This window comes from Gorilla gorilla, chromosome 3 (genome assembly GCF_029281585.2).
Source record: "Gorilla gorilla gorilla isolate KB3781 chromosome 3, NHGRI_mGorGor1-v2.1_pri, whole genome shotgun sequence".
In the NCBI taxonomy this organism is placed as follows: Eukaryota; Metazoa; Chordata; class Mammalia; order Primates; family Hominidae; genus Gorilla; species Gorilla gorilla.
This window is the reverse complement of record NC_073227.2, coordinates 91,021,864-91,090,998: the sequence shown is the minus strand read 5'-3', so window position 1 is coordinate 91,090,998 and position 69,135 is coordinate 91,021,864. Positions and strand designations below refer to the sequence as shown.

At 43.6% G+C, this 69,135-nt stretch overlaps 1 protein-coding gene and 1 non-coding gene across 5 annotated transcripts; one reads left to right on the top strand and one right to left on the bottom strand.

The window, feature by feature from the left end:
* Positions 1-32,548: 32,548 nt before the first annotated feature.
* Positions 32,549-32,659, bottom strand: LOC115934375 (U6 spliceosomal RNA). The gene has a single exon (XR_004070188.2). It is a non-coding gene; the product is annotated as a U6 spliceosomal RNA (small nuclear RNA).
* Positions 32,660-44,534: 11,875 nt separating this feature from the next.
* On the top strand, positions 44,535-65,029 carry GRSF1 (G-rich RNA sequence binding factor 1). 4 transcript variants are annotated; one of them, XM_031010179.3, is made up of 10 exons: positions 44,535-45,071; positions 47,928-48,084; positions 50,937-51,092; positions 51,763-51,906; positions 52,540-52,675; positions 56,180-56,364; positions 57,989-58,110; positions 58,804-58,939; positions 59,871-59,945; positions 63,698-65,029. In XM_031010179.3, exons 1-9 carry the CDS (start codon positions 44,715-44,717, stop codon positions 59,918-59,920), a joined length of 1,443 nt encoding a protein of 480 aa, XP_030866039.1. In that variant the 5' UTR covers positions 44,535-44,714; the 3' UTR covers positions 59,921-59,945; positions 63,698-65,029. The 4 variants fall into 4 exon arrangements, with proteins under 4 accessions (XP_030866039.1, XP_030866040.1, XP_030866042.1 ...); XM_031010180.3 differs by lacking the exon at positions 44,535-45,071 and adding an exon at positions 45,084-45,313; XM_031010182.3 differs by lacking the exon at positions 44,535-45,071 and adding an exon at positions 45,086-45,364.
* The last annotated feature ends 4,106 nt before the right edge of the window (positions 65,030-69,135 follow it).

The window sequence follows — 69,135 nt, the reverse complement described above, 5'->3', positions numbered from 1 at the left end:
AGCTTTACTACTACTTTGTAATCACCCCATTTAGATTTGCAAAGTATAATTTAATTGTCTCTATTGTTAGTTTAGCCCATTTCTGTATACCATCAGCACTGATATTCAACTTTTAATTCATTTTTCTTGGCAGCATTTTTATTTATTTATTTTTCGAGATGAGGTCTCACTGTGTTGCCCCGGCTGGTCTCAAACCGCGGGGCTCAAGCAATCCTCCTGTCTCAGGCTCTTGAGAAGCTGAGACTATAGGCATGCCCAGCTAATTCTCTTTTCTATGCTATGAAGATAAAACATTTATTTTAGATTCTCATGGATAAATGGCTGCATTGTTCATTTTTCGCTTAAGACATAAACACAGGCGACAAAAGATATCTGGTTGGTAATATAACACTGCTATTTCCAGCGAACCAGGTTTTTTTCAGTGGAAAACTGAGGTGGGAAAAATTTCAGCAAACTTTCATTATTTGTTAGTCCTCAATACACCATCATATGATATAGTATCTTCTTGACGTTTGGCCAGGGTAAAACAGTAGTACTTCAGTAAGTTTGATTCTGAGGGACAGAATCTAGGGAACAGATTTTCAGAAACACTGTCCTAGGGTCAGCCGAAGTTGCTGGGGAAGGAACTCATAGTGTGGGAATTCTGCCACCATACCTACTTTGACACATGGACTACCAAGGGAAAACTCCTTATCTATCTATTTTACAGTAAGTATTTATTAGGTTTTGTGTGAGATTAATTTGAAGGAAAAGACTTCGAGTTTAAAATTTTGGAACATACTGTACTAGTCCTTTTTATTTTTTATTTTTTTGTAGAGACAAGGGTCTTGCCATGTTGACTAGGTTGGTCTCAAATTCCTGAGCCCAGGCAAACCACCCACCTCAGCCTCCCCAAGTGCTGGGATTACAAGTGTGACACTGTGCCTAGCCCTTACACTAGCCCATTTTTTTTTTAGGGTGGCATTAGAAGCTAAAGCTCCCTACTCAGTTTATTATGAAATAATGGGTAGACTAGTTGTCTAGCTTAGCTCTTCGTTTATCCCCTTTGTTTTGTAATGGATCCAGTTGGCTGGGCAGATAAGAATTTAAAAGTTGGTTTCAAGAGCACATTAGGTATTTCAAATATTTAGGGACTAAAGGAAATTCATCAGTGTTCCTTAATAATTATCACCCTGTCTGAAAAAAATGTTGTATTTCAGAAACGGCTTGCTTTTGTTGGGCTCAGTGACTCATGACTGTAATCCCAACACTTTGGGAGGCCAAGGTGGACAGATCATTTGAGGTCAAGAGTTCAAGACCAGCCTGGCCAACATGGTGAAACCCCATCTCTACTAAAAATGCAAAACTTAGTTGGGCATTGTGGCATGAACCTGTAATCCCAGCTACTCAGGAGGCTAAGCCAGGAGAATCGCTTGAACCTGGGAGGCAGAGGTTGCAGTGAACCGAGATTGTGCCATTGCACTCCAGTCTGGGCGACAGAGTGAGACTCCATCTCAAAAAAAAAAAAAAAAAAAATGGCTTGCTTCTACTACTGAAAGCAATTTACCATCATGATATAACCCAACAAACACAAATTATTATAGTTGCTTTAAACAAAATATATGGTTATAATTTCTGGCTCTTAAAATTACTCAAAACACTTTCTTGAATATAAATAACAAAGTACAAGCAAAACAACAACTGGATTTATTTCTCATTCCTGACAAAAGTAATCAAGTCTTCTTATCAAACGGTACACTGAAAGGAGAAAAGCAGATTATTTACTTTTCACTGTATTAACAGAATTCTATTCTCTTGCTCGAGAGTGTATTTTGTAATAAGCTCTTTTTAGTATAAGAATTTTACTTTTTAAAAAACTGACCAGTGACTACCAAGCAATAGATGAGTTCTGTCTACTCAGCATTAACCTTCCAAAAAATTCATCTTAATTTTACTTTACTAAAACGTTCTAATAAGTCAATGAAAAATCAGGCCTACATTTTGTATGAAATATGAGACTGTCTGTAAGTTTCTATTTAACTGCATGAAAGAAACACCATTTTATTTTTTTTAAGTGGAATGGCATAACTAAAGTCAAGGTTGCTTTCACACAAAACACACATTGTATTAATGGAGCATATCAACATTGCTGCAACTCGAACTCTACCTCTTATTCAGGTCTAAGCTAATGAAACTAAATTTCAAATAGAAAATACGATAGTTCTAAAAATATGTACTCACAGCAACCAGTTAGCAAAGAAGGATCGGGCAAGATCATGCATTGGAATTGAGCAAATATGCATCTTTTCAATTTTTTTGAGATGATAGTGATTTTTATTTTCATTTCCAAAAACTCCTTATCAGAGGGCCAGGCATGGTGGCTCATGCCTGTAATTCTAGCAGTTTGGGAGGCCGAGGAAGGCAGATCACCTGAGATCAAGAGTTCGAGACCAGCCTGGCCAACATAGTGAAACCCGGTCTCTACTAAAAATAAAAAAATTAACTGGGTATAGTGGCATGTGCCTGTAATCCCAGCTACTTAGAAGGCTGAGGTAGGAGAATCGCTTGAACCCAGGAGGCAGAGGTTGCAGTGAGCCGAGATCACGCCACTGCACTCCTGCCTTGGCAACAGAGCAAGACTCCGTCTCAAAAAACAAACAAACAAACAGCAACAACAACAAAAAACTACTTATCAGCTGGGTGTGGTGGCTCCCGCCTGTAATCCCAGCACTTTGGGAGACAGAGGCAGGTGAATCGCCTGAGGTCAGGAATTCAAGACTAGCCTGGCCAACATGGTGAAACCCTGCCTCTACTAAAAATACAAAAATTAGCCAGGTGTGATGGCAGGTGCCTGTAATCCCAGCTACTTAGGAGGCTGAGGCAGGAGAATCACTTGAACCCAGGAGGCAGAGGTTGCAGTGAGCCAAGATCCTGCCATTGCACTCCAGCCTCGGTGACAAGAGCGAAACTCCCTCTCAAACAACAACAACAACAACAACAAAAAACTGGCCAGGCGCAGTGACTGATGCCTGTAATCCCAGCACTTTGGGAGGCAGGAGGCGAATCACGAGGTCAGGAGTTTGAGACCAGCTTGGCCAACATGGTGAAACCCCGTCTCTACTAAAGATACAAAATATTAGCTGGGCATGGTGTCACGCACCTGTAATACCAGCTACTCATGGAGGCTGAGGCAGGAGAATTGCTTGAACCCGGGAGGCGGAGGTTGCAGTGAGCCAAGATCTTGCCATTGCACTCCAGCCTGGGTGACAGGGTGCGACCCCGTCTAAAAAACAAACAAACAAAACAAAACAAAACAAAACAAAGACTTATCAGAAGAATGGTAAAGGAACAGCAGCAGAGCCTGAGCAGGCAAATGTTTCCTGGTTTAATTCTATCTTTGCCTTATTATTTTAGGGGAGCCAGTGCTCCCATCTCTGTCTACTAAAGTTTAAATCTTAAATTTTTGAAGATATATTAATTATTGTACAGTCTAAACTTGTTGCAACAGGGAGATCTAAAAAAAATACGGTGGCATAAACAAGAAAGACATTTATTTTTTTTTAATTTTATTTTATTATCTTTTTTTTTTGAGATGAAGTCTTGCTCTGTTGCCATGCTAGAGTGCAATGGCGTGATCTCCGCTCACTGCAACCTCCACCTCCCAGGTTCAAGCAATTCTCCTGCCTCAGCCTCCCAGAAACCAGTAGCTGGGACTACAGGTGCACACCACCACACCCGGCTAATTTTTTGTATTTTAGTGGAGACGGGGTTTCACCATGTTGACCAGGATGGTCTTGATCTCCTGACCTCGTGATCTGCCCACTTCAGCCTCCCAAAGTGCTGGGATTATAGGCGTAAGCCACCGTGCACTGCTGAGACATTTATTATCTTTCAATTTTTATTGAGACAGGGTCTCACTTTGTAGCCCGGGCTGGAGTGCAGTTCACTGCAGCCTTGACCTTCTGGACTCAGGTGATCCTCCCACTTCAGTCTCCTGAGTAGCTGAGACTACAGGTGTGTACCATCATGCCCAGCTAATTTTTTTTTTTTTTTTTTGAGACAGAATCTCTCTCTGTCACCCAGGCTGGAGTACAGTGACACAATCTCAGCTCACTACAATTTCCGCCTCCCAGGTTCAAGTGATTCTCCTGCCTCAGGTACCTGGGACTACAGGAAGGCACCACCACGCCCAGCTAATTTTTGTATTTTTAGTAGAGACAGGGTTTCACCATATTGGCCAGGCTGGTCTTGAACTCCTGACCTCGTGATCTGCCCACCTCGGCCTTTCAAAGTGCTGGGATTACAGGCATGAGCCACCGTGCCTGGCCATGACCAGCTAATTTTTGGAATTTTTTTTTTTTTTTTTAAAGAGACAGGGTCTGGCTGTGTTGCCCAGGCTGGTCTCTAACTTCTGGCTTCAAGTGATTCTTCTATCTTAGCCTCCCCAACTGCTGGCATTATGGGCACGAGGCACCATGCCCAGGCTCAAGATAGATATTTATATCTCTTTCATCTAACAGTTCAAAGATAGGTAGTTCTGGGCTGGTAAAGAGACTGCCATCTTCAACATGTGGCTTTTGTTTCAGGGTCCAAACTGGCTTACTTTTGCATCCCAGCCAAAAGAATGGAGGAAAGGACAAGTTGAAGGAATGCCAATTTCTTTAAGGAAAAGACCTGCTAGCAGCCGAAATATCTTCTGCTTACATTTGAACTTAGACAAATGGCCACAATTAGCTGTAATAGTTTTGCTGGGTAGCCTAACAAAAATTCCAGAGTGTCATTAAAGAATTGACTATCATCAGTCTCTGCTCTAATAATTTAGGTGTAGTCAAGACACTTGATCAGAGTTGTCTAGTTGTAGTGGCTCCAGGAAAGACATTCCCCTAGAATGAAACCTCCAGACTTTGGAAAAACACACTTCAGGAAAGGAGTATCAACACCTTGAGGCTGAAGTCTGTTTGACCGCACTTCACATAATGTATGTCTGATCAATGATGTGCATCAGGACATTCTTGCTAATTTTTTAATTTGGGAAAAACATTCACTCCTATGACTAATATAGTTATCTAAGGATTTGCTTGAAGATGATCTGGGAGTGGGTGGTGACAGAAGTAGTATGTAAAAATGAAACAAGATCAGCCATGAGTTGTTAATTTTTGAAGCTGATGATAAGCACATGCAGATTTATGATACTATTATCTCTTCTTCCGCATATGTTTTAACTTTTCCATATGACAAACTTTTAAATGGAAATAAATAATAATAGCTAAAATCCATATAGGGAACTACAGATTTGTAAACCTTTTTCATAGGTATTATCTTCATAAGAACTGAATAAAATTTCATGGCCATTGTGAGCATTCTCCTCAATTTATCTTAAAGAATGGAAAATATGATTAAACAGTATAAATGTATTTATGAAATTCAAACAAATGTTAAAAGAGAAAGTTTAAAAGTGCTTAAAAATCATAGTTTAACAGTTTGTCATCTTTTTATTATCTATTTTTATTATCTTCCTAGTTAAATCCCTTTTAAGAATAAAATTCAGCCAGGTGCAGTGGCTCACACCTATAATCCCAGCACTTTGGGAGGCTGAGGCAGGAGGATTGTTTGAGCCCAAGAGTTTGAGATCAGCCTGGTCAATAGAGTGAGACCCCATATCTAAAAGAAATAAAAAATTAGCTGGATGTGGTGGCATGTGCCTGCAGTCTCAGCTACTTGGGAGGCCGAGGCAGGAGTGCTTGAGCTGGAGAGGTTGAGGCTGCAGTGATGTGTGATTACACCACTGCACTCAGCCTGGTGATAGAGCAAGACCTAATCTCAAAAAAAAAAAAAAAAAAGTAAATTTATACAATGTTATATCACAGCAATTTATCTTCTGGGAAGAAAGGAAGAGAGTAAAGAACATAATCCTGTGTTACAATGTGGTGTAGCGTGAAGAGACTGAGGTGTGGAGTTAGAAATCTGACTTAAGTCTTTATTCTAATCTACTAGCTTTGGACTTTGGGCATGCCACTTAATTTCACTGCATCTTGGTTTTCTGATTTAACAAGTGGTGTTAATATTTAATTTGTAGGACTGTATTGAGGATACGTGCATAATAAATGGTAACTATCATTATAAATAAATAGATCTATTTCTTTTTCCCTTTTTGGTTGAGGTTCCCAAAGTAGTGTTTCAAGGAAAAATACTCTCCAATTTTCCTAGTCTCCTTCTAGCTTTGATAGAATTCTCAGTGTCCAAGTCTAAAAAAATGCTTTCTTAGTCTGTCTTGTTACAATAAGGTATACCTGAGGCTGAGTAATTTATTTATTTATTTATTTATTTATTTTTTGAGACAGAGTCTCGCTCTGTCACCCAGGCTGGAGTGCAGTGGTGCAATCTCGGCTCACTGCAAACTCCGCCTCCCGGGTTCACGCCATTCTCGTGCCTCAGCCTCCCGAGTAGCTGGGACTACAGCGCCTGCTACCACACCTGGCTAATTTTTTGTATTTTTAGTAGAGACAGGGTTTCACCGTGTTAGCCAGGATGGTCTTGATCTCCTGACCTCGTGATCCGCCCGCCTCGGCCTCCCAAAGTGCTGGGATTAGAGGCGCGAGCCACTGCGCCCGGTAAGGCTGGGTAATTTATTTAAAAAAGAGGTTATCACAGTTTCACAGGCTGTAAAAGAAGCATGGTGCCGCTATCTGCTTCTGCTGAGTCCCTCAGGCTGCTTCCACTTACAGCTGAAGGCAAAGAGGAGCCTGCATGTGCAGAGATCACGTGGCAAGAGAGGAAGAAAGAGGTGGGGTGGGGGGGTGTTTTTTTTTACAGGCTCTTTTTAACAACCAGCTATTGGGGAAACTGATGGAGTGAGAACTTACTTACCCCCAAGGTGGGGAATTAATCTATTCTTGAGGGATTTACCCCATGACTCAAACACCTCCCATTAGGTCCTATCTCCAACATGAAGGATCAAATTTCAACATGAGGTTTGGAGAGGACAAATATCCAAATTATAGCAGATCCCTTGGCCGGGCATGGTGGTGCACCCCTGTAATCCTAACACTTTGGGAGGCCAAGACAGGCAGATCATTTGAGTCAGGAGTTAGAAACCAGCCTGGGCAATATGGTGAAACCCTGTCTCTACTAAAAATACAAAAAATTAGCCGGGCATGGTGGTGCACACCTATAATCCCAGCTACTCAGGAGGCTGAGGCAGGAGAATCGCTCTAACCTGGAAGGTGGAGTTTGCAGTGAGCCAAGATAGCACCACTGCACTCTAGCCTGGGTGATAGAGCGAGACTTTGACTCAAAGAAAAAAAAAATCAAAATTATAGCAGATCCCTATACTAACATTAAGAACAAAGAATTCCATCTATACAGCATTATCTGTTGGTCAGTGAAATAAGGGTTAGGGAGCGCAACCTAACTTTGCTTCCAACGTAAGCCACAGAAGTCTTACAAAAACATAGTCTTATTACTTTTTTAAATTTTTATTATTGCTGTTGTTTTTTGAGACAGGGTCTCAATCTGTTGCCCAGGCTGGAATGCAGTGGTAGGATCTCAACTCACTGCAAACTCTGCCTCCCAGGTTCAAGGTTTCTCATGCCTTAGCCTCTCAAGAAACTGGGATTAGGGCAAGCCACCATACCTGGCTAATTTTTTTTTTTTTTTTTTTTTTTTTTTGTAGAGATGGAGTTTTGCCATGTTGCCCAGGCTGGTCCTGAACTCCTGAGCTCAAGTGATCCACCCTCCTCGGCCTCACAAAATGCTGGGATTACAGGCATGAGCCATCCCACCCAGCCCATAGTCTTATTACTGAATCCAAGAGAGAATCCTGATAATTATATGTTTATGTCTCTGTCTCAACAGATACATAACTGTATTTATTTTGGGAAAAAAAAATAAGGAAGTGAAAGATGCATTTTAATGAGAAAGAGGTGTCCGTTTTCATGCTCCATAAGCTCCATGCAGACTGCTGAAGTCTTTGTTCCTTTGAACCCTAAATTAGTTATCACTTTCCATTCTGATAAAAATATGGATGAGGGCCAGGCATGGTGGCTTATGCCTCTAATCCCAACACTTTGGGAGGCCAAGGCGGGAGGATCACAAGGTCAGGAGTTCGAGACCAGCTTGACCAATATGGTGAAACTCCGTCTCTACTAAAAATGCAAAAATTATTTGGGCATCGTGGCACACACCTGTAATCCCAGCTACTCAGGAGGCTAAGCCAGGAGAATTGCTTGAACCCGGGCGGTGGAGGTTGCAGTGAGCCGAGATTGCGCCATTGCACTCCAGTCTGGGCAACAGAGTGAGACTCCGTCTAAAAAAAAAAAAGCTTGCTTCTACTGCTGAAAGCAATTTACCATCATGAAATAATGCACCACCACACCCAGCTAATTTTTGTATTTTCAGTAAGTTTCACCATATTGGCCAGGCTTGTCTCAAACTCCTGGACTTAGTCATCCACCCACCTCAGGCTCTCAAAACGCTGGGATTACGGGTGTAAGCCCCCACGCCCAGCCCCTCAGTGGTTTGTTATAAATCTGGGCTTTAGTTTTTATATACATATGAATACATATGCATATATTTTGCATATATATTTTTCTTTTCTTTCTTTCTTTTTTTTTTTTTTTTCTTTTCTTGAGATGGAGTCTCGCTCTGTCGCCCAGGCTAGAGTACGGTGGTGCAATTTCAGCTCACTGCAACCTCCACCTCCCGGGTTCAAGCAATTCTCCCTGCCTCAGCCTCCTGAGTAGCTGGGATTACAGGCGTCCACCACCACCCTTGACTAATTTTTGTATTTTTAGTAGAAACGGGGTTTCACCATGTTGGACCAGGCTGGTCTCGAACTCCTGACCTCAGGTGATCTGCCCACCTCAGCTTCCCAAGGTGCTGGGATTACAGGCATGAGCCACCAAGCCCAGACTATATTTTTCACATGTATGAAAATAATAAACCCTTCTTCTTTTAAAAATTTCTATAAATTTGCGATTAATGATACATGACTGGAAAGCAGGGAAAATACATAAAATTTGACATTAATTTATCCTATTTAGCTTTTAATCAGTATTGGGCCTCCTGTCTCTAAATTAAAATTTGACACTGATTAATATCATTAGCCCAGTCTCAGAAAGCTGTAGAGAGAGAAACATCTTACATATTCACTCTATTTTGTCAATGCTAAAGTATTTTAAAGTGAATTAAAGCATATGATTTCACCTTTGAGTATGTCAGCATACATGTCTAAAAAAACTTCCTGCATACCAAAATAACATGGTCATAAAAAAAGAATCATTCCTTAGTATCATCTAAAACCCAGTCCATATACAATGTTTTCCAATTATTCTCTAAAATGTTTTAGGACCACACTTTGCATCAGGTTGTTATGTCCCTATGTGTGCCTCAGCTGGAAAGCACAGCTTGAAACAAAATTTTATGTGCTGCTACTTTATAGAGAGCGCAGTCCGAAGACAGCAGGAGTGAAAGAAAAGGGAAGTGGAGGAAAGGAAACTAGTAGAGTGAATTTGAGGGTGCTGTTCCAAACCGACCACCACTTATATCAAGGGTGACTGATTGTTCCTCTAGGGCCATCTTCTGAGAGGTTGGATGAACAAATGCCTTTCAGGAAAGTCAAGAAACAGGGAAGAATTTATCTGCTAGTTCTTGTTTCCTTTTGGCCAAAGATTTGCTCCTTGGGAGCACTTTCTCCCCTTACTTCTGAGTTACAAATGCAAGGGCACCCAGCAAGCAAAAGCATCTCAAGCCTCGTTGTCTCAGGAAAACTCTGGGCAGGACACAAGAGTTGAGAAGTGCTAGCAAACAGTGCAATGCTGTAATGTGGTGCCCAGGTGAGATGGTGCTGATGTAGGTGTTCACATAGCACTGCTCTCTGTAGCTCTCTACAGCTGCTCTCTTGTTCTGAGTAAGAATAAGTGGCCAAAGATCACTTTGAAATAGTGAAGAAGTGGTATTGATATGCTCTTTAAATCTGGAATTGTCCCCTTCTTTTTTCCCACGACACTGACTTGCTAAAGAGATCAACGTAGAAAACACCATAGTCTGAATTGGTCTGATACTTTCTTCATGAATTCATTTAGCTTATTATTTGAACTTTGTATTTCCTGTAAACTGGAAATTCAATGTAAATGTTTTCATAGATTCAAGTTAAAGATTTTTGGCTAGAATACAATGAATGATAGTGTACATTTTATCTCGCATCACATTAGGAAACACATACTATCTCATCCCACTAACAGTGATGCTAAAATTGACCACTGGAACAAGGTAATACCTAGTAATCTTAATAATAAACATTGACTATAAGAGTATATTAAACTATGTTTTAACTCATAATACAAAAATAAACATTTAAATTATTATGAAATATGAAAATAAACATTTAAATTAAGAAACAGAAATTACAGCTAAAGAAATGTATAGTTCACTTTGGAAATCTAAGGTTCACTAACCCAGTAAAATTGAGTGATATTGCAGAATCATTGGCTAGTTTGTATCTGGTGGGAATGAGATGATGATAATATGATACACGATCATTTTCCTGGATTCATATCTGAACTATTATAGTAAGGGTTTTAGAAATCATATGGTATTCAATACACCAAAAATAATAGTATTTTATATATTATTATTATTATTATTATTATTATTATTATTATTTTGAGACAAAGTCTCGCTCTGTCGCCAGGCTGGAGTGCAGTGGCGCGATCTCGACTCACTGCAACCTCTGCCTCCCGGGTTCAAATGATTCCCCTGCCTCCACCTCCCGAGTAGCTAGGACTACAGGCACGCACCACCATGCCCAGCTAATTTTTTATATTTTAGAGACAGGGTTTCACCATGTTGGTGTGGCTGGTCTTGAACTCCTGACCTCATGATCCACCCGCCTTGGCCTCCTAAAGTGCCGGGATTATAGGCATAAGCCACCATGCCTGGCCTATTATTATTATTTTTTTTTAGAGATAGTCTTGTTCTGTTGCCCAGGCTAGAGTGCAGTGGTGTGATCATAGCTCACTGCAGCTTCAAACTTCTGAGCTCAAGTGAATCCTCCTCAGCCTCCTGAGTAGCTGCGACTGCAGGTATGTACCACCACTCCCAGCTAATTTTTTTTTTTTTTTTTTGAGACAGAGTCTCACTTCGTCACCCGGGCTGGAATGCAATGGCACGATCTCAGCTGACTGCAACCTCCACCTCCCGGGTTCAAGTGATTCTCCTGCCTCAGCCTCCTGAGTAGCTGGGATTACAGGCACATACCACCACGCCCAGCTAATTTTAATATTTTTAGTAGAGACGGGGTTTCATCATGTTGGTCAGGCTGGTCTCAAACTCCTGACCTCATGATCCACCCGCCTTGGCCTCCCAAAGTGCTGAGTGCAGTTAGCCACCACGCCCGGCCTAATTTTTGTATTTTTTTGTAGAGATGGGGGTCTCACTGTGTTGCCCAGGCTGATCTCAAACTCCTGGCCTCAAGTGATCTTCCTGCCTAGGCCTCCCAAAGTGCTAGGATTACAGGCATGAGCAACCATGTCCATCCTCAATTTTTAAAATTCTAGGCATTATTCTAAGTCCTTTGCAGGTAATAATTCATTTTATCTTCATAACAACGCTATGATGTTGAGATAGGTATTGTTACTTTTCCTTTTTAATGAATGCAGAACTTGGAGCAAAGATTGTTCTCTGTAATTGGAATGCTCTTCTCCCAGATATCCGCAAGGCTATTTCCTCATTTCCTTGAAAGTTTTGTTCAATACTACCTTCTTATTGATGCCTACCCTACTGTTACAAATTGAAATTCACCCCTTTTCCCAGTTCTTATCTGCCTTTCCTCGCTCTATTATTTTTTTTCACTATAGCACTTATCACCTTCTGTAGTGGCTTTGTAATGTGCCTACTTGGCTAGGCTGAACTACATTTCCCAGAATTATCTTCCCTGTACATTCTCAAAGTGGGCCACAGAGACATTTTGCATGAGATTTGGAAAGCAGAAAGGGAGCAGCAATATATTGTCTTCACTCTCAGAAGGTCAGTGCAGGCTGGGCACAGTGGCTCACATCTGTAATCCCAGCACTTTGGGAGGCCAAGGAGGGCAGATCACTTGAGGTCAGGAGTTCGAGACCAATCTGACCAACACAGTGAAACCCTGTCTCTACTAAAATACAAAAATTAGCCAGGCATGGTGGTGGACGCCTAGTAATCACAGCTATTCAGGAGGCAGAGGCCCTAGAATAGCTTGAACTTGGAAAGCAGAGGTTGCAGTGAGCCAAGATGGCGCCACTGCACTCCAGCCTCGGTGACAGAGTGAGACTGACTAAAAAAAAAAAAGAGGTCAGTGCAGAGGCACCAAGTGTCGTTGCACATTATACATGTGTTATTTATCTGCTGGCTTATCTCCTTGATGTGGGACAGAAGCTGCTGTAGCTCCCCACTGCCCACTTCAGCTTCTCCGCCTCCTGGGCCAGGTTCATGTTTAGCCTCATAACGAGCGGTGCCAGCTTCTGCAGGATACCCACATCATCACAGTTGGAGGTTGTGAGACTGAACAACAGGTTTGTCCACTAGTGGACTCCAGCTTGTGTTTGTGAATTCCAATTTTTTGTTGCTAGAGCAAATCACAACTAAGCCCCCTATTTAGAATGATTCTCTAGGGGGCAGATTTATTACGTTGGAGCACCCCCATCACGGAAGGGGCAGCACTTTGTTCTCACTGGAACAGATACTCTTTATAGGGATTTTCTCTCCCTGCACACAGAGGTTATGCCAAAACCACCATCCACAAATTTACGGAGTGACTTGTCCACAATCATGGTATTCCATATAGCATCACTTCTGATGCAGGAAGTCTTTTTGTTTGTTTGTTTTGTTTTTTGTTTTGAGACACAGTCTTACTCTGTCACCTAGGCTGCAATGCAGCGGCAGCATCTTGGCTCACTGCAACCTCCACCTCCCAGGTTCAAGTGATTCTCCTGCCTCAGCCTCCCGAGTAGCTGGGATTACAGGCACACACCACCATGCCTGGCTAATTTTTTGTATTTTTAGTAGAGACAGGGTTTCACCATGTTGGCCAGGCTAGTCTCGAACTCCTGACCTCAAGTGATCTGCCCACCTTGGCCTCCCAAAGTGCTGGGATTACAGGTGTGAGCCACCGCACCCAGCCTAGGAAGTATTTTCATAGAAATGAAATACAGCAATGGAACTATGCTTATATTAATAAAATTCACCAGTCTTACCCTGTCACCCTCATCCTAAAGCCACCGGCCTGATGGAAAGGTGGAATGGCTTTTTGAAGACTCATTTATGGCACCAGCTAAGTATCATATGGCATACATTGTGAGGCCTAGACAGTGTCCTCCAGGATGTAGTATATGCTCTAAATCAGAAAATAACATAGGTCAGATGCAGTGGTTCATGCCTGTAATCCCAACACTTTGAGATGCCAAGGTGGGAGGATCACTTGTGGCTAGGAGTTTGAGACCAGCCTAGGCAACATAGCAAAACCCTGTTTCTACAAAAAAAAAAAAGTTAATAATAATAAATAAATAAATAAATAAATAAATAAATAAATAAATAAATGGAAAAGAAAATAACATAGATGGTGCTCTTTCTTCTGTAGCCAGGATTCATGGGTCTGGGAATTAAGGTGGTGGTGAGTTTGGACATGGCTCCTTTCATTATTGTTCTTAATGATCTACTAGGAAACTTTTTTTGCCTCCTATCCCTGAGAATTTGAGTTCTGCTAGCTTGGAGGACTTAGTTCCCAAAGTAGGATGCTTCCACTAGAGGACATAGCAATTGTTCCATTAAACTGAAAGTTGAGACTGCCACATGGTCACTTTGGGCTCATCATGCCAATGAATCAACACACAAAATAGAAGGTAACTGTTCTGACTACCTAGAGTGATTGGTTCTGATCACCAGGGGAAAATTGGGTTGCTTCTACACAATGAGGATAAGGAAAAGTATGTCTGGAATGTGGGTGATCCCTGGAGTGCTGTTAATATCCCATGTCCTGTGATTAAAGTCAAGGGAGAAACCCTAACAACCCAATTCAGAGGGGACTGCTAATGATCCAGACCCTTCAGAAATGAAGATTTGGGATACCCCACCAGTCAAGGAACCATGACCAGATGATGTGCTTGCTAAGGGCAAAGGGTCTATGGTATGGATAGTAATCATAAATATCTGCTATGACTAGGTGACCATAAGTAAAAATGAGGACCATAATAGTTATCAGTATTGTTTGTTTGTTTTGTTTTGAGACAGGGTCTTTCTCTGTTGCCCAGGCTGGAGTGCAGTGTTGTAATCTCAGCTCACTGAAACTTCTGCCTCCCAGGCTCAAGTTATCCTCCCACCTCAGCCTCCCAAGCAGCTGCGCCACCACATTCAGCTAGTTTTTTAATATTTTTGGTAGAGACAGTGTTTCCCCATGTTGCCCAGGCTGCTCTCAAACTCCTGACCTCAAGCAGTCCACCTACCTCAGCCTCCCAAAATGCTGGGATTACAGGCGTGAGCCACTGTGCCTGGACTAGTTGTCAGATGAACTGAGAAACTGCTCTAGCCACATTAGTAATTACACAAACCTCTGAATACTTTATAGAGTTTACCTATTACTGAAATTATTCTGGAATTTCCATTTCCAAACAAAATAAAAAAAAATTTTATTTTATTGTGATGATTTTCAAACAAAAACAAAAATAATTTTTAAAGTTTACTTTTTTATTAGTTCAAGCACATCACGTAATATTAAAAGGAACCAACTAAATGTTGCCCACTAGAGATTTTGATTTAATATTTCACACATTCAAAATTAGCCCATCGGTCAGGAACAGTGGCTCATGCCTGTAATCTCAGCATTTTGGGAGGCCTAGGCAGGTGGATCGCTTAAGTCCGGGAATTTGAAACCAGCCTGGGCTACTTGGTGAAATCCCATCTCTATGAAAAGAAAAAAGCCAGGAGCGGTGTTGCGTGCCAGTAGTCCCAGCTATGTGGGAGGCTGAGGCAGGAGAATCTCTTGAACCCGGAATGTAGAGGTTGCAGTGAGTTGAGATCATGCCGTTGCCCTCCAGCCTGGGCAACAAGAGTGAAACTCTGCCCCACACACACACACACACACACACACACACACCAAAAAAAAAAAAAAAAAAAAAGCCGGGCACGGTGGCTCATGCCTGTAATCCCAGCACTTTGGGAGACCGAGGGGGGCAGAGATCACAAGGTCAGGAGTTTAAGACCAGCCTGACCAACATGGAGAAACCCCGTCTCTACTAAAAATACAGAAATTAGCCGGATGTGTTGGCATGCACCTGTAATCTCAGCTGCACAGGAAGCTGAGGCAGGAGAATTGCTTGAACTCAGGAGGCGAAGGTTGCAATGAGTGGCGATTGCGCCACTGCACTCCAGCCTGGGCAACAGAGCGAGACTCCATCTCAAAAAACACAAAACAAAACAAACAAACAAAAAACTAGCACATCCAGGCACAGCTGAGGCAGTGATTGTTTCCTGTTAGTATTGATAGCTCTTTGTAAATATCCCCAACACAATACTTATCACCTTATAGTCATTTGTTCACTGATATAGTTCCCAGGCTAGACTACAGTCTATAAAGGCATTTTGTTGTTGTTTTTGAGACAGAGTCTGGCTCTGCTGCCCAAGCTGGAGTGCAATGGCACGATCTGGGCACACTGCAACCTCCGTCTCCCAGGTTCAAGCAATTCTCCCACCTTAGCTTCCCAAGTAGCTGGGATTACAGGCACACACCACCATGCCAGATTAACTTTTGTAGTTTTTTTTTTTTTTAATAGAGGTGGGGTTTCACCATGTTGCCAGGCTGGTCTCAAACTCCTGACGTCAAGTGATCTGCCTGCCTCAGCCTCCCAAAGTGCTAGGATCGCAGGTGTGAGCCACTGCACCCAGCCCATAAAGACATTTTTTTCCTTTTATATCAAGAGTTCAGCTAATGTCCAGGTCCTAGAAATACATTATCTGTGGAAAAAATAAGTTTTCATTATGTGTGGTTGTATAAATGAATGAACAGTGCATGTGTATAAATGAGTAATTCTAAAGTTACTAAAAACTGACGACTGTAAGTAAACAGTCTTAGAGTCATTTAAGAAAGGTGTAGCGGCTGGGCGCGGTGGCTCACGCCTGTAATCCCAGCACTTTGGGAGGCCGAGGTGGGTGGATCATCTGAGGTCAGGAGCTCGAGACCAGCCTGGCCAACATGGAGAAACCCTATCTCTACTAAAGATACAAAAAAAATTAGCCAGGCGTGGTGGCACATGCCTGTAATCCCAGCTACTCGGGAGGCTGAGGCAGGAGAATTGCTTGAACCCAGGAGGCGGAGGTTGCGGTGAGCCAAGATTGCGCCACTGCACTCCAGACTGGGCAACAAGAGCGAAACTCCGCCTCAAAAAAAAAAAAAAGAAAGGTGTAATGGCCAGGCACGGTGGCTCACGCCTGTAATCCCAGCACTTTGGGAGGCCGAGACTGGCGGATCACCTGAGGTCAGGAGTTCGAGACCAGCCTAGCCAACATGGTGAAACTCTGTCTCCACTAAAAATACAAAAAAATTAGCCGGGCGTGGTAGTGGGTGCCTGTAATCCCAGCTACTCGGGAGGCTGAGGCAGGAGAATCGCTTGAACCGGGGAGGCGGAGGTTGTAGTGAGCCGAGATTATGCCATGGCGCTCCAGCCTGGGTGATGGAGTGAGAATCCACCTAAAAAAAAAAAAAGAAAGAAAAAAGAAAAAAAAGAAAGGTATAGAAAGGTATAATGAAAAGAATTTTGGAATTCAATTAAAGAGATGGGGATTTGAAAGCTGGGTTTGCAACTTATTATTTTTTTTCTGAGACAGAGTTTTACTCTGTTGCCCAGGCTGGAGTGCAGTGGTATGATCTCAGCTCACTGCAACCTCCACCTCCCAAGTTCAAGCGATCCTCTTGCCTCAGCCTCCCAAAATAGCTGGTCTTGAACTTCTGACCTTAGGTGATCTGACCGCCTCGGCCTTGCAACTTATTATTAAGCATTAGGCACCTCACTTAAGAGTCTCAGAGGCCGGGCGGGGTGGCTCACACCTGTAATCCCAGCACTTTGGGAGGCTGAGGTGGGCGGATCACCTGAGGTCAGGAGTTCGAGACCAGCCTGGCCAACATGGTGAAACCCCGTCTCTACTAAAAATAGAACAATTAGCCAGGCATGGTGGTGTGTGCCTGTAATCCCAGCTACTCGGGAGGCTGAGGCAGGGAGAATTGCTGGAACCTGGGAGTTGGAGGTTGCAGTGAGCCGAGATTGCACCACTGCACTCCAGCCTGGGCAACAGAGCGAGAATCTGTCTCAAAAAAAAAAAAAAAAAAAAAAGACTCTCAGATCTCAAGTTCCTCTTTTGCAAAACGAGATAATATCTTGCAGTGTGTATATATATAGTGTGTATATACTGTGTGTATATATACACACTGCAAGATATCTCATTTTGCAATATATATACATATATATAAATATATATATGTATATATATATATTTTTGAGACAGGGCCTTACTTTGTTGCCCAAGCTGGAGTGCAGTGGCACAATGATGGCTCACTGCAGCCTTGATCTCCTGGGTTCGCATAATCCTCCCACCTCAGCTCCCTGAGTAGCTGGGAATACAGGCACAAGCCACCATGCCTGACTAATTTGTAATTTTTTGTGGAGACAGGGGAGCAGGGGGTCTTGCTTGTTGCCAAAGCTGGTCTTGAACTCAAGCAATCCACCTGCCCTGGCCTCCCAAAGTGCTGGGATTACAGGAATGAGCCACAACGCCCTGCTTTATCTTGCAGTATTGTTATGAGGATTAGAGATCATTTACACAATCAACACAGTGCTGAGCTCAGAATAGGTGCTCTATTACTATTTACTACATGTATCCAGGAATAATTCAACTAAACAAGTCCTTACATATGAATTATGACAATTTCTGTATTCATTGAGTTTATTATAATTTATTTAGAAAACAGAAAGCAATGTATGACACTCTGGTTCATAGCTGGATTTTTTAAAAACTTAGGCTGTTCTTATAAACCTAGGGCAAGTCCCTCAAACTTTGAGTCTTGAGAAGTCCTCAACTGTAAAATTATTAGCTCAATACCTGTCCTGTCTATATCACAGGACGGTTAGAAGAATCAAATATGCAAATGAATTTTGTAAATTGTAAAGTCCTAAACAAATCCTAATTGTTTTTATATCTTCAATCTGAGTGCTTCAACTATAATTATAAGAATATATATGTATTTTTTTGAGACGGAGTCTCACTCTGTCACCCAGGCTGGAGTGCAGTGGCGTGACCTCAGCTCACTGCAACCTCCTCCTCCTGGGTTTAAGCAATTCCCCTGCCTCAGCCTCCAGAGTAGCTGAGACAATAGACAGCCGGCTAATTTTTTGTATTTTTAGTAGAAACGGGTTTTCACCATGTTAGCCAGGATGGTCTCGATCTCCTGACCTCATGATCTGCCTGCCCCAGCCTCCCCAAGTGCTGGGATGACAGATGTGAGCCACCGCGCCTGGCCAAGAATATTTTTTTAAATCACTGCATTATACCTTAATGCACTTTTGCTCCCTTGTCTATTTTCTATAGTTTAAAGTGAACTAAAACTTGCCACTTAATTCACAAAGCTATCACGAGGCCGGATGACCTAATGTTTATATAAATTTAAACATTTAGGGCATTGGGCATTTGCGTCAGAGTGACTTACCATCAGTCACTGTGGAACTTTGAAAGATCAATTAACCAATTATAATAGTAGGTAAAATAATTTTGTGTAAATAGTCACCATCTAACAAGGCTCCTTAATTTCTTTTATAAACTTTGAGAGGTCTGCTCTGAGTGGTATGCCAGGAGTAAAGTCTTATCCTAAGAGACATAGACATTCCAATTGCCAAGAAGTTTTTTTGTTTATTTTGAGACAGAGTCTCGCTCTGTCGCCCAGGCTGGAGTGCAGTGGCGCGATCTCGGCTCACTGCAACCTCCGCCCCCTGGGTTCAAGCGATTCTCCTGCCTCAGGCTACCGAGTAGCTGGGATTACAGGCATGCGCCATCATGCCCGGCTAAACTTTTTGTATTTTTAGTAGAGATGGGGTTTCACCATTGCCGACAAGTTTTAAAGGCAAACTGTTATGTATCGTTCTGTACTCATTATCATAGTTCTGCTCATTGAAAACTCACTGTTGTTTAAGTAGACTTAAAAACTTTCACAACGTCAGTGACACATTTCAACAGGTACCTAATGTGTCACTGGCTTTTCCCATAACCTTCCCCTTAGAGACTTTAGGGCAAGAGCCGTTCATATGAACAAACTGTGATGGGCCTAGGCAGGATGGGAACATTGACTCTGTGTTTACGTGAGGTGGGGAAGTCATGTGGGGTTTTTTGTTGTTGATGTTTGTTTCTTTTTATGTGGCTTCATAGTTAACAGTTTCTGAACTTAGCTGCACATCGAAATCACCCAGGAATCCGCCCCAGACCTCTTGTGACAAATAATACAAGGAGGAATCCTAAAAACAGTATTTTGAACAAATTCCAGGTCCTTCTCATGTAATCAACCAAGGCTCTCTTGTCTGTGGACTGCTGGGAATCTCTGGTTCACCCTGCCTTCGTGTTGCCTCCCTCTTCTCTATTTTTAGTGCTTTCTCCTTTGCTAGTGGTTCTGTATTTCCCACGGTCCCCAATGTCAGGACAAAATCTATCTGATATGTTGTTAACACCCTAGTGTGGCTTCATTTAATGTGCTATTTCTTCAGAAATGCTAATGGTGGGATTTGAGACTCTGTGACAGCTTGGGGTGGGGGTGGTTGAGGGAGGAAAGGCTTTGCTTCCTGGTCCCACAAATGACATTACTTAGGGAATAGCTTCTTTTTACCTATCCATAAAGTCAGTCCTACATATGCATCATTATACAGAAATGCATTTCAGGAAGACAGCACGAAGGAAGTCAATGGAAAATCTGGATGGCACCGGGAATCTTAACTTGCAAGTCCCTATTAAACAAAATTTCCTAGTTTTCTTTTTTTCTTCTTCCTTTTTAAATTAGACCATACGTGAGAAAGCTTTTTTTCAAGAATAGAGGATTTCTCTCACTGGAATTATTCAACACAGTCTGGATCCTAATTTAGCAGGGACATTTTAAAGAAGATTAAACATTGGATTTGAATCTTTAAATAATCCTTAATATTTTTTCTGTCCCAAAGACTTTATGGTCCTCTGACATAGCAAAAGTTATTTTTTTGATTAGGCATTTCTCCAGTTGATGACAAGTAGGAATAAAGTCTTTACTTTTGACGCATGTCTGCTAGCTGCTTTAGTTTGACCTGTACCTGGGAGTTCCTGCCCAAGGCTACCATAAGACTTAGAAAAGACCCTTTTCAGGAGAGTAGGATTTCCACAGGAGTCCAAACAGCTCTTGAAATTGCTCTCTTGGCCCAGGCTCTGCTCTTTTGTCCTGTGAATTATTGCATTAGTTCCCTAATCAACTCTGGTCTCTTGTCTTCCTACAATCCCTCCTTCAAATTATTGCCAGAGTTAAATTTATTTATTTATTTATTTTTCTTGAGATAGGTCTCACTCTGTCACTCAAGCTGGAGTGCAGTGGTGTGATCATAGCTCACTGTACCCCTGACCTCCTGGGCTCAAGCAATCCTCCCACCTCAGCCTCCTTAGTAGCTGGAACTACAGGCATGTGCCACCACACCTGGCTAATTATTTCATTTTTTGTAGAGATTGGTCTTGCTGTGTTGCCCAGACTGGTCTCAAATTCCTGGGCTCAAACGATCCTCCTGCCTCGGTCTGCCAAAGTGCTGGGATTGTAGGCAAGAGCCACCATGTTCAGCACAGAGTTGAATTTCTAAATTTAAATGTGTTTATGTTACCTTCCTATTTCAGTGGGCACCCTATCTTCTTCCAGATGCAGTTCAAGTTCCTTAAGATGCATTCACCCAGTGCACCCAAACCTTTTTAATGCTCTCATTTCCATCAGACTTCCCAAAATTCTCATTATGTTAGTATTCCTGCTATAAACCATCTGCAATCCCTTGAATTCTCCAAGTCTTCATGCCTCTGGGGTTTTGCAAAAACTGTTCCCTCTGCCTGGGACAGGAGTCCCTCCTTCATTTTGCTTCTTTATTGATTTCTTCAAGAACCAATTTTCAAGAACCAATCATTACGATACGGAGCCTGGTTTCAAATGTAGTGGGGAACCAATACTGTACTTATTAAATGTGGTACATAAGAAATAAGCACCTCTAAGATCTTTTCACAGTGATAATTCTCATTCCTCTGATGTCCTTTAGATCAGTAGGGTATATTCTGCTCTAGACCCTAGGATATGCTTCAAGAGGCCTCTCAGAGCTTAACTTGCAGCTTAGTGTTTTCTTTTTCCACATAATTTTTTTTCTTTTTTTTTTTTTTGAGACAGAGTTTCGCTCTTGTCATCCAGGCTGTAATGCAATAGCGCAATCTTGGTTCACTGCAACTTCCATCTCCTGGGTTCAAGCGATTCTCATGCCTTAGCCTCCCAAGTAGCTGGGATTACAGGCACCCGCCACCACACCCAGCTAATTTTTGTATTTTTTGGTAGAGATGAAGTTTCACCACGTTGGCCAGGCTGGTCTCAAACTCCTGACCTCAGGTGATCTGCCCACCTCGTCCTCCCAAAGCACTAGGATTACAGGCGTGAGCCACCATGCCTGGCCTTTTCACAGAATTTTTTATTTTTTATTTTTTATTTTTTATTGATCATTCTTGGGTGTTTCTCGCAGAGGGGGATTTGGCAGGGTTACAGGACAATAGTGGAGGGAAGGTCAGCAGATAAGCAAGTGAACAAAGTTCTCTGGTTTTCCTAGGCAGAGGACCCTGCGGCCTTCTGCAGTGTTTGTGTCCCTGGGTACTTGAGATTAGGGAGTGGTGATGGCTCTTAACGAGCATGCTGCCTTCAAGCATCTGTTTAACAAAGCACATCTTGCACCGCCCTTAATCCATTCAACCCTGAGTGGATACAGCACATGTTTCAGAGAGCACAGGGTTGGGGGTAGGGTCACAGATCAACAGGATCCCAAGGCAGAAGAATTTTTTCTTAGTACAGAACAAAATGAAAAGTCTCCCGTGTCTACCTCTTTCTACACAGACACGGCAACCATCCGATTTCTCAATCTTTTCCCCAACTTTCCCCCCTTTCCATTCCACAAAACCGCCATTGTCATCATGGCCCGTTCTCAATGAGCTGTTGGGTACACCTCCCAGACGGGGTGGTGGCCGGGCAGAGGGGCTCCTCACTTCCCCGTAGGGGTGGCTGGGCAGAGGTGCCCCTCACCTCCCGGACGGGGCGGCTGGCCGGGCAGGGGGCTGACCCCCCCCCCACCTCCCTCCTGGACGGGGCGGCTGGCCGGGCAGAGGGGCTCCTCACTTCTCAGTAGGGGCGGCCGGGCAGAGGCGCCCCTCACCTCCCGGATGGGGCGGCTGGCCAGGCGGGGGGCCGCACCCCCACCTCCCTCCCGGACAGGGCGGCAGGCTGGGCGGTGGGCTGACCCCCCCACCTCCCTCCCGGACGGGGCGGCAGGCTGTGCGGTGGGCTGACCCCCCTACCTCCCTCCCGGACGGGGCGGCTGGCCGGGCTGAGGGGCTCCTCACTTCCCAGTAGGGGCGGCCGGGCAGAGGCGCCCCTCACCTCTCGGACCGTGTGGCCGGCCAGGCGGGGGGCCGAACCCCCACCTCCCTCCCGGACAGGGCGGCAGGCTGGGCGGTGGGCTAACCCCCCCACCTCCCTCCCGGACGGGGCGGCTGGCCGGGCGGAGATGCTCCTCACTTCCCAGACGGGGTGGCTGCTGGGCGGAGGGGCTCCTCACTTCTCAGATGGGGCGGTTGCCAGGCGGAGGGTCTCCTCACTTCTCAGATGGGGCGGCCGGGCAGAGACGCTCCTCACATCCCGGACGGGGCGGCAGGGCAGAGGTGCTCCCCACATCTCAGACGATGGGCGGCCGGGCAGAGACGCTCCTCACTTCCCAGATGTGATGGCGGCCGGGAAGAGGTGCTCCTTGTTTCCTAGATGGGATGGCGGCCGGGCAGAGACGCTCCTCACTTTCCAGACTGGGCAGCCAGGCAGAGGGGCTCCTCACATCCCGGACGATGGGCGGCCAGGCGGAGACGCTCCTCACTTCCCAGACGGGGCGGCAGCCGGGCAGAGGCTGCAATCTCGGCACTTTGGGAGGCCAAGGCAGGCGGCTGGGAGGTGGTTGTAGCGGGCCGAGATCACGCCACTGCTCTCCAGCCTGGGCACCATTGAGCACTGAGTTAACCAGACTCTGTCTGCAATCCCGGCACCTCGGGAGGCCGAGGCTGGCCGATCACTCGCGGTTAGGAGCTGGAGACCAGCCCGGCCAACACAGCGAAACCCCGTCTCCACCAAAAAAATACGAAAACCAGTCAGGCGGGGCGGTGCGCGCCTGCAATCGCAGGCACTCGGCAGGCTGAGGCAGGAGAATCAGGCAGGGAGGTTGCAGTGAGCTGAGATGGCAGCAGTACCGTCCAGCTTCGGCTCGGCATCAGAGGGAGACCGTGGAAAGAGGGGAGAGGGAGAGGGAGCGGGAGCGGGAGCGGGAGCGGGAGAGGGAGAGGCACAGAATTTTTTTCCAAAGAAAATTTATTTTCCCAGGAGTCAGCTGCCTTAAATCCTTTCAGAACCAAGACAGGTTAAAACAAATAAATATTCAGGTAGAATTGGAGTGGGAAAACATACAAATACAAATACCATTTCCTTTAAACAATATCTAAGAAAATAATAGTCACCACTTATTAGATTCTTCTATTTGGTAGATCTATATGCTATATTTACCTATATTGCCTTTACTGCCTTATCACTTTCTGCATTTACAAAATCGCCTTCCTATGTGCTCTACCAAATAGAGCTACTTGGTTCTTCCTATGTGTCAGGTAGCTCACTAGCTCTACCAAATACAAGCTGGTGAGATACCTAGCACATAGGAAGAAACTCATATTATCTCCATTTTTATAAGTTAGGAAAACAAAGCTCAGAGAGATAAATAGCTTGACCAATATCACCATATAGTTAGTGACATAGCTAGGATTTTATCAAAGTGTCTGACTCTGAAGTCTTACGTTTTCCTAAGTCATGATGTTAAAGAAGGGGAGAAATTATTCCAAATATCATAGCCAATTTACCTTTCCCTTCATGCCTTTTTTCTTTTCTTTTTTTTTGAGATGGAGTCTTGCTCTGTCACCCAGGCTGGAGTGCAGTGGCACAATCTCAGCTCACTGCAACCTCTGCCTCCCGGGTTCAAGCAATTCTTCTGCCTCAGCCTTTCGAATAGCTGGGACTACAGGTGCGTGCCACCACGCCCAGCTAATTTTTGTATTTTTAGTAGATACGGGGTTTCACCGTGTTGGCCAGGATGGTCTCCATTTGTTGACCTTGTGATCTGCCCATCTTGGCCTCCCAAAGTGTTGGGATTACAGGCGTGAGCTACCGCACCCGGCCCCTTCATGCCTTTTTTCCTAATGTCCTTGTTTCCTGTGACACAGTCTCTCTTTGTCTATTGTGCTTCCTTTTCCTTTTGCTCTCAATTTAGGAACACACTGGCTTCCGAATATCCTTTCACAGTAGAAAACTTGTCAAAACCCAAATACAGCAGAATTACCAAGTTTAAAAGTGATGAAACATGGCACAGATCATATCTGAAGGAATATGCAAGAAACCGATAACAGTATCTTCGAGGAGAACGGGATAACTAGGGGACTGTTGTTAGAGACAAGCCATATCCTATGTGTATGTGCCTGCATGCACATGCATGTACATGTATGCATATATAATTTTGCAGTTTCACTTTTTTCTTTTTATACTATGTTCATGTGTTACCTATTTAAAAGAGGTGATTAGGCCAGGTGCGGGGCTCATGCCTGTAATCCTAACACTTTGGGAGGCTTAGGAGGGCGGATTGCCTGAGCTCAGGAGTTCAAGACCAGCCTAGGCAACAAGGTGAAACTCCGTCTCTACTAAAATACAAAAAAGTAGCTGGGTGTGATGGTGCGGGCCTGTAATCCCAGCTACTAGAGAGGCTGAGGCATGAGAATCGCTTGAACCCGGGAGGCGGAGGTTGCAGTGAGCCAAGATCGCACCACTGCACTCCAGCTTGGGTGACACAGTAAGACTGTCTCTCAAAAAAAGAGAGAGGTGATTATTCAGAATGATGCCTTTTATGAAAGAGTTCAGGGATATTTTGTATCTTGTGTTTGTCAGTGAATACTCTGTACATTGGGCTCTGGTTACACTCTATCTTTTGCCATCTTAGGAAAAACTAGCTGATGCCACTACTTCTCAGTATCTGGATAGTAAACAACAAAAACAAAAACCTACCACCTTATCTTAGTAAGTATGCCAGAAGATGCCATAGCCTATGGTTCCACTTTCTAAATGTCCTCAGTGTGAACATTTAGTCAGAGTAGTACCGACTTAGCATTCATAGAAAATTCTGTTTTGTGACTGCCTCATCTATCTGGAGTAAATCAATTCCTTATCATAATCATGTTGACATTGTATTCTGAGAACTCTCTCAGGAATGCTGCTCACATTTCCAGTCTTGTTCATTTTTAAACATTTGCCATGGGAAAAATGTGCTATTAATATGAAATAATCCCTTCATTTTGATTGAAGTTACTATTTCTTGACAGAACATTTTATTTCAATAACTAATCAGCTCACTCTTTCCCAGAGACCTGTTTTAACAAGCAAATTTTAACAAATGAAAAAGTTGCAGTATTTAGAGCTATATTCATCTGTCATGTGCCCATCATAAATAGGTACATTTTATTCTCTCATAGAAGAGTTTTCCAAATACAGTCCATGGGAGAAAGATAAAAATTGGTTGGCATGGACTTGTTAATCATGAATATAGCCCAACTGACGAAGCTAACCTAAGAAAAACATCACTGCAGCAAAAGACAAATTTTGAATTTGTGGCTCTAAGTGGATTAGTTTTCCTGTCAGATAAAATGAGGCAGTGATAGTGGTGAGAAAATGCCCCTCTTTGTCTTTCCTTGGAAATAACTGGTAGCCTCAATTCCTGAACTTCTGTTGTATCTACTCAACCTAATAAACTTTTTCCTTTAATCTTGGATGATGAATAGCACCTTAGTCACAGGTTACACAAATGGGCACCATTTATTTATGGTACTTGACTTCAATTCCTTTTCCTTTTGCTACCCTAGGCTTATTGACGTCTATGGGTTCACGATTTTTTGTTTCTTTCAAATGCAAAGAAGACTGTGGGGTGGGACCCTTTGAGATGAACTCAGCCTCATTGCATATCAGAAGAAAAGTATGTTCATCTCTAAGAATTAAGGGGCATGGACAATAAAATGAGTCCCCTACTTATTTATTACTAATCAGAACAATTATCCCCTTCAGCTCGTCTTCTAGCTCATGATAACGTGCCCTTTAGAGCTTTGAGCGCGCCTTCTGAACATTCTTTCCTAAAGATGGGAGGTGGTTGTTTCTTCCCTTCCTTCTCCTTACAGTCCCCTAAATCTAGAGTGTTTCTACCAATTTAGACTAGCTCTACCTCAGAAACTGTCAGAGAAGAAGGCTGACAACCTGTCAGTGGTACTCTGTATACAGTACTATAATAAGGACCTGTTTTAGGATTAATTTGTTATAGAGAAGGTGGAGGAGTTCTCTCCTATTTAAAGCCAACCTCTGCCAACTGAGTTTTGATGCTGTCCTTTTCCACCTTTCTGGGAAACCACACATCAATTATACTTATTTCTCCTCATTACTTAGTCCTCATCAACTGAACCCTTCCCAACACCACTTCAACAATGCTCTCATCTCACCAAATTTAATACAAACTAATCCAAACAAAGTAAAACAAAATCCACATTAGACCTATATTTCCTTTACTGCCTTATCCCTTTCTGCATTTACAAAATCAAACTTTTATTTTTTTTCTACTTCCATCTCCATTTCCTCACCTCTGCTTTATTCTGGTTTCTGCTATCACTACTCCAAGAATAATGTCCTCCACAGGACATTATTAATTATTTGCGGGGTTTTTTGTTTGTTTGTTTTTGAGACAGAGTTTTGCTTTTGTTGCCCAGGCTGGGGTGCAATGGCATCATCTCGGCTCACTGCAGCCTCTGCCTCCCGATTCTCCTGCCTCAACCTCCCGAGTAGCTAGGAATACAGGCGCTTGCCACCATGCCTGGCTAATTTTTTGTATTTTTAGTAGAGATGGTGTTTCACCATGTTAGCCAGGCTGGTCTCGAGCTCCTGGCCTCAGGTGATCCGCCCGCCTTGGCTTCCCAACGTGCTGGGATTACAGGCATGAGCCACCGTGTCCGGCCTCAATTATTATTATTACTATTTTGATACAGGGTGTCACTCTGTTGCCCAGGCCGGAGCGCAGTGGCATGATCTCAATTCACTGCAACCTCCACTCCCTGGGCTCAGGTGATCCTCCCACCTCAACCTCCATAGTAGCTGGGACCACAGGTGTATGCCACCACTTGGCTAATTTTTGTATTTTTTGTAGAGACAGGGTTTCACCATGTTGCCCAGGCTGGTCTCGAACTCCTGGGCTCAAGCCGTCCACCTGCCTCAGCCTCCTAAAGTGCTAGGATTACAGGCGTGAGCCACCATGCCCAGCCCTCCATAGGGCATTAAATGCTTGAGTACCTCAAGTCTGGTTTCTAGGTCTTTTTCTCTTCTTACTCTAAACTTGGTCTTAGGCAACCTCATCTAAACCAACAACTTCGTTTATACTGACAACTCTCAAATGAATAGTTCCAGGGCAGACTTCTCTGGTTTAACACACATTGAATTTAACACAAAATGGGGTTGGTTTGCTTCCAGTATATCTGTTTGTTCTAAACTTTCCTGGAAATGAAAATCATTCCCATCCACTCCACCCAACTCCAAACAAGAGTAAAATAACAGGAAACACTACCCCCTCAAACAAGCCCCAAGTCCTGTTGATTCTACCTCTGAAAAAAAAATTTCACAAATCTTTCCTCTTCTCTTCATCTCCATTGCTACCATACTAGTCAAAAATTGTCTCTCAATGTAAGACTTTTGTCCAAGAGAGCCTTTTCACTTCCATAATAAAGAATTAAATAACTAGCACTAAAGAAGGTTAATTATGGCTATCTGGGCTTAAAACAATAACAACACCGGCTGGGCACAGTGGCTTAGGCCTGTAATCCCAGCACTTTGGGAGGCGGAGGCAGGCAGATTACTTGAGGTCAAAAGTTAGAGACCAACCTGGCCAACATGGTGAAACCCCGTCTGTACTAAAAATACAAAAATTAGCCAGGCATGGTGTCGTGCACTTGTAATTCCAGCTACTAGGGAGGCTAAGGCACGAGAATCATTTGAACCCACAAGGCGGAGGTTGCAGTGAGCCGAGATTGTGCCATTGCCCTCCAGCCTATGTGAAAGAGTGAGATTCTGTCTCAAAAATAAATAAATAAAATACTAATACAATTTTTTTTTTTTTTTTGAGATGGAGTTTCGCTCTTGTTGTCTAGGCTGGAGTACAACAGAGCAATCTTGGCTCACTGCAACCTCCGTCTCCCAGGTTCAAGCAATTCTCCTGCCTCAGTCTCCCAAGTAGTTGGAATTACAGGCACCCACCACCATGCCCAGCTAATTTTGTATTTTTAGTAGAGACGAGGTTTCACCATGTTTGGCAGGCTGGTCTCAAACTCCTGACCTCAGGTGATCCGCCCACCTTGGCCTCCCAAAGTGCTGGGATTACAGGCGTGAGCCACCGCACCCGGCCAGTAACACAATTTTTAAAACCTGGCATTTCATAAGTTAAATCTAGACATACATATATAGGCATACCATGCAGATATTGCAGGTTTGGTTCCAGATCACTGCAATAAAGTGAATATTGCAATAAAGTGAATATCGCAATAAAGTGAGTTACACACATTTTTTGGTTTCCAGCGCATATAAAAATTATGTTTTTACTATACTATGGTTTATTAAGTGTACAATAGCATATGCATAAAAAAGTACCTTCATTAAAGAATATTTTATTGCTAATGAATGCTAACAATTATCTGACCCTTCAGTGAGTCATAATCTTTTCGCTGGTAGAGGGTCTTATCTTTGATGTTGATGGCTGCTGACTCATCAGAATGGTGGTTGCTGAAGGTTGGGGTGGCTGATGCAAATTCTTAAGATAGGGCAACAATTAAGTTTGCTACACTGATTCTGTTTCACACATGAAAGATCTGTCCTTTATGCAATGATGTTTGATGGCCTTTTACACACAGTGGAATTTCTTTCAAAATTGGAGTCAATCCTCTCAAACTCTTACCACTGCTTTATCAACTAAGTTTATGTAATATTCTATTTTTTCCTATTTATTTATTTTGTATGTAATATTCTAAATCCTTTATTGTCATTTCAACAATGTTCATAGTATCTTCACCAGAGGCTGCGGTTTCTTGAGATAGAATCCTCAAAAAAACACTTTATTTGCTCATGTTTAAGAAACTACTCCTTATCCATTCAAGTTGGATCATGAGGTTGTAGCAATTCATTCACATCTTCAGGCTCCACTTCTAATTCTAGTTCTGTTTCCACCATCTTTGCAGTTACTTTCTTCACTAAAGACTTAAACCCCTCAAAATTGTCCATAAGTGTTTGGAACCAAGTTCTTCCAAATTCCTGTTAACATTGATATTTTGACCTTCTCCCATGAATCACAAATGTTCCTAAAGTCATCTCGAATGGTGGATCCTTTCCAGAAGGTTTTCAATGTACTTTGCACAGATCCATCAAAGGAATCACTGTTTATGGCAGCTATAGCCTTACAAAATGTATTTCTTAACTACTAAGACTTGAAAATCTAAGTTACTCCTTGATCCATGAGCTGTAGAATGAGTATTGTGTTAGTAGGCATGAAAACAACATTCATCTCCTTGTACATCTCCATTAGAGCTGTTGGGTAACCAGGTGCATTGTCAAGGAGCAGTAATATTTTGAAAGGAAACTTTTTTCCTGAGCAACAGATCTCAACAGTGGGCTTAAAATATTCAGTAAACCATGCTGTAAACAGATGTGCTGTCATTCAAGCTTTGCAGCTTCATTTATAGAGCACAGGCAGAATACATTTAGCATAATTCTACAGGGCCCCAGGATTTTCAGAATGGTAAATGAACACTGGCTTCAACTTAAAATCACCAGCTGCATTAGCCCCTAACAAGAGTCAGCATGTCCCTTGAAGCTTTGAAGCCAAGCCGTGACTTCTCATTTCTAGCAATGAAAGTCCTGGATGTCATCTTCTTCCCATATAAGGCTGTTTCATCTACAGTGGAAATCTGTTTAGTGGGTTCATCTTCATTGATTATTATGCTAGATCTTCTGGATAGCTTGCTACAGCTTCTCCATCAGCACTTGCTGCTTCACCTTGCACTTTTACATGACAGAGACAGCTTCTTTCCTTAAGCCTCATGAACCACATCTGCCTAGCTTCAAACTTTTCTTCTGCAGCTTTCCAACCTCTCTTAGCCTTTATAGAACTGAAGAGAGTTAAGGCCTTCCTCTGGATTCGGCTTTGGCTTAAGGGAAGGTTGTGACTGGTTTGATCTTCTATCCAGACCACTCAAACTTTCCCCGTATCAACAATAAAGCTGTTTTGCTTTTTTTTTTTTTTTTTTAATCATTCGTGTGTTCACTGGAGTAATACTTCTAATTTCCTTCAAGAACTTTTCCTTTGCATTCACAACTTGGCTAACTGATGCAAGAGGCTTAGCTTTTGGCCTGTCTCAGCTTTTGACATGCCCCCTTCCTCAATAAGCTTAATTGTTTCCAGCTTTTAATTTAAAGTAAGAGATGTATGACTCCTCCTTTCATTTGAACACTTAGAGGCCACTGTAGGGTAATTAATTGGCTTAATTTCAATATCACTGTGTTGCAGGAAATAAGGAGGCCCGAGGAAAGGCAGACAGACAGAGAAATGGCCACTCAATGGAGCAGTCAGAACACACACTACTTTTTACTGCAATAAAGCGAAACACAATAAAATGAGGTATGCCTGTATTTAAACAATACTTTGATATCTAATCTGAAAACATATTATATCCCTGAATTCACAGGGCATAGCACAGTGCCTGGAACACAAAAAGCACTTAATAAATGTTTGTTAGATAAATGAATAATTGTTCAAAGTTAGTTTCTTTTCTGCTTTATACTCTCCCCAACTTCCTCTAAGTAAAAATTAAAACTTTCTGTTTTAATGCTTAGGTGTTACTCTTTTCAAAAGTCAAAATTACAATAAATTTAGTTTAAAGATCTTAATTGGCTTTTTGTGTGTGTGTGATTCATTCCGTAAAACCAAACTCCTTTGCTCCAATGAGCTGAGCAAAGGAATTTGGCTTTATAGAGAGAAATAAGCTGAGGAGGCCGGGCATAGTGGCTCACATTTGTAATTCCAGCACTTTGGGAGGCCAAGGAGGGTGGATCACTGGAGGTCAGGAGTTTGAGACCAGCCAGGTCAACATGGCAAAACCCTGTATCTACTAAAGACACAAAAATTAGCTGGGCATGTGCCTGTAATTCCAGCTACTTGGGAGGCCAAAGCAGGAGAATCGCTCAAACCTGAGAAGTGGAGGCTGCAGTGAGCTGAGATTGTGCCACTGCACTCCAGCCTGAGCAACAGAGTAATATTGTCTCAAAAAAAAAAAAAAAAAAGAGAAATGGGCTGAGGAAAGCAGAAACAACAGAACAAAAAGCAGATTGGTCATTTCAAAGCTACTTTCCCTGTAAAGGTTAAAGCAGAAGGGACTTTATCAAGCCAGATAAAACTGGACTATTTGGGGATTTGCCTATTAACTCCTGCTACCTTGAAGTGTCACATAAACAACTTAGTTACAGTTTGGTGGTATGGAACTTCAGGACAAGTAACTCCATTTTGATTTGGTCTGTTGAGCCTAAAGAGATATAATTGTATTGAACAATTCCCCTCTTTTCGTCAGGGTCTCTCATAGGTGAGAGTGTGACCAAGACTTAGGGCATCAATACAATCTAACAGTCACCATCATTTTGGGGTGCGCTCTCCATAAATCATTCATGGGTTACATTGTCTTTCTTATCATGTGTTTCTTTAAGTTTTCTTCATTCCAGCCCAAAAGACCGTTTAGCATACAGCAGATAGCTGCATGTAGATATTTAAGACTTTTTGAGAGGATACTGTGTACCAGGAAGACTAATATTGTGACCATCAGAAGGATAATACCAAAAATTTGGAGCATGTTTCTTACCCAGGGTTTCCATGAACTAAAGCAACTAAAATCAAACAGATCTAAGAATGAGCTAGATGAGGAGTCTGCCTGTTTTAACCAAGTAGGTGTTAATTTTTAATAACTGAGTGTCTACAATACTTGATATATTTACCTATGTGCAACAAGAAGTATCAGCAACTACACAGACTCCTTCCTGTTCAGCTAGCAGGTAATCTAGCATCCCATGATTGGGATAAATTAAGGCAGGAAGTGAGAACAAGTGGATCTAGAAGTCTTTTTTTAAAAAAATATGGAACGCTTCACGAATTTGCATGTCATCCTTGTGCAGGGGCCATGCTAATCTTCTCTGTATCATTCTAATTATTTTGGCATATGTGCTTCTGAAGCCAAGCACTAGAAGTCTTACTTTATAAAACAGATCATGAGGCTGGGCATGGTGGCTCACACTTGTAATCCCAGCACTTTGGGAGGCTGAGGTGGGCAGATCACCTAAGGTCACGAGTTCGAGACCAGCCTGGCCAACATGGTGAAACCCTGTGTCTACTAAAAATACAAAAAATTAGCCAGGAGTGGTGGCGGGTGCCTATAGTCCCAGCTACTTGGGAGGCTGAGGCAGGAGAATCACTTGAACCTGAGAGGCAAAGGTTGCAGTGAGCTGAGATGTTGGCCAGGCTGGTCTTGAACTCCTAACCTCAAGTGATCTGCCTACCTCAGCCTCCCAGAGTGTTGAGATTACAGGTGTAAGCCACCGGGCCCAGCCCAACTTCTCATCTTGATTTGCAGCTTGATTGTCTCTGGTTATGGCATCATGCATTTTGGTGAAATCTCAATTTGGCCCACACGTCAGTAATAGGACTTGTCCTTTGAAATTTACATTGAGTTGTCCAGCTTCTGCTTATAGGGCTTCAGGAACAGAGTAGTTCTTATTTTTAGTTGGAGAGTCGTAACCACATATTGGAGGAAACTAGAAGAATTCAGAATCTAGTCTAGTCTACAGGTAGATAATAAAAACTTGAGAACAAGGAACAGGGGTATACTCTATTAACAGGTATACTATAGCTTTCCTCAGAAACATAGTTTTTCTCTCAATAGCAGTGGTCTCCAACCTTTTCGTGGAAGACAATTTTTCCACAGACCAGGGTGGGGGTGGAGGGGATAGTTTCGGGATGAAACTTCCACCTCAGATCATCAAGCATTAGATTCTCATGAGGAGCAAGAAACCTAGATCCCTCGCATGTGAAGTTCACAATAGGGTTCCCACTTCTATGAGGATTTTTTGTTTTTGAGACGGAGTCTCACTCTGTCACCTAGGCTGGAGTGCAGTGATATGATCTTGGCTCACTGCAACTTCTGCCTCCGGGGTTCAAGGGATTCTCCTGCCTCAGCCTCCTAAGTATCTGGGATTATAGGGGTGCGCCGCCATACCCAGCTAATTTTTGTATTTTTAGTAGAGATGGGGTTTCACCATGTTGGCGAGGCTGGTCTTGAACTCCTGACCTCAATCCTCCCACCTTGGCCTCCCAAAGTGCTGGGATTACAGGTGTGAGCCACCACGCCTGGCCTCCTGTGAGAATTTAACGCTGCTGCTGATCTGATGGAGGTGGAGCTCAGGCGGTAATGCTCGCTTGTCTGCAGCTCACCTCCTGCTGTGTGGCCTGGTTGCTCATCTCCTGCTGAGTGGCCTGGTTTTTAACAGGGGAGCCAGGGGTTGGGGACTCCTGCTCTACAGTCACCCCCATTTCTACCAAAGATAATTGGAGTAAAACTAATTTGTTTGCAAAATAAGTTTAGTCTCATCAAACTTAGGCTGTTTATTTATACAAGTACAGCAAGAATAACAATTGACCACATAGGCGCTATTAAACTTTGCTTTGCTGGAACTTTTGATAGGAAATCAAATCCAACAGATTGGATTATTAACAACCTCTTGAGGCTATGAAGCCAAACCAAAGCATACCTCAGACTTTGTCTACAGTACCTGTAGATTAATTCTATGCACTTGTCAAATACGGTATCCCAGTGAAAAAATATAACTGATATTTCCAATTTTATTCTGAGAAAACTGAGCAGATTCTTATTGAACTAAACTATGAAAATAACTATATTGCCATGAAAATAAAAATTTTCATGAATATTTCTAAATTCTGGAGGGATCAGGTAGGTACTGAAAGTAAATGTTTCAATTTTTGTTCACAAAAGTATACTTTGCCAAATTGCTGTAAGTTAGAGATAGCTTAAAAGAAAGAGTTGTCTTAAATCTGAAAAACAAAGTATTAAAAAACCTGCAATATGGCCGGGCGCAGTGGCTCACGTCTGTAATCACAGCATTTTGGGAGGCCGAGGCGGGCGGATCACGAGGTCAAGAGATCGAGACCATCCTGGCCAACATGGTGAAACCCCGTCTCTACTAAAATACAAAAAAATTAGTTGGGCATGTGGCATGCGCCTGTAGTCCCAGCTACTCGGGAGGCTGAGGCAGGAGAATCACTTGAACCTGGGAGGCAGAGGTTGCAGTGAGCCGAGTTCGCGCCACTGTACTCCATCCAGCCTGGCAACAGAGCGAGACTTCGTCTCAAAAGCAAGCAAACAAACAAAAAACCTGCAATATTTCGAATAAAAATGCTGTAAAAACCCATAATTCTTCTTCATCAGTTTATTTAATCTCATGTAATTAATTTTTGTTCTGCTTGATCTTGGTTAGCAGCTCACAAACCCATCAGTTTCTTCATTAGATTTCTGGAAATTTCTACCTAGTCCAGTGGTATGATCTTAAAGTTATCAGAAACCTACATTAATTTGTCAGAGTCCTCTCTATCCTTCTGTTAAAAGAAAAAGTCAGCAGAATTAAGTTTAAAGGAGTTTAATTGAGCAATGAATGATTCGCGAATCAGACAGCCCCCAGAATCACAGCAGATTCAGAGAAACTCCAATGGTGTCTCGTGGTCAGAACAAATTTATAGATAAAAAAAGGGAAGTGACGTACAGAAACTGGAAGTGAGGCTCAGAAACAGCTGAATTAGTTACAGGTTGGCATTTGCCTTATTTGAACACCGTTTGAACACCCAGCAGTGTATGAATGGTTGAAGTATGGCTGTGCTGGGATTGGCTAAGACTCAGCTATTGTTATAGGCACTATTGTTATAACCTCTAAGTTAGGTTTTCAATTTTGCCTACCTATTAAGTTAGGTTGCAGTTCATCCAAGGACTCAAATATGGAAGTACGGAGTCCTTCTCATTTAGTTTGCTTTAATACTTCCCATGAATCTTTGGAGTTTCCCTCTGTTGCCCAGGCTGGAGTGCAGTGGCATGATCTCAGCTCACTACAACCTCCGTCTCCCGGGTTCAAGCAATTTTCCTGCCTTAGCGTCTCGAGTAGCTGGGATTATAGGCGCACACCACCATGTCTGGCTAATTTTTGTATTTTCAGTAGAGACAGGGTTTTGCCACGTTGGCCAGGCTGGTCTTGAACTCGTGACCTCAGGTGATCTACCTGCCTCAGCCTCCCAAAGTGTTGAGGTTACAGGCGTGAGCCACTGCCCCAGGCCACACTTCCATGACTCTTCTTGAAGACACAACACTTTAGGATTACAGTTGTTTGCAAAAAGCTCTCAGAAGGGCTGGCGGGTGGCTCACGCCTGCAATCCCAGCACTTTGGGAGGCCAAGGCAGGCAGACTGCTTGAGCCCGGGAGTTCGAGACCAGCCTGGGCAACATGGTGAAACCTCATCTCTTAAAAAAAAAAAAAAATTAGCTGGGCGTAGTGGTGCACACCTGTAGTCCTAGCTACTCAGAGGATCCCTTGAGTCAGGGAGGTGGAGGTTGCAGTGAGCCAAGATCATGATACTGCACTCCAGCCTGGGCAACAGAGTGAGACTCTGCCTCAAAAAAGAAAAAGAAAAAGAAAAAGAAAGGTTTCAGAAGAGCATAAGAATAAAATAATTAACTGTGGACTTAAAATGGCTATGGTTGAAAGTCTGATACGAGGTCAGGCATGGAGGTTCATGCCTATAACCCTAGCATTTTTGGAGGCCAAGGTGGGAGGATCACTTGAGGCCAGAGGTTCAAGACCAGCCTGGGCAACGTAACAAGATTTTGTGTCTACAAAAAATTTTTTTTAAAAATTAGCCAGGTGTGGTGGCGTGTGCTTGTAGTCCTAGCTACTTGGGAGGCTGAGGCAAGAGGATCTCTTAAGCTTAGGAATTTGAGGCTGCAGTGAGCTATGATTGTACTACTGCACTCCAATCTGGGTGACAAAACAAGAACTTGGTTCTAAAAAAAATTAAAAATTAAAAAAAATCTGGTGCTTGCAACTAGAATGATAGAGATGATTAGCATGGTCCCCTCCACAAGGATGACATGCAAATTGGTGAAGCATTCCGTATTAAAAAAAAAAAAATCAGGCTGGGCATGGTGGCTCATGCCTGTAACTCCAATACTTTGGGAGGCCGAGGCAGGTGGATCACTTGAGGTCAGGAGTTTGAGACCAGCCCAACCAACATGGCGAAATCCTGTCTCTACTAATACAAAACTTAGCTGGACGTGGTGGTGTGCACCTGTAATCCAAGCTGCTTACTCAGGAGGCTGGGGCAGGAGAATCACTTGAACCCAGGAGGCGGAGGTTGCAGTGAGCTGAGTTCTTTAGCCTGGGCAACAGAGGGAGACTCTGTCTCAAAAACAAACAAACAAACAAACAAACTAGCTGAATGCCAGAATGCCATATTCTGGAAAATAATTTAGTCAGATTGGTGGCTTTTCAATTTTGTTTCTGTTTCTTAACTGGATTACTGAGTTTAGGGTGGAGTCCATTAACAAATAGGTCAGACAAATCATTTTCTATGTCTGGACTGTAGCACTGATAACTCTGAAAAAAGAAGCAAAACTGCTTGACCTGAGGGACTAAGTTTTATAAAAACCACTTTTCCCACTTTCTTTTTGTCTTTGGGGTGTGATAGTAACTAAGCAAAAAGGTTGGCAGTTTCCATTTTTCTTATCGATTGGTTACTTAAGCTTTTCATTTGCCTTTTGTAATGAGTCTTTTAAAAGAAGCAAGAAAAAATTTTGAAATCTTTTTAGAAGTTTCTGCATATCCATAGGCATGCCTGGGTGGGTCTAATTCAGGAACTCTCTCTCTCTCTCTCTTTTGGAGACAAGGTCTTGCTCTGTAGCCCAGTCTAGAGTACAGTGGTGTGCGATCAGAACTCACTGCAGCCTCAAACTCCTGGACTCAAGAGATCCTCCCGTCACAGCTTCCCAAGTAGCTAGTAACTACAGGGGTATGTCACCATGCCCAGCTAATTTTTCAAAGTTTTTGTAGAAATGTGGTCTATGTTGCTCAGGTTGGTCTTGAACTCCTGGGCCCAACTAATTATCCCTCCTTGGCCTTGCAAAGTGCTAAGATTACAGGTCAGAGCCACTATGCCCAGCAGGAACCCTCTTTTTTTTTTTTTTTTTTTTTGAGACAGAGTCTCACTCTATCACCCAGGCTGGAGTGCAGGGGCACGATCTCGACCCACTGCAAGCTCCACCTCCCGGGTTCACGCCATTCTCCTGCTTCAGCCTCCCGAGTGGCTGGGACCACAGGCACCTGCCACCACACCCGGCTAATTTTTTTGTATTTTTTTAGTAGAGACGGGGTTTCACCATGTTAGCCAGGATGTTCTCCATCTCCTGACCTCGTGATCCACCTGCCTCAGCCTCCCAAAGTGCTGGGATTACAGGCGTGAGCCACTGCGCCCGGCCAGGAACCCTCATTTTTAAATGCACTTCCTTTCTTTTTTAATTTGAGACAGGCTCTCCTTCCGTAGCCCAGGCTGGAGTGCAGTGGCGTAATCTCAGCTCACTGCAACCTCTGCCTCCTGAGTTCAAGCAATCCTCCCACCTCAGCTGGTAGCTGGGACTCCCGAGTAGCTGGGACTACAGGCACAAACCACCACACCTGGCTAATTTTTGAAATTTTTGTAGAAACAGGGTTTCACTGTGTTGCCCAGACTGGTCTCGAACTCCTGAGCTCAAGCGATCCACCCGCCTGAGCCTCCCAAAGTGCTAGGATTACAGACATGAGTCACCCACCATACCTGGCCTAAATGCACTTCCTAAAGTTGAGTATCGGTCTGTCGTGGTGGCTCATGCCTGTAATCCCAGCACTTTGGGAGGCCGAGACGGGTGGATTGCTTGAGGTCAGGAGTTTGAGACCAGCTTGCCCAACATGGTGAAACCCCATCTCTACTAAAAATACAAAATTAGCCCAGCGTGGTGGAGAGCACCTATAATCCCAGCTATTTGGGAGGCTGAGGCATGATAATTGCTTGAACCCGGGAGGCGGAGGTTGCAGTGAGTCCAGATCGTGCCACTGCCCTGCAGCCTGGCTGACAGAGTGAGACTCTGTCTCAAAAAAAAAAAAAAAAAAAAAAAAAAGTCGAGTATCACTCATCTCATCTGGAATGGTCCATATAATGACCATTGTAATTTTAAATTATCTTTAGTAAGATTTCACTGGTTTCACCACCTGTATAAGTATTTTCAGCTACTGGGGCCTAATACAAGTAAAAGGCAGGTGTAGCTGGAAGGTGGAATATTCAGTTCTTTAGAAATTAAGGATCTGGCCGGGTGCGATGGCTCACACCTGTAATCCCAGCACTTTGGGAGGCCGAGGTGGGCGGATCACCTGAGTCAGGAGTTCAAGACCAGCCTGGTCAACATGGTGAAATTTGGTCTCTACTAAAAATACAAAAATTAGCTGGGCATGGTGGCGCATGCCTGTAGTCCCAGCTACTCGGGAGGCTGAAGCAGGAGAATCGCTTGAACCCGGGAGGTGGAGGTTGCAGTGAGCCCAGGCAACAGAGCAAGACTCCCATCTCAAAAAAAAAAAAAAAAAATTAAAGATCTCATGTTTACATTGACTCTTGGGTCTCTCAAAGTCAAGACAAAAGCCTAAGAGGGGGCCAGGCGTGGTGGCTCACACCTGTAATCCCAGCACTTTGGGAGGCCAAGGCAGATTGATTGCCTGAGCTCAGGAGTTCGAGAACACCTAGAGCAACATGGTGAAACCCCATATCTACTAAAAGTACAAAAACAATTAGCCAGGCATGATGGCACCACCTGTAGTCCCAGCTACTCAGGAGGCTGAGGCAAGAATCACTTGAATCCTGGAGGCGGAGGTTGCAGTGAGCCAAGATTGCACCACTGCACTCCAGCTTGGGCTACAGAGTGAGACTCCATCTCAAGAAAAAAAAAAAAAAACAGCCTAAGAGGGAAACATCATGGGGTTGGGTGGTATAATTCTTTCATAGTGTACCTCACTGCATAAACATTTTATTGAGGATGGCAAGTGCTACCTTGTTTCATGTCTAGTGTATTCTAACAGGGAGTCTCATTTTTTAGTGGCCAGCACTTTAATAGCTCTAAAGTACCTGAACTGTGCCCACTAGTTAAATGGTGGCTTTGGCTCTGAGATCCCCTTGACCAACTTACCCAGTGATTTTTTTCCTACCTAAGCATGCAAGAAAACATAACAAAAAGGATAGAACTCAAATTCCAGCAGATTCCAAAAGCCAGAGTTCATGCCTCCTGCAGTAATAACCACTTAGAGCAACACTATCTTAAAATGCAGCTCCTTGTTACCTGAGTCCATGAGTAAGGTAAACAACTAAAAAACAAACAAACCTCCCCCCCTCAAAAAAGAAAAAAAACTGCAGCTCTTAAACCAGACTTAATGGCATACACCTGTAATCCTATAATCCCAGGCACTCAGAGCAAAGGCAGAAGGATCGCTTGAGCCCAGTAGTTTGAGGCAGTAGTGTCCTGTGATTGTGCTTGTGAATAACCACTGCACTCCAGCCTGGACAATAGCATCAGACCCCTGTCTCTTCTTTTTGTTTGTTTTTTCTTTTTGTTTTCTGCTTGTTTCTTTCTTTTGTTTGTTTGTTTGAGACAAACGATTCTTATGCCTCAGCCTCCCGAGTAGCTGGGATTATAGGGGCGTACCACCACACTTGGCTAATTTTTGTATTTTTAGTACACGGGGTTTTGCTATGTTGGCCAGGCTGATCTCAAGCAATCCACCTGCCTCTCAAAGTGCTGGGGTTACAGGCATGCGCCACCGCACCCAGCCAAGACAAAACTGCAGCTCTTGCCAACGACTTGTCAGCCACTGCAAACCACAAAAGGTCATGCACTGTCTCACAGCATAAACTAATCCTAAATTCAAAAGCCAAAAAGAAAAAAGGGAGTCCACCCGAGAGGAACTTACCTATAACCCTTGAGGCTCCATGAGGAAGACCGAGGACCTCAAAAGGCATCTGTGGCTCTGTGGCACCTCTCTGATATTCCTCCGGGAGTCTCAGAAGTCATCAGCAGTGTCCTTCAGGTCCCTTTGTCGGTTGCCAGAACTGTCAAAAGACAAAATTACAATGAATTTAGTTTACAAATCTTTTTTTTTTTTTTTTTTGAGACAGAGTCTCTCTCCGTCGCCCAGGCTAGCATGCAGTGCCGCGATCTCAGCTCACTGCAACCTCCACCTCCCAGGTTCAAGCGATTCTCTTGCCTCAGCCTCCCAAGTAGCTGGGATTACAGGTGTACACCACCATGCCCAGCTAATTTTTGTATTTTAGTAGAGATGGGGTTTCACCATATTGGCCAGGCTGGTCTTGAACTCCTGACCTCAAGTGATCTGCCCGCCTCGGCCTTCCAAAGTGTTGGGATTATAGGCATGAGCCACCGCACATGCCTTTTAGAAATTTTTTTTTGTTTTTTGAGACAGAGTTTCGCTCTTGTTGCCCAGGCTGGAGTGCAATGGCACGATCTCGGCTCACCACAACCTCTGCCTCCTGGGTTCAAGCAATTCTCCTGCCTCAGCCTCCTGAGTAGCTGGGATTACAGGCATGTGCACCATGCTCAGCTAATTTTGTATTTTTAGTAGAGAGGGGTTTCTCCATGTTGGACAGGCGGTCTTGAACTCCCGACCTCAGGTGATCCGCCCACCTCGGCCTCCCAAAGTGCTGGGATTACAGGCTTGAGCCACCGCGCCCAGCCTCAGCTTTTATAAATCTTAATTGGCTTTTATTTTCTATTCTAGAATCGGGCAACATCTCATTCTATAGAGTGAGTGTTTTGATGAGCTGAGCAAAGGAGGTTGGGTTTGTAGATAGAAAAGGGCCGAGGAAAGTAGAAACAGAGAACACAAAGCAGATTGGTTGTTTCAGGTATTTTCCCTATAAAGGTCAAAGCAGAGGGGACTTCCTTATCCTGCCAGCTAACACCAGTCTGTTTGAGGATTTGGCCATTATCTGTCTCTCCTGATTACTCAGAAGGTCAAATAAACTTAGTTTCAGCTTGGTCTTGTGGAAGGTGAGTAACTGCATTTTGGTTTGGTCTTTTGGGCATAGTAGAAGATCTCAGTCCAAACCAATGGCCTCTTATAATTTAATTTAATTTATTTATTTACTTTTGAGACAGGGTCTCACTCTGTCATGAGGATGGCAGGTGCTACTTTGGAGTGCTGGAGTGCAGTGGTATGATCTCGGCTCACTGAAGCCTCAACCTTGTGGGCTCCGGTTTTAGGGTCAGTTTGTGCTGTGAGAGAGCATGTGACCTTTTGGGACTACAGGCAGGTGTCACCACGCCCAGCTAATTTTTTGTATTTTTAGTAGATACGGGATGTCGCCAGGTTGCCCAGGCTGCCTCTTTATTATTTATACTCCTGATTATAAAGTACAGGATTTCTGTCTATTTAGGTTTCCAATCCATTCAGATTTTTATGTTATAGATGATGACTGCTGCTATTAAGAAAATGAGGGCAAGAGTAAATATAGGCAGAGTCTCCAATACATCAGCAACCTGTTATTTGTAGTGATGATCTGTTAGGAAGGGCTAACCCATTTTCCTTCTTGAAAGGGAGGCTTACGAAAAGAAAAATAGGTCAGGCGTGGTGGTTCATGCCTGTAATCCCAAGCACTTTGGGAGGCTGAGGCAGGAGGATTACTTGAACCCGGGAGGTCAAGGCTAGTGTGAGTCATATTCCCACCACTGCACCCCAGCTCGGGCAAAAGAGCAAAACCCTGTCTCTATATAAATAAGTAACTCTAGGATTCCCAAATGTTGCAGATGAAGAAACCCCCTTCTCTGTTTTGGCTGGGGTGGGGAAGACTAGCCTGTTCTTTGTTTTCCTTGGGAAGTTACAGGATTACTGTTCAGGGAAGAGACATCCAGTGGCTTCTATGTCCAGGCCCATTCCCAGGAACCACATTTCCAGAGGGGCCTCAACCCCTGAGGCCTCAACTGGCCCCTTTCCAGGTATCCAAGAACAAATCACAAACAAGCAGTGGGAAACAAAAACCAGCCTGACCTCAGCACCTGCTCTCACCCCAAAGGGAGGTGAGGGCTGCTGGCATTGGTGGGTCCTGGGCCTAGCCTCTAGCCAGAGGATGTGGGGACCTCTCTCGGGGGCCTGCCCTTCCCACACCCCCTCTCCCAGCCAGGCTGTCTTGGACATTTTTGGGACTCCTCTGAGGGATCATGGTTCTTGCTCTGGGGTTTTCTTTTGTCATTTTAACACTGAGGCATCCCAGCCTCCCTTCCTGGAAGATGGAGTATTTGCACTGTTGCCTTTTCTTTTGTCCCTGTTTTTGTATAAAAATGACAATACTCTCTGTCGGACTGTATTTTAGCCCAAAAAACAAAACTAAACCCCCTTTTCTTTGATACTCCAGGTTCATAGAGCCAAGCCTATCAATTTTTTTCTTGTTCTTTGTTTTTTGGTTGGGGAAAGCATTTTCTAAGAAATACTGAATTTTCCTTACCTAAAAGTAGTCCAGGTTAAACAAGTCAAACTTTAAATGTAATACCCATTGCTTTAAAATATTCTAGCAAAGAAAATAAGGTTTGGAAGATGGTGGTAGGGGATAGATGAAACAAAATTGAAAAGTGTTGACAATTTACGAAGTTCTGGAAATTCACTCTCCTCTTCTGTTTGACATTTTCCACAGTAAGGAGTTTTTTTTAAATATTAGCGTTCTCTTATTTTTTACTCTAACAACTTCCTTTTGCTTGTCTTTGACAAGTCCTGGCTCAGGAGGAGGAAAGCTGCACAACCAGTCTTTGTGTGTGTGTGCAAATCTCTGTGTGTTCACTTGTGAATACAGTTTCATTAGGGGAGGGTTCACCTTTGTTATGTATTATCAGTACATAATAAATATATATGTTTTCTTTCATTTTTTTAGAGACAGCGTTTCACTCTGTCACCCAGGCTGGAGTTCAGTGGTGGCAATCATAGCTTACCACAGCCTCTACCTCCTGGGCTGAAGCAATCGGCCTCCCAAGTAGCTGGGACTACAGGCCCACGCCATCACGCCCGGCTTTTTTTTATTTTTTGTATAGACGGGGTCTCCCTATGTTGCCCAGGCTGGTCTGGAACTCTTGGGCTCCAGTGATCCTCTCACTTCAGCCTCCCAAAGCGCTGGGATTATAGGCATGAGCCACCACGCTGGGCCTATATTTCATTTTAAAACAACAAAGTTCTCCTTCCTCACACATCTCAAATTCGGGGGGTACCCAATCTCTGATATAATCCCAACGATTTTTTTATAACCAGGGTATCACAATTCCTTTCAGAAAGGGTTCTTTAGCCACTCACACCACGGGTTTCGGTGGCACAGCGCGGGGCAGCACAGACCTGTGCTACAGCTCTCGGCCCTACCCAGAGCAGGATGGCCCTAACCTAATTTTTTTGTTTGTTTGTTTGGAGATGGCGTCTCACTCTGTCGCCCAGGCTGGAGTGCGGTGGCACGATCTTGGCTCACTGCAACCTCCGCCTCCTGGGTTCAAGCGATTCTCCTGCCTCAGCCTCCTGAGTAGCTGGGATTACGGGCACTCGTCACCAAACCCGGCTAATTTTTGCGTTTTTAGTACAGACACAGTTTCACCATGTTGGCCAGGCTGGTCTTGAACTGCAGACCTCAGGTGATCCGCCCTACCTCGGCCTACTAAAGTGCTGGGATTACAGGCGGGAGCCACCGCGTCCGACCTAATTTTTTGTATTTTAGTAGAGACGGGATTTCACCGTGTTGCCTAGGTTGGTCTCGAACTCCTGAGCTCAGGCAGTCCGCCCGCCTCTGCCTCCCAAAGTGCTAGGATTACAAGAATGAGTCACTGCGCCAGGCCCCTAGCCTCACTTACTTTGGGCCTCAGTTTTCACCGCCTGAAAAAAGAGCAGTTCGATTGCACCCGCTTCCCGGGGCCCCTCCCAAACCATGGGCAGCCCCGCCCAAGGGCGGAGACTGGGCGGAGCGTCGCGCTCTCCTCCACCTCCTTCCGACTCACGGAGGCCCCCCCCACCCAGTGCCCGCGGCGCATGTGCCCGGCACACCCCACCCCCAACCGGCCCTGGATTCCACTTCCGTTCCACTATCGCTGCGGGAGCAGCTGCTTTCAGGCCCCGCGCCGCCTCCGGAGTCCATGGCAGGCACGCGTTGGGTACTCGGGGCGCTGCTCCGGGGCTGCGGCTGTAACTGCAGCAGCTGCCGGCGCACCGGCGCCGCCTGCCTGCCCTTCTACTCTGCCGCTGGCTCTATCCCGTCGGGCGTCTCGGGCCGCCGCCGCCTGCTGCTGCTGCTCGGGGCCGCTGCGGCCGCTGCTTCCCAGACGCGTGGCCTCCAGACCGGGCCTGTGCCTCCCGGGAGGCTGGCGGGGCCTCCCCCTGTGGCCACTTCTGCCGCGGCCGCGGCCGCCGCGGCCTACCCTGCCCTCCGTGCCTCTCTGCTGCCGCAGTCGCTGGCGGCGGCGGCCGCGGGCCCGACGCGCAGCTACAGCCAGGTACGTGAGCGCCGCGAGGGACCTGGAGCGAGACCCCTCCCGGGCCGCGCGCACGCGCCCCACGCCCCTCCGTCCCTCCGTGTGCGCCTCGCGGGCACGCCCGGGGATCCGCGACACTCGCCGCACACCCGCCCCCGTCCACCCTGTGCTCCTATTGGGCCCTGGAACAAGGGAAGCTCTCCCAGGCGTCGGGTTTTCTGCTTGTTTTGTTCTCGCCTCGAGTCTCTGGTCGGTTGGGCAGTGTAAGTGTGGCAGGGGTGAATGTTGAGGCCTTGTTCCCCGCCTGGCCCATGGTAGGTTTCGTGAGGCTGCTGACGCCCCCACCTCGCATCTTCTGGCTTTCCGCCGGCTGGTTGTGAAGTTGCGAGGCCCGAGCCCGCCGGAGGGTTGGGAGTTTCCGTGCAGCCAGAGCGCTAGGCCTGGGCGGCCCTCGGCGCCTCTCTGTCGGCCGCTGCTGGGAAGGTGCGCGCACACAGTTGCGTGGGCTGGCTTGTAGGGAAGGAGCCTGTCCCCATCGCGCCGTTCCCTCTCCTGTCCCCAGGGAAAGACGAGCTGTCCCGGTTTACTGAAGGTCACCTCTGCAACTCCACTCATTCCGAAGGTCTTTTAGGACTGTGTGTCGCCTCGTCTGGGAAAGCAGTTTGGAGATTTAGCTGTTGGGGGGAGGGGGTGAATGGGAGGGAGCGTTGAGGGTTGAGGACACAACTTGGGGTCCCAGGAATGAATTTACAATGTTTTCCTTTCTATTTTTTCTTTATTTTTTTAGAAAAGTCGGTGTGTACTTAGATTGCAAATATTTTGTGCCTTGTAGATGAACCTTTCTCTTCTTGTTACGTGGCATCTGGGAAGTGTCTGCACACTTTTTAACTACCCAGCCCCCTGATTCCTTAGGTCATATTTATCTTAATTCAATTTGTGCTTCTTCTTTAACTTAGGGAGACTGGAGGCTAATCAGCATGGCTGCTATCTGCCAGTGGCTGAGCTAATTGATTTGAATCCTGGCCCAATACTTTACGCTGCCTTTTTCTGTAAAAGCTTGTGATGCTTATGGAATTATGGAAAAATGGGGAAAGTTGTCTACAAAAACCACAACAAAACCATCTCCAATAAACCTTTGTGAGCTAGCTTCTCTCTTTTTTTTTCTATGAAATTGACTGCAGTGATATCTGTAGAGCATCTACTATGTGTTAGACACTGCTTACATTTATTCCTTAAAACTTAACATTAAGCCTTAATGAAAATTATAGATAGGGCTGGGCGCGGCACTTTGGGAGGCTGCGGCGGGTGGATCACCTGAGGTCAGTAGTTCGGTAGCAGGCTGACCAACATGGTGAAACTCCGTGTCTACTAAAAAAATGCAAAAAAATTAGCCGGGCGGGGTGGCGGGCGCCTGTAATCCCAGCTACCCGGGAGGCTGAGGCAGGAGAATCGTTTGAACCCGGGGAGGTTGCAGTGAGCCGAGATTGCGCCATTGTACTCTGGTCTGGGCGACAAGAGCGAAACACCGTCTCAAGAAAAAAGAAAAGAAAAGAAAATGACAGATAGTAGAAAGATATCTCTGTCCTTAGTCCGGTAGAGTGCAAGTCTTTTTTTTTTTTTTTTTTTTTGAGACGCAGTCTTGCTCTGTTGCCATGCTGGAGTGAAATGCCGAGATCTCAGCTCACTGAAACCTCTACCTCCCGGGTTCAGGCGATTCTTCTGCCTCAGTCTCCCGAGTAGCTGGGATTACAGGCACACGCCACCACACCCGGCTAATTTTTTGTATTTTTAGTAGAGATGGGTTTTCGCCATGTTGGCCAGGCTGGTCTTGAACTCCTGACCTCGTGATTCGCCCACCTCGGCCTCCCAAAGTGCTGGGATTACAGGCGTGAGCCACCGCACCTGGCCCAGTAGAGTGCAAGTCTTAAAGCCTGAGTTGTCTTCTTAGGTTATGGTTGTAGTGCTTCGTGGATTCTTACTAAATTCCAGTTTTACTTAATCTGATAAAAGAGACTTTACAAGTCTTTAGCCTCACACTGCTGCCGTTGCCTTTAAGACCTTTCCCTTAATCACTTGGTCTGGCATACCAGCTGACAGAGGAATATTCCCAAGGCGTCCTGCTGTCTTGTTGATTTACCCAGTCCTCAGTGTCTTGTATTAACTTATCTTTGCCTACCAAGTGAAGGACACACATTGAGCTCCACACTCAAGGCCCTCTGCTCTATGGTACCAATCTCTTTTGCCAGGTCACCTTCTTTGGCTCCTAATTTAAACAGTTGGAATTAATTGCTGTTTTTCAAATGGGCATTTGGTCGTACTGCTTCTTTCTCTCGCCTTCAAACTGGAATACCCTATCTTTTATATCCTCATAAAAATTCTATCCTTCCTTCAAGGCCCATCTCATGTCACATCCTGATTCTTCTGTTAGTGCTCTGATTTCAATTCCTGTAGTATTTTGTATCTTAATTATAGCACTCAGTATCTCATCTTGTATGCTTATCGTATTCTAGATAGCTATTTCAGATGAGGGCGGCAAACACTGTGTGTAGGGGCAATCAAATATTTTTCAAATTGTCGGGATCTTTCTTGTGTTGCCTTAACTACACTATTGTTAGCTATAATTTGGGGTTGATGAATTTTAAAACAAACCCTGAATGAAATTTGTGTCCTGCCAAACCTTTAGGATATACCTGCTTATGGCTTTTGGATGTACAATTTAAGCCAAAACAGGATGGGTTAGATTGGTGAAGTTTACTTTTTGCTTCTGAAATAATATCTAGAATGTTAGTTTGTAGAATAAACATTTTCTAAGAATTTTTTTTACATTTTTTACCTGTAAATGCAACTCTTTTTACAATTCTTCATTTCCTTTGGAAGGAGTCCAAAACTACTTACCTGGAAGACCTTCCACCACCCCCTGAGTATGAATTGGCCCCGTCCAAGTTAGAAGAGGAAGTGGATGATGTCTTTCTCATTCGAGCTCAAGGACTGCCCTGGTCATGCACTATGGAAGATGTGCTTAACTTTTTCTCAGGTATATTTTATGTATGTTTTATTTCTTTTTTTCCTTATATTGTTTCTCACAAGCAGGTATGTATGTTTTAAGTATGTAATTTTGTCTGAGTAAAAGGTAGTGCTACAAATCCATGTCAGACTACGCTGTCACCTTCCTTTTTGATGGTTGGGAACCGTCTCATTCTGGTTGGTTGCATATACCAAGTGATACCATGTGTGCTGTTTGCGGTATGTAACGAATTGAAAGACTTTGGGCCAGGGGCAGTGGCTCAGGCCTGTAATCAGCACTTTGGGAGGCCAAGGTGGAAGGATGGCTTGAGGCCAGTAGTTCCATACCACACTGGGCAACACTGTGAGACTCTGTCTCAATTTACATATGTATAAAGACTTTGAATGCAACAAAAGTATTTTAACGTTAAGACTGCATAGTATGGGCCAGGCACAGTGGCTCACGCCTGTAATCCCAGCACTTTGGGAGGCCGAGGCAGGCGGATCACGAGCTCAGGAGATCGAGACCATCCTGGCTAACATAGTGAAACCCGGTCTCTACTAAAAATACAAAAATTACCCAGGCGTGTAGTCCCAGCTACTTGGGAGGCTGAGGCAGGAGAATGGTGTGAGTCCGGGAGGCAAAGCTTGCAGTGAGCCGAGATGGTGCCACTGCATTCCAGCCTGGGCGAAAAAATTCCATCATACTATGTAGTTTTTTTTTTTTTTTGAGACGGAGTCTTGCTCTGTCACCAGGCTGGAGTGCAGTGGCATGATCTCGGCTCACTGCAAGCTCCGCCTCCCGGGTTCACACCATTCTCCTGCCTCAGCCTCCCTAGTAGCGACTGCCACCACACCCAGTTAATTTTTTGTATTTTTAGTAGAGCTGGGGTTTCACCGTGTTAGCCAGGATGATCTCAATCTCCTGACCTTGTGATCTGCCTGCCTTGGCTTCCCAAAGTGCTGGGATTACAGGCGTGAGCCACCGTGCCCAGCTGGTATGATGGAATATTATGTAGCCATAACAAAGAATGAGATTATGTCCTTTGCAGCAATGTGGGTGGTGCTGGAGACCATTATCCTAAGCAAACTAACATGGAACATTAAACTTAATACTGTATGTTTTCACTTAGAAGTGGGAGCTAAACAATGAGAACACATGGACACAAAGAGGGGAACAACAGACACCAGGGCCAACTTGAGGGTTGGGGAGAAGATTAAAAAATACCTATCGGGGCCGAGTGCGGTGGCTCACGCCTGTAATCCCAGCACTTTGGGAGGCCGAGGTGGGCGGATCACGAGGTCAGGAGATCGAGACCATCCTGGCTAACATGGTGAAACCCCATCTCTCCTAAAAGTACAAAAAAAATTAGCCGGGCATGGTGGCACGCTCCTATAGTCCCAGCTACCTGGGAGGCTGAGGCAGGAGAATCGCTTGAATCTGGGAGGCAGAGGTTGCAGTGAGCTGAGTTCACACCACTGCACTCCAGCCGTGGTGACAGAGATAGACTCTGTCTCAAAAAAAAAAAATAAAACCTATTGGGTACTATGCTTGCTACCTGGGTAACTAAATTATCTGTATACCGAGCTCCCATAACACATGGTTTACCTGTGTAGCAGTCCTATACGTGTACTAAATAGAAGTTGAAAAACAAAATTACATGGTTTGAAATTATTTTTCTCTGTGGTATTAATATATACATATCAAAAAGTTGAGCCTGTCAGTGGAAATATGGAATTAAGGGTGACTCTTTATGTAATACAGACATTTACAATAGAAGGTCACTTAGTATCAAGGAATAAAGTTCCCTTAATAACATGTTTGGAGGGTTTACATATCTGTGGGATTTTTTTTAGTTTCTGTATCTGACTATGATTTATTTTTATTAATTTTTTTGAGGTGGAGTCTTGCTCTGTCACCCAGGCTGGAGTGCAGTAGCGCAATCTCGGCTCATTGCAACCCCCACCTCCCGGGTTCAAGCGATTCTCCTGCCTCAGCCTCCTGAGTTGCTGGGACTGCAGGCACGTATCACCATGCCCGGCTAATTTTTGTATTTTTAGTAGAGACAGGGTTTTGCCATGTTGGCCAGGTTGGTCTCAAACTCCTGACCTCAGGTGATCCACCACCTTGGCCTCCCAAAGGGCTGGGATTACAGGCATAAGCCACCATGCCTGGCTATTTCATTAATTTTTTTAGCTGCTCCTTGTGGAGCAGGAATAAATCCTAGGCAGTATGCCCAGAGTGAGCCTGGTCAAACTTTTTTTTAAAGCCACTTGGCCACTTATATCTTGGACTTACTCCCGTTATAAAAAGTATGCAGTATGAAAAGGGGAAAAAGGCTGGGCATGGTGGCTGATGCCTGTAATCCCAGCACTTTGGGAGACTAAGGTGGGAGGATTACTTAAGCCCAGGAGTTCAAGACCAGCCTGTGCAACAAAATGAGACCGCCTCTCTACAAAAACAAAAAGTTAAACTATGGTAATAAAATTACTCATACAGGAAATATTTTAGAGACCTATGGATATGATTTTAAAGGAAGACACTTATGTATGAGTTTAACTATATTGTATTTCCTTAAGTGATTGTAGAAACATTGCAATAGAAATAATGAATTTTGTGTTGGGCCTATCCTGATTTGCTATTTAATGACCAGGAAGGAGATCATAAGCTTCTGTGCTAAGGTTTGCTTATCTTTTCTACTTGGAAGGTTTTAGAGACTAAATCGTTATTGGTGTTTGGATGACTTCAGTGATGGGGATTTGTGTAAGGAATATGACACTTGTTTCCTGCTTTGTTGTTGGAAAATTGCATTCTTGTGACTTACATAATTGAGCTAAAAGTTTGATTTCTGTTTTCAATTGATTTTGCTCATACACTTTTAGACTGCAGAATCCGCAACGGTGAGAATGGAATACATTTTCTCCTAAACAGAGATGGGAAACGAAGGGGTGATGCCTTAATTGAAATGGAGTCAGAGCAGGATGTGCAGAAAGCCTTAGAGAAGCACCGCATGTACATGGGCCAGCGGTATGTGGAAGGTATGTGAAGTCAGATTATGGCTTTTTGGGATCATTGCATTAGGTTTTATACTTTTCAAGGTAGTTTTTATTTGATCCTTAATAATGAAGTATTTAGATTGTATGAATGTATTCTTTTATAGGATGTGAAAATAAAACATAAAGAGATAAAGTTTCTTTTTTTTGGCGGGGGAGGGGATGGAATCTCACTCTGTCACCCAGGCTGGAGTGCAGTGGTGCGATTTCAGCTCACTGCAACCTCTACCTCCTGGGTTCAAGCAATTCTCCTGTCTCAGCCTCCCAAGTAGCTGGGACTACAGGCACATGCCATGATACCCAGCTAATTTTTGTATTTTTATTAGAGATGGGGTTTTACCATATTGGTCAGGCTGGTCTCAAACTCCTGACCTCAGGTAATCCACCCGCCTTGGCCTCCCAAAGTTCTGGGATTATAGGCGTGAGCCAGTGTGCCCGGCCGATGAAGTATCTTACAAGCTGTGAGAATTAAAGAAGTTATGCCCGCATGGTAAATATGCAATAAATGTCATTTGTTATTTTCTCTAGAGAAGCGCATAAAGATTAAAATAGTTATTGAATTCTCAGACAACCCAGCAAGTTGTAATGATTTTTTAAATGGGTTTGTTCCTTTGTTATGTAAATTTTTCATCCCTGTTGTGTTTTTTCTTCGTAGTATATGAGATAAACAATGAAGATGTGGATGCCTTAATGAAGAGCTTGCAGGTCAAATCTTCGCCTGTGGTAAATGATGGTGTGGTTCGTTTGAGAGGACTTCCTTATAGTTGCAATGAGAAAGACATTGTAGACTTCTTTGCAGGTACTTTGCAGTTGTATTATGCTTGGGAGCTCATATCTTTTTTCCTTTGGTATCTCCTTCTATATCTTAGATGAGCCTGTTTCTGGGCAAAGGCATGCAGCTATATTAGGTACTTTAGGGGAGAGCTCTTCACTTAAATTTCTAATATTTATAGATTTTGTATGTGTTTTTGTTCTATCAGGCAGATTTTAGGAGGGAAGTCAGATTTCAGAATAATTTCATGAGGGTTTTACTATTGAAGGAAATAACTTCTCATAATAGTCGCTGTATTTGTGTAAGACAATAACAATTTATATGATTTAAAAGTATTATCTAATTCCTAGAACCATTAGCAGTGAAGTCTGTGATTTCTATTGTTTCCTAGTATATAATTAACAGCAAAAAAAAAAAAAAAAAAACTTGTGGGGTGAATTGTATGTTTTGGGTGGGCTTCTTGGACCTTACCTATTCTGGAAATACAAGTATGTAGGTGTTACTGATTTTTGACTGCTTAATAATTTTCTTCCTGTCAAGCATGTATTCAGTTTTGGGACTGGCAAAACAGAATAAAAATTTTATTAGTATGTGAATGATGGTGTTAATTCTAAGGATAAAAAAGCCTGCTAGTAGCATTAAAATCTCTTGGTGTCCTAGGACTGAATATAGTTGACATTACTTTTGTGATGGACTATAGAGGGAGGCGAAAAACAGGGGAAGCCTATGTGCAATTTGAAGAACCAGAAATGGCCAACCAAGCCCTGTTGAAACACAGGGAAGAAATTGGTAATCGGTGAGTAAAGCAGATACTAATGATGCAGAAGGGTTACACATCAAGTCATTTTGATGAATGTGCTGTAATATGACTGTAAAGTTATCCAAACATAGAAAAGTAGAGAGAGTAGTGTAGTGAGCCATCAAATGCCCATAATTTAGATTAACAATTTTTTTTTGACTGCTCCTTTTTTTTTTTTTTTTTAAGACAGAGTTTCACTCCTTTTGCCTAGGCTAGAGTGCAATGGCGCGATCTTGGCTCACTGCAACCTCTGCCTCCCCGGTTTAAGCGATTCTCCTGCCTCAGCCTCCCAAGTAGCTGGGATTACAGGCGCCTGCCACCATGCCCGGCTTTTTTTTGTATTTTTAGTAGAGACGGGGTTTCACCATGTTGGCCAGGGTGGTCTCGATCTCTCGACCTCGTGATCCGCCCGCCTCGGCCTCCCAAAGTGCTGGGATTACAGATGTGAGCCACCGCACCCGGCTTGACTGCTCCTTGTGGGGCAGGACTAACCCATAGACAGTGTACCTAGAGCAGCTAGATTAACACATTTATATATAAAATGTAACATCTGTTATATTTGCTTCATCTGGGTTTTTTTTAGTATGCATCTTTTAAAAAAATTTTTTTACATAATTTCAATGTTAGATATAACACCGTTAGCAATAGTATATTATCTAATAACAGTTCATAATAGCATTTTCCCAATTATACCAAAAATAGCCTTTTTTTTTTTGGCAACGGAGTCTCACTCTGCCGCCTAGGCTGGAGTGTGGTGGCGTGATCTTGGCTCACTGCAACCTCTCTCTGCCTCCCAGTTTCATGTGATCCTCCTGCCTCAGCCTCCTGAGTAGCTGGAACTAGAGGCATGTGCCACCACGCCCAGCTAAGTTTTGTATTTTTAGTAGAGACAAGGTTTTACCATGTTGCCCAGGCTGGTCTAGAACTCCCGGACTCAAGTCATCCACCCACCTCGGCCTCCAAAAGTGCTGGGATTACAGGTGTGAGCCAGCACACCGGACAAAAATACAGAATCCAGAGAAGGTCTACACATTGCATTTGATTGTTATGTCCATAATTCTCTGTGTGTGTGTGTGTGTTTTTTTTTTTAAGACACAGGGTCTTATTCTGTCACCCAGGCTGGAGTGCAGTGGCATGATGATAGCTCACTACAGCCTTGAATTCCTGGGCTCAAGCAGTCTTCTCGCCTCATCCTCCCAACTAGCTAGAACAATAGGCATGTGCCACCACACCTGGCTGTGTGTATGTGTGCGTGCGTGCGTGTGTGTGTGTGTGTTTGTAGGTGGGGTCTTGCTTTGTTGCCGTGGCTGGCATCAAACTCATGGGCTCAAGTGATCGCCCGCTTTGGCCTCCCGAAACGCTAGGATTACAGGTGTGAGCCACTGCACCTTACCACTGATTCTCTTGAACTAGAGCAAATCCCCCTTACTTATTCTTCCCCCCTTTTTAAAAGCAATTGACTTTTGAAGAAATTAGATCAGTTGTCTTGTACAGTATCTCATGTTGACATCACCTCAGGATGCACATGATGATAAGTGGGTTCATTTGTGTTTTAACTTTAATTTTGGAGGTACAGTTTAAAATGTCAAATGTTAAATCACTGTTTCGTTAATTTTTTTTTTTTTGCTGTTTTCTGGCCTTTTAAATCAGCTCCTTTGAAGTAAACAAAACAGCCATTCCAAAGCCAGTGTTTCAGGATCTACTGATAGAAGTGGTTCAAAGGTTTTTTGGTTTTTTGAGACGGGATCTTGCTCTGTCACCCAGGCTGAAGTGCAGTGCCATGAACACTGCTCATTTCAGCCTTGACCTCCTGGGCTCAAGCAGTCCTGCCACCTCAGCTTTCCTTGTAGCTGGTACCATAGGCATGCATCACCATGCCTGGCTAATTTTAGACAGAGTCTTATTCTGTTACCCTCGCTGGAGTGCAGTTGTGTGATACAGCTCACTGCAGTTGTGGCCTCCTGGGCTCAAGCAATCCCCCCACTTCAGCCTCCCGAGTAACTGGGACTACAGGTACATGCCACCACACCCAGCTAATTTTTGTATTTTTGTAGAGACGGGGTTTTGCATGTTGCCCAAGCTGGTCTCACACTCCTGAGCTCAAGTGATCCACCTGCCTCAGCCTCCCAAAGTACTGGGATTATAGGTGTGAGCCACGTACCTGGTCTCTTGGCTAATTAAAAAAAAAAAAACTTTTGTAGAGATGGTGTCTCACTTTGTTGTCCAGGCTCAAAGGTTTTTTTTTAAAGAAGTAGTGCTCGTCTAATCTTTATAGATTTGTAAACACAAGCTAGTTTTATAACTCTTAGTTTAGAAGGCCATGTTAAGAAAAAGGAAACTGTGCTGGGTGCGGTGGCCCATGCCTATAATCCCAGCACTTTGGGAGGCCGAAGTGGGAGGATCACTTGAGCCCAGGAGTTCAAGAGCAACTTGGGCAACATGGCAAGAACCCATGTCTGCAAAAATAAAAAATACAAAAAATTAGCAGTGTGTGGGCTGGGCATGGTGGCTTATGCCTGTAATCCCAGCACTTTGGGAGGCTGAGGCAGGTGGATCACCTGAGGTCTGGAGTTTGACACCAGCCTGGCCAACATAGTGAAACCCTGTCTCTACTAAAAATACAAAAAGTCAGCTGGGTGTGGTGGCGGGCGCCTGTAATTCCAGCTACTCAGGAGGCTGAGGCAGGAGAACTGCTTGAACCCAGGAGGCAGAGGTTGCAGTGAGCCAAGATCGTGCCATTGCACTCCAGCCTGGGCAACAAAAGCAAAACTCTGCTTCAAAAAAAAAAAAAAAAAAAAAATTAGCAGTGTGTGCTGGCAGGCGGCAGTAGTCCCCAGCTACTCAGGAGGCTGAGGCAGGAGGATCACTTGAGCCTAGGAGGTTGAGGCTGCAGTGAGCCATGTTCACACCACTGCACTCCATCTTGGGTGACAGCAAGAAACCCAAGTTTCAAAAAAAAAAAATTGTTCCAGAAGCTTGGGTTTAATAGATAGTCCCCTCCTGTGATAGCAAGTCATAATTGATACTTAGTTCTTGAATTCTCAGCCTTTTAGTGAAGTTCTGGGGAAGTTAGCTCTTCTTTTACTGTGACTTTTAATATCTTATACAGATACGATTAATTTGCACAGAATTGAATTTCAAAGCTTCAAGAGATTGTTAACCAGCAATTTAAAAAACCCTTATGAGATTAATTTTTTCTGTATACACAATTAACTTAAGCATAGTTGTTCTCATGAAGCAAAACAGAGTAGAAAATATTATTAAAATGTATGTGAAGAAAAAGTGTTACCTTGATGCAAAAACTTAAATCAGTGACCTACTCTGTTGTATATTTTCATGGGCTACTATCTGTATGCATTATTAGTTTTCCCTACCTGTTATCTTTTGACACCTGTGTTTCATAAGCTGTTGGAAATATAATGTATACATGTTTATTTTAAATGGGTTCAGTATAAAGTTACTTTGCACCATTTGTGCCTGTTTACTTTTGCTTTGACATAGATACATCGAGATATTTCCAAGCAGAAGGAATGAAGTTCGAACACATGTCGGTTCTTATAAGGGAAAGAAAATCGCATCTTTTCCTACTGCTAAGTATATAACTGAGCCAGAAATGGTCTTTGAAGAACATGAAGTAAATGAGGATATTCAACCCATGACAGCTTTTGAAAGTGAGAAGGAAATAGGTAAGGTCCTGCCTCTTCTTGAGACTCATTGGGTCTATCTTCGTTTTGGGTTTTGTGATTTTTTTTTTTTTTTTTTTGAGATGAAGTCTCGCTCTGTTGCCAGGCTGGAGTGCAGTGGTGCGATCTTGGCTGACTGCAGCCTCTACCTCCTGGGTTCAAGTGATTCTCCTGCCTCAGCCTCTTTGAGTAGCTGGGACTACAGGCGCATGCTGCCATGCGCAGCCAATTTTTATATTTTTAGTAGAGATAGGGTTTCGCCATGTTGGCCAGGCTGGTCTGGAACTCTTGACCTCAAGTGAGCCGCAGTCTCCTAAAGTGCTGGGATTACAGGTGTGAGCCAACACACCTGGCCTAGAGATTTAATAGGACTTTACATACTTTGAGTATATGCAGAAAGGCTTAATTATTTTGCTAGGTTTTTAATTTAATCATTTTTATTAACTATATCAAAAGCTGGGTAGTAAAAATGTGATAAAAGGAAGTAAAATGTCAGCATTTAAATTAAGATGGGGGAAGATTTGGGTAATGAGCAGGAATATTGACTGAAGTAAGGATTTTTTTTTTTTTTTTTGAGACAGAGTCTCACTCTGTTGCCCAGGCTGGAGTGCAGTGGCGCACTCTCGGCTCACTGCAGGCTCCGCCTCCCAGGTTCACGCCATTCTCCTGCCTCAGCCTCCCGAGTAGCTGGGACTACAGGCGCCTGCCACTGTGCCCGGCTAATTTTTATATTTTTAGTAGAGATGGGGTTTCCCCGTGTTGGCCAGGCTGGTGTCGAACTACTGACCTCAGGTGATCTGCCCGCCTCTGCTTCCCAAAGTGTTGGGATTACAGGCATGAGCCACTGTGCCCGCCTGAAGTAAGGATTTTTGTTTGCTTCTGGATTTAATTATTTATTTGATTCCTAACCCAGAGCAACATTTGGAATCTTTTAAGTTTGATAAATACTTTTTAAACTGGTACCCTGGGATTATCTTGTCACTATATATATGTGTATATATATATTTTTGTCTTTTGAGACAAGGTCTTTTTCTGTGGCCCATTTTGGAGTGCAGTGGCACAATCATGGCTCACTGCAACCTTGAACTCCTGGGCTCAGGCAGTTCTTCCACCCCAGCCTCCTGAGTAGCTGGAACTGTAGGCATGCATCACCATGCCCAGCTAACTTATTTTTCTTTTTATTTTTTGTAGAGACAGTGTCTGGCTGTGTTGCCCAGGCAGGTCTCGAACTCCTGGGCTCAAGTGATTCTCCTGCTTCAGCCTTCCAAAGTGTTGGGATTACACGTGTGAGCTACAATGCCCAGCCTTTGTTGTTTTTTTTTTTTTTTTTTTTTTTTAGTGCCTGTAATCTAGAAAGTCTCTTTTAGGGTTTAATTCATAATCATTTTACCTGCTCTCTGATGTTACAAAAAGGGGTAAGTTCTTAAACTGGTAATGGTCTGAGGCATTCAGTGCTTATGGGTGTTCAGGTGATATTTGTTGAGTGGCAGAAATTTCAGATCATTTTGGCTTTTAATGCTCTTAAGAGGAATTGAGGATTTGGACATAAAAGTCGTACCTAATTAGAATCTGTTAATAACCCTTGAAGCTGTTATGTTTTAACAGTGCTTTCTGTTCCACCTCTCAGAATTGCCTAAGGAGGTGCCAGAAAAGCTTCCAGAGGCTGCTGATTTTGGAACTACGTCTTCTCTGCATTTTGTCCACATGAGAGGATTACCTTTCCAAGCCAATGCCCAAGACATTATAAACGTGTGTGGCAGTAAGATATCCAATCTCAATAGATTTGAACAAAAGTTCTAAAATTGAACTTGTATTAATTTGGGGAAGGTAGAGAAGAAAATATAGTATTTCTGCGTTGGATAGTAAGATGGCATCTTCCTGGTTGCAAAGCTTGCTGCTTTTTCTGTAGCTGAAAAGTGTGGCTTGGTATTACTTTTTTTTGTGACGGAGTCTCGCTCTGTCGCCCAGGCTGGAGTGCAGTGGAGTGAACTCGGCTCACTGCAACCTCTGCCTCCCTGGTTCGAGCATTTCTTCCGCCTTGGTCTGCCGAGTAGCTGGGATTACAGGCAGGCGCCACCATGCCCGGCTAATTTTAGTATTTTCAGTAGAGATGGGGTTTCACCATGTTGGCCAGGCTGGTTTTGAACTCCTGACCTCAAGCGATCCACTGTCCTCGGCCTCCCAAAGTGTTGAGATTACAGGTGTGAGCCATCATGCTCGCTGAGAGCAGATATTTGAAATGTCACTTTGAGTTCTGAGAAAAAGTAGAAAAGCCAGAAGACATACTAGATATATAAATGTATTACTGCTTAAAAAGATTTCCTAAAAACAAATGTATCAAGTGTATGAATCAAAGTCTGAAAGAAAGATGAAGAGCCACCAGACTTCTAGGTAGGTTTACATCCATCATGTTCCTCTTGACTGCCTTTGTTTGTCGTTTAGTTTTTTGCTCCACTCAAGCCTGTTAGAATCACCATGGAATACAGCTCCAGTGGGAAGGCCACTGGAGAAGCTGATGTGCACTTTGAGACCCATGAGGATGCTGTTGCAGCGATGCTCAAGGATCGGTCCCACATTCGTAAGTCCTGCCTTTGGCTTTCGTTGTCATTTTTGATCCTTGTCTTTGCTTACAAATATCTTTTTCTGTTTTGGGATTGTAGAATTTTTCCTTGAGAAATTTGTATTCTTTTAGTACTAGTAAATTAAACGTAACAGATAAAACACTATATTATAATTTAAAAATTTTTATTTGTCTGCTAATTATCCTGCAAATTTCTTTCTTTCTTTTTTTTTTGTCACCCACGCTGGAGTGCAGCGGTGCCATCTCGGCTCACCGCAGTCTCAGCCTCCTGTGTTCAAGCAGTTCTCCTGCCTCAGCCACCTGAGTAGCTGGGATTACAGGTGCCTGGCACCATGCCCGACTAATTTTTGTATTTTTAGTAGAGACAGGTTTCGCCATGTTGGCCAGGCTGGTCTCGAACTCCTGGGTTCAAATGATCCACCTGCCTCGACCTCCCAAAGTGCTGGGATTACAGGCATGAGCCACCGCACCCAGCCTGTTTGTCCATTTTACATTTTGTTTGTTTGTGGTTGTTTGAGATGGAGTCTTGTCTGTTGCCCAGTCTGTAGTGCAGTGGTGTGATCTCAGCTCACTGCAACCTCCGCCTCCTGGGTTCAAGTGATTGTCCTGCCACAGCCTCCCGAGTAGCTGGGACTGTAGGCACCCGCCACCACACTGGCTAATTTTTGTATTTTTAGTAGAGATGGGGTTTCGCTACATTGGCCAGGCTGGCTTGAACTCCTTACCTCAGGTGATCCTCCCACTTCGGCCTCCCAAAGTGCTGGGATTACAATAGGCGTGAGCCACCGTGTCTGGCCTAAATTTTGTTTTTAATTAGGGAAAGGAAAGGGCAAAGGGTTTGAGTTGCTGTCTGAACTGTGAGAAAAATGGCTGTAATATTTTTCTGCCTTTTCAACTTTTTAAAACTAATCTTTCTCATTATCCTCAGATCATAGGTATATTGAACTGTTCCTGAATTCATGTCCAAAAGGAAAATAAGACTCTACAGGCTCCAGATAATAAGGTAAATTTAAGAGGTAAAACTGTGGGCTGGGTGCAGTGGCTCACACCTGTAATCCCAGCACTTTGGGAGGCCAAGGTGGGCGGACCACCTGAGGTCAGGAGTTCAAGCCAGCCTGGCCAACATGGTGAAATCCTGTCTCTACTAAAAATACAAAAATTAACTGAGCATGATGATGAGTGCCTGTAATTCCAGCTACTCAGGAGGCTGAAGTGGGAGAATCACTTGAACCCGGGAGGCAGAGGTTGCGGTGAGCTGAGATTGTGCCACTGCACTCCAGCCTGGGCAATAGAGCGAGACTCAAAAAAAAAAAAAAAAGAGATACAACTGTGGAAATTATTTTCTATTGATAAACTAATAATCATTCACTCACTAATTTGTAATATGGTAGAAACCATTCTCTTTTTATTTTTCAAATTTTTTTAGGGACTAGGTCTTGATCTGTTGCCCAGGCTAGCAGTGGTGCGATCATAGCTCACTGCAGCTTCAACCTTCTGGGCTCAGGTGATTCTCTCACTTCAGCCTCCCAAGTAGCTGGGACTGCAGGTGTGTACTACCATGCCTACCTAATTTTTTAATTTTTTGTAGAGATGGGGTCTCACTGTGTTGCCCAGGCTGGCCTTGAACTTATGGCCTTAAGTGATCCTGCTGCCTTTGCCTCCCAAAGTGTTGGAATTAGAAGAGTGAGCCACCCCGCCTGGCACCATTCCTTTTTAATAAAGATCAAACTAATGATAATTGAAGTGTCAATATAAGGAATGAAAATTCTCGCTCTGGCTTCTCAGATGTGGGGGGCAAAAAAAAAAAAAAAGAAAATTCTGCTGGGAAATAGAATTAATTATGATATTTTTTCATTTTTTAAAAATTTTATTTAATTAATTTATTTATTTTTTGTGAGATGGAGTTTCACTCTTGTTGCCCAGGCTGGAGTGCAATGGCTCGATCTCCGCCCACTGCAACTTCCGCCTCCCGGGTTCAAGAGATTCTCCTGCCTCAGCCTCCCAAGTAGCTGGGATTACAGGCATGCACCACCACGCCCAGCTAATTTTTGTATTTTTAGTAGAGACGGGGTTTCTCCACGTTGGTCATGGCTGGTCTTGAACTCCTGACCTCAGGTGATCCGCCTGCCTCGGCCTCCCAAAGTGCTGGGATTACAGGCGTGAGCCACTGCGTCCGGCCTACTTTTTATTTTTTTTGAGACAGAATCTTGCTTTGTTGAGCAGACTGGATTGCAGTGACGCAGTCTGGGCTCACTGCAAACTCCGCCTCCTGGGTTCAAGTGATTCTCCTGCCTCAGTCTCCCGAGTAGCTGGGATTGCAGGTGCCCGCCACAATGCCTGGCTAATTTTTTTGTATTTTTAGTAGAGATGAGGTTTCACTGTGTTGGCCAGGCTCGTCTTGAACTAACTCCTGGCCTCAAGTGATTTACCTGCCTTGGCTTCCCAAAGTGCTGGGATTACAGGAGTGAGCCACTGCGCCCAGCCATAATTCCTTGTGATTTATATGGTAGCTTTGAGCATTATCTCCATATAGAATTTTTATGCATAATTTCCAGCATCATGCTGTGTGCCAAATAATAGCCACCTTTAGTAGCTATAAATCGTAATAGACTGGATATGTGACTTGCATTAGCTTTTTTTCCCCACTTAAATTTAAACACCTTTTCCATTTTCTCAGGCTTTTTACTTTTGTTGTTGTTTTTTTTTTGATATGAAATCTCACTCTTTTTGCCCAGGGTGAAGTGCAGTGGCACAATCTCAGCTCACTGCAACCCCTGCCTCCCGGGTTCAAGTGATTCTCCTGCCTCAGCCTCCCAAGTAGCTAGGATTACAGGCATTCTCTACCACATCCAGCTAATTTTTGTATATTTAGTAGAGACGGGGTTTCACCATGTTGGCCAGGCTGGTCTCAAACTCCTGACATCCAGTGATCCGCTAGCCTCAGCCTCTCAAAGTGCTGGGATTACAGGTGTGAGCCACCACGCCCAGCCATTTTCTGTTTTAAGGTATTTTTAAAAGGATACCATGTGAAACCAGAGTGTATCATCCATAAACACAGTTAATGTGCCACTGTTTCCTTTTCCTAAAATGGCATTTTTTTTTTGCCTTAGGAAGTACATAATTTTATAGTGTTAACCTACCCATGAGATTTGCTTAATACATCTTGATGTTCCTTGCCTCGATTAAATATATGGTGTCTTTTTTTTTTTCCCATAAGGTATTGTAAGTATTACTGTTGTATTGCAGTCACTTTTCTACATGTAATGGCTCATTCTTTTGAGACACTTAATTGTAATGATTTCTTGAAAACACATGGGGCCAGGCATGGTGGGTTACTCCAGTAATCCCATTACTTCAGGAGGCTGAGGCAGGCAGATCACCTGAGGTCAGGAGTTTGAGACCAGCCTGGCCAAAATGGCGAAACCCTGTCTCTCCTAAAAATACAAAAATTAGCTGGGTGTGGTGGTACACACCTGTAGTTCCAGCTACTGGGAAGGCTGAGGCAGGAGAATCACTTGAATCTGGGAGGCGGAGGTTGCAGTGACTGAGATGGTGCCACTGCACTCCACCAGCCTGGATGACAGAACAAAACTCTGTCTCAAAAAAAAAAAAAAAGGAACAAAAAAACACGGACATGGCCGGGCGCAGTGGCTCACGCCTGTAATCCCAGCACTTCGGGAGGCCGAGGCGGGCGGATCACAAGGTCAGGAGATCGAGACCATCCTGGCTAACATGGTGAAACCCCGTCTCTACTAAAAATACAAAAAAATTAGCCGGGTGCGGTGGCGGGCGCCTGTAGTCCCAGCTACTCGGGGGGCTGAGGCAGGAGAATGGCATGAACCTGGGAGGTGGAGCTTGCAGTGAGCCGAGATCCAGCCACTGCACTCCAGCCTGGGCAACAGAGCGAGACTCCGTCTCAAAAAAAAAAAAAAAAAAAAAACACGGACATTCATTCTATTACTATATCCTATTCTATTGCCTTTTTTTTTTTTTTTTTTTTTTGAGACGGAGTTTCTCTCTGTCGCCCAGGCTGGAGTGCAGTGGTGTGATTTCCACTCACTGCAACCTTCCGCCCCCCAGGTTCAAGCGATTCTCTTGCCTCAGCCTACCAAGTAGCTGGGGCTACAGGCGTATGCCACCATGCCCGGCTAAGTTTTGTATTTTATTTTATTTTATTTATTTATTTATTTTTGAGATGGAGTTTCTCTCTTGTTGCCCAGGTTGGAGTGCAATGGCACAGCCTCAGCTCACTGCAACCTCTGCCTCCTGGGTTCAAGTGATTCTCCTGCCTCAGCCTCCCCAGTAGCTGGGATTACAGGCATGCGCCACCACACCCGGCTAATTTTTTATTTTTGTGGAGACGGGGTTTCTTTATGTTGGCCGGGTTGGTCTCGAACTCCTGACCTCAGCTGATGTGCCCGCCTCAACCTCCCAAAGTGCTGGGATTACAGGCGTGAGCCACCGCGCCTGGCCTCTTCTGTTGCTATTTTTGGATATGAAGTCCCACAATTCTTTGGTGTTAAATATTTATAATAGCTAAAATCTATTTAAAATATATTCTGAAACTCAGTTTTTTGTACCAGCCTGTAACACTAATGCCTGACTAGTTTTCCTCACTTTAACTTGGTTTATCAGATAACTTGCACTAAATTAGAAAGGAGAAAAATTTGAATTTGCAATTTTAAATGGTATGGGAATGTGTGCCATCCTTTTTCATCTTGAGTAAATGTGCAATATTTTTTGTTTTATTTTTAGGGTGAAGCAAGAAGCATTTCATTTGCACATCTTTCTTGGACTTGGGATATACAGTTCCAGTTTATTAGCAGCAACTGCTAGGGAAATGATTTTGGTGTTTTGGGTTAATTGCTTCTAAGAAAAGTTTCATAGTGGACTGTTAAGAAGAAGAAATGAAAGATCCAGTTTGGGATTATGAAATAAACCACAAATTAAAATTTTTGTTTAAACTGTCCAGGATCTGATTTAAAAATATGGTCTTTGTTTTATATGATTAAATGGTTTGTTTTCATAGACGATATGTTACTCATTGTAAAGACCACATATTTTTATTCAGCAGTGTTCTTTAAACGCTTTCATTTAAAAAGTAACTTTTTTTTTTTTGCCTGTGAATTGAGTGCTCTGATGTAAAACTTCTCATGGAGTAAAACAGTGATTTATTTTAACCAAACATTCACCAAAGCAAAGAACGGTTTCAGACCTTTGAACTGGTATGGTTTGGCAGAATAGTTTTAAATTTTGCTGTATTTGATTACTTAGAGATAGGAATTTTTAAAAATCAAAACAAAAAATACCACAGCTTAGTGTAAGTGACAGTTTGGTGGTTTTATGTCTTTAGAAATGTTTTGCCTTTCTAAGCCTTGTGCTAAAGGCGTATAACGGTGGTGCCTATCTACTTAAGGGGGCATTCTAGTCTTAACTTAAAAGTTGTCTAAACTGTCCCTCCCTGGCTTTTTTTGGTTTGGGGTAAACCTAAGGGTGTTTGTTAGTCTCAAAACTGTGAAGTGACATGTCAGGACAGTCCAGACTGGTAAGAAAATTAATGGCTTCACTTGAATTTAAACCAGCTCTAGATAGGAAAAAAATCAGTCTCCTCATTTGCTTTTTTAATGGAGTAGTACATCCCATATTTTAGAACAAGTAGGGGTGCCTTGCTTAAATAAAAATAGCATTTAATGTATAATTGTGTGAAGGGTTTATGGATAAAGCTGTACTTCCGTCACAATGTGGCAGTACTTCCTGCTTTAATATTAAACAGCTTGTTATTTAAATATTGGACAAAATGGCTGGCTTCAAAATATAGTCATTAATAAACTAACTTTATGTGCACCTGTGTAGGAGAATCAAAATCCTGTATGCTTTCTTTGCCTTGTTCCTGTTCTCAGGGTGACGACTGCCACCAGGAGATGCAGTTCTAGTTCTTAAAATTAAATTTGCCCAGGTTTCTGACAGGTGATACCTGGAAGAGAGACTGTGTCTTCTCTTACTTAATACATAACCATCTTTGATTACCAGCTAAGATGCGAAATCACTGTACTGTAGTCAATAAATGAAGACTTGTTTCAGGCTGAAGATTACCTAAGAGTATTTATTATTGGAGTCTGTGAGTCAACTGAATATATTATTACCTCAAGTCCTGCTGTATTAATATAAGTAGTAAGGGTTAATTTTCATGTGTGTGTTCTTTAAAATCCTGTAAACATGACTTAACCAGCTTAACATCATCAGTAGTACTGCCTAGATGGAAATGCGTTTTCATATATGGTTGAACATGCCAAGCTATGAGAACTGGTATCTGTAGTTGTACGAACTATTAGAACGTGATCTTTGTTTCTCTTTCACATTTGGTATCTGATTTGCTGTGGAAAAGATCTGTGGGGCCTACTGTGATTGGGGTAGTGAGGAATTCATTTGCAATTGATTTAAGCTAATGAGTTTTATTTGCACATCTCTGGAAAAAGAATGCAAGCAAAGCATTAAAATGCTGTATGATGGGTAAGGTTGAAAGGATGTATCTTCTTGGCACGCTACAGGCTGAGTTTTCTGTACAAAATGTGGCCATTATTGGGAAATCATTTTATGTATTTGAATGCTCCCTTTTGTTTTTGTTCATGATCTAGGCTAGTACGTAAGTGATTGCCAAGGTGGATGTAGTTATGGGAAAGGAAGAGAAGCACATAATACAGTAAAAGTAATCTTATTTCCATGCAGGTGGAAGATGGTACTGTCTCCCCACATTTGAGAAGACTGTTTTGCATCACTCTTTGCTACTGAAGGAAGCAGTGATGGTGAATTTCCTTCTGTTTGGGTTCCTTGTGTCTATAACTTCCTTTGTGGTAAAGCTATCAGGAAGAATAGTGGGAGTGGGGTATATGGTCAGGGTGCTCCTATCCTGCTTTAGCCTAGCTGCTGCTTAAGGAGTGCAAGGGAGAACTCTGAGAAGCAGTATGTAAATACCAGGGAGCTGATTGCTGAATATTGTGGTCTCATCTGAATATTGTGGTCTCATCTAAATATTGACACCAGGCAATGAGGCAGAAATAGAGTATGTGTCCCTTTATGCGTGGGTAACTGAAGCTTCTGTCATGTGGGAAGGGGGACCGAATCTTCCCTGGGAGGAAGGCCCCAAATTCTCACTACTACTGTGTTACTTGAAGGGGGAAGCATAAGGAACCCACTTTGAAGGCAACATTGTGTGCCATGAATCTGCTTGTTAATCAACATGCCTTGTTAACGTCCTCTGCCCTAAACAGCCCTTACTCAGTTCTCATTTGGAAAGTTATTTTTTGGGGTTACATCCTGTTTGTTTTAGAATTTAAAACCCTCCATGGTGGGTCACTTGAGGTCAGGAGTTCAAGATTAGCCTGGCCAACTTAGTGAAACTCCGTCTCTACTGAAAATGCAAAAATTAGCCAGGTGTGGCACACGCCTGTAATCCCAGTTATTTGGGAGGCCAAGGCAGGAGAATCGCTTGAACCTGGGAGGCAGAGGTTGTAGCGGGCCAAGATCACACCATTGCACTCCAGCCTGGGCAACAGAGTGAGACTGTGTCAAAAACAAAACCAAAAAAAAACAAAATACAAAAAACTCCATTGTTCTGAGAGTTTCCCCTAAATTATGGGAAGACACATTGAATTGGTAGGACCTGTACTATAGAGGAGAATGGTATATATATCAGCAGTAGAGTTCCAATCCAAATTGCGCTATCGCATTAGAAATACATTACCCTCCCACTCCCCAAGTTCAGCAAATTAGAAGAGAATCTGAAGTTTGTAGGAAGGGAATAAAGCTGCTATAAACATTTCTGTGCAGGTTTTTGTGTAGACTTGTTTTCAGCTCCTTTGGGTAAATACCAAGGAACCAGGTTGCTGGATTGTAAGTTAAGAGTATGTTTAGTTTTGGAAGAAACTGCCAAACTCTTCCAACATGACTATTTTGAATTCCCATTGACAATAAGAGTTCCTGTAGCTCCTCACCCTCCGTAGTATTTGGTGATGTCACTCTTGCATTTTAGCTAATGGGTGAATAGTGGTCTCATCGTTTTAATTCCCAATCCCATAGTGATGTGGAGCACCTTTTCATATACTTATCTGCCATCCGTATATCATCTTTGGTGAGGTGTCTGGATTTTCTGTCCAGAATTTTAGTTCTAGTGGTTTTCTTATTTTTAGAAAGGAAGTATAGGAAGGAAGGTTTAATCTCTCTCAAGCCTGATTATATGAAAATCAAGAATAGGCTAGGTGTGGTGGCTGACACCTGTAATCCCTGCACTTTGTGAGGCTGAAGTGGGAGGACTGCTTGAGCCTGGGAAGTCAAGCCTGCAGTGAGCCATGACTGTTGCTGCACTCCAGCCTGAGTGACAGAGAGACCCTGTCTCAGAAAAAAAAAAGCAGGCTCATTTTAAAGTTGTTTATATTTTATTTTTTGAAGGAAATAAACTTGAAGAGATACAAAGGGTATGTAGTGAAGATTCTCCTTCCCCTCCTGTAATTCAGCTGTTTAGTTTCTATTCTCGCACAGCCCTGTTATCAGTTTCTAGTGTAAGCTTGCAGTGACTTTTACTTTATAAGCAAGTGTTGGTGTTTTTATTTCTTTTAAAAATATAAATTATACTGTACATGCTATTTTGTATTTTGGCTTTTCTCCCACCTAAACACCCTAAAGATAATTTTCTGTCAGTATATAAAATCTTGGTGATGCCAATACCGATCCCTTAGATTCTACAAGCAGCATTTTGCCATGCTTTATCCCATAGCCTGCCTCCTGCAGTCTCATCTTTTTTTCTATATGCATGCCCAAGTAAGTTGTAGACATTTTTCACTTTTAATCCTTTCAGCATACATGTCATGGGAGTTTGTTTTTGTTTTTGTTTTTTGTGTTTGAGACAGTCACTCTGTCACCCAGGCTGGAGTTACAGTGACGTGATCCCAGCTCATTACAACCTCCACCTCCCAGTTTCAAGCAATTCTCGTGCCTCAGATTCCCGAGTAGCTGGGATTACAGATGTGCACCACCATGCCTAATTTTTGTATTTTTAGTAGAGATGGGGTTTCACCATGTTGGCCAGGCTGGTCTGGAACTCCTGGCCTCCAGTGATTTGCCTGCCTCGGCCTCCTAAAGTGCTGGGATTACAGGCATCAGCCACCACACCCAGCCGTCATTGGAGTTTTTTTGAGGGAGATTTGCAGTAAGGTGAATAAACGTTAAGTGTATCATTTGATGAGGTTTTTTTTCTTTTTTTTTTTGAGATGGAGTCTCGTATCGCCCAGGCTAGAGTGCAGTGGCCTGGTCTTGGCTCACTGCAACCTCCACCTCCTGGGTTCAAGGGAGTCTCCTGCCTCAGCCTCCCGAGTAGCTGGGATTACAGGTGCCTGCCACCATGCCCAGCTAATTTTTGTGTTTTTATTACAGATGGGATTTTGCCATGTTGGCCAGGCTGGTCTCAAACTCCTGACATCAAGTGATCTACCCATGTAGGCCTCCCAGAGTGCTGGGATTACAGGTGTGAGCCACCATACCCAGACTCATTTGATGAGTTTTGATGTAGAAGCATGTAACTGAAACCCCTATGTCTGGAACATTTGTATTACATCTGAATTTTTTCACCTAGTCAATTCCTGCACCTCTCCTGTCCCTTCTTCCCTCCCCTGGCAGTCAGCTACTGTTAGGATTTTGTTCACTGTAGATTAATTTTGCCTATTCTAGAACTTCATATAATGGACTTACTTATGCAGTATGTATTCTGTAAGTTCCTTTTACTCAGCATGTTTGTATGTTCATCAGTGTGTTTAAGCTTTGTTCCTTTTTATGGCTGAGCAGTGTTCTATGTATGAATGCCACATTTTAACGTTTCACCTGTTAGGTGAACAGCTGGTGAACAATGGGCTGTTTCTAGTTTGGGGCTATCATGAATAAAGTTGGTATGAACATGTACAACCTTTTTGTGAACCTACATTTTAATTTAATTTAATTTGGATAAGTATTTAGGAGTGGGATTATCCTGAGTTGATGTATTTTAAATTTTACTAGAAGATGACAAACCTTTTCCTAAATGGTTATCCTGGTTTACATTCCCAGAGTTCTAGTAGGTCCATATCCTTATCATTTGCTGTTGTCAGTCTATAATTTTAGCCATTGTGTAGTGGTATCTTCTGGTTTTAATTTGCATTCCCTGACAA

What these genes read in the sequence shown, in the direction of transcription:
- GRSF1 (XM_031010179.3), top strand. Translation starts at nt 44,715, where the DNA reads ATGGCAGGCACGCGTTGGGTACTCGGGGCGCTGCTCCGGGGCTGCGGC. An exon ending in GGGCCAGCGGTATGTGGAAG is followed by an intron (nt 51,093 to 51,762) that starts GTATGTGAAGTC and finishes TTTTCTTCGTAG; the next exon opens with TATATGAGATAAACAATGAA. An exon ending in TGAAAGTGAGAAGGAAATAG is followed by an intron (nt 56,365 to 57,988) that starts GTAAGGTCCTGC and finishes TCCACCTCTCAG; the next exon opens with AATTGCCTAAGGAGGTGCCA.